Raw genomic sequence first — 57,093 nt, 5'->3', positions numbered from 1 at the left:
TTGAGACGGAGTCGGCAAAGGCGCAAAGACTCATTCATCAACTTTAACTATTAAGCTTGTATTATGTAGGAATGTAAACAAAGGATAAGAATCTTTTGTTTACATTCGCAGATGGTCAAGTGATTTGTTTCTGTGTAGGATTACTTAGCACGTGCATGAAGTTAAAATTATGAATCAGTTACGTATCATTTTCCAGTGAGTAAACATCGTTTCTTAAACTTGTGAACATGGCTCCTAGACGTACATTTACTGTTAAAGGAAAAGTGGATAATGTACGTGATTTTTTATTATTTCGGATATAGAGACCTCCGGATATAGCGACAACATTAAAGTGGTCCCTCCGCCGTCGTTATAACCGAAATCCACTGTATATTCAATTTAAATATTTCATTACACGATAAATTTAACGCATTCCGATAATTGATTTGTAAATGCATTAATCAGATCTTTTAACACGTGATTTTCATTGATGATTAAATGTATATGAATATATTGAATACAATTTAAAATGAGATTCGTTAAAATATACAGATTACGGCAATACATGTGAATAATATCTACTGATATATAAAATTCTCGTGTCACAATGTTAGTCTGCATACTCCTCCGAAACGGGTGGACCGATTCTCATGAAATTTTCTGTGCATATCGGGTAAGTCTGAGAATCGGCTAACATCTATTTTTCATATGTACCACGGGCGAAGCCGGGGCGGACCGCTAGTAATTAATAATATTTGATGACATTTGTCGTGTAGGTACATTTTTTATTAACAATTAAAATATAACAATGTAACGTGATACACGTAGATATTCATATTATTCACAAGTTCTTATGATTAATAAATAGCTACAGATTTTATTACGAGACAAAATATTTTGAAGAATCATACAATTGGAATTATGTAGACTAAAGTTCTACAATGGAAGTCTACGGATCATAAACACACGATGATTGAGCAATCGCTAGTAAAATTTAAAAATACTCGAATTAAATCTAAAGGAATTCGACAATTTCACGGAACAAGATACCTGTAAGTGTTTAATCATCGAAAATTCTCTATAATACGTATACTAACACAAAAACATCCATTTAACTACGCTAAGACAACACACGACCAACTATTCTAGGGAAAAATCCATGAATTGTATAAAAGTAGTTACAGATAAGTATAGATAGATAAACGTCTCTAAAAAATTCTAATACACATTAATTTAAATTCTCTAAAAAGGGTCGGTTTGGTCTCGAGATTCTGTGATACGACTACGACTCTACAACAATAATATTTTCAACAATATTTTACAAAATATACACAAATTACGATCTGATGTCTATTTGGCGCAAAGGCCTATGTTAATGTTTTGACTTTTATTCAAAATTAACTCCCTTTATACTGTGAAATTGAATTATTTATCCCGTTTTGTTATCTATCCCAGCCCATTGTTTGGAGCAACTTTTTAATTTTCCGCTATTTGGCTCATTTGCTAAGGCTAAGGCTCTAGTTCGTTCATAAATCATCGTATATGGGTCGAAGTATTAAAGTTGATTACGATATAAAATTTATTCCTGGATCCCACTAAATGGCTAAAAAGAGCTATTGAGATGCAATGAAAACTCGCGCGGTCAAAACTCTCTAGCGGTTGTCGACTTCGCAAAGTATATTTGAATTTATTTTACCAATGTTTTACACAAACAGAAGAAAACTTTTAATGAAAATTTAAATAATTTCCAATTTGTAAAATACTTAAGTATTGTATTTGAACATAAGTTTTCATCTTTTTCCATCAAGTCTTGGTGCCTACAAAGAAAATCTTGAGCTGTTTTTGTTCGGAATAAGAAGTTAAAAACAATGTAGATTTGGCATATTGCCTAAGCCAAGGGCCCACTGAACATTACTGTAGGAATTTCAGTGATATCCAAAAATGAGAAACGTTTCTTACACGCGCTTAGTTCTAATTCGCGCGTGAAAGTCATTGCATAAGTCCTGTAATATTATGTAGGTACTATGTCAATAAATTTATCGATTACAACCACGAAACCAGATATATGCTCTAGCCGAGTTATATGACGTCACTCATACAACTGAATTAAGTATTTACATTCCACTTAACTGCGAAAAGGCCTTCGGTTTACTTGCGTAACGAAACCTTTGCTCCTAGTGAAATGCCGCTCTTTTTAGCCACAGACTAAAAACATTAACATAGACCACGAAATAGTTCTACTATAGACTAGAAATTACTTCAAATTTAATCTAGACAAAGATTTTTATAACTGGAAAACAAATCGTATAGCTCGATAACATTTTCCACAACTTTTTCCTGGTCATTTTACGATTTTTAAATAACATTTTAGTTGAAAATGTTTTCGCTCTTCAAGTACGTAATTGCAGCCATTGATAGGTACCGGGGGGCAGGCAATTGACATGTCGCCTGACCGCGCAAATTATCCAGTTATCGAGTTATACGAGAATAGCTTAGAGAGCTCTAATTGAGATTGAATAGGGCAGTCTTCATTGAGTTTTGAGTTCGGGGAAGAGATGGCGCAGGATAGCGAGGTAGTGTACGCTCGCAGCGAGGGCCACGAACATATGCCAGATTGCGTGCGCGAACGGAATGCGCCCGTCTGATTTAAAGAAAAACACCCCTATGAGATACAACATACCGCCTAGCTTGAGGTCGTGCATCGCCGGAAACTGGTGCTGAAAACAGAAACATAATTATGCATGTTATTATTGGAAATCAGCGCAATAACCGTTTAAATACACATAAAATTCACATTATACATAATGAACGCAATTTTACCGCGAACAAACGACCTTTTAATAGAGCTAATGCATGCCCAAATTACTAATAACAATATAGGTAGAAGGAGGTCGGAATACTCATTGCAAACAAACCCTAAAAATAAATGTGCCATCAAATCCAATTTAGACTCAGTGCTCAATTTTCTCTATGAATGTAGACCTGTAAGTTTCTCGAGGGAAATTTAACTCACAAAAGGTAACCGAGTGCCTTTTAACTTTTATTTGACGACACGTGATCTTATAATTTAGTTACGTAACTTTACGAGATACGTAATTTTACCAATGTACGTAATCGTAGATATATATAATTTATTTTTTAAAGTAACGCGATCATAATTGCCGTTTTTCTACGGAATAAAAAAAACACTTTAATATTGAATAATAAGTAAAAATAAAATTCCTAGTCTATAAAGACAAGATATGCACGCGATCCGTCTCGCAAATAGCTTCGTGACATGTGAAGGACATTTAGATTGATTCACTTCTTTGTAAATATATTCGTATAAACAGTTTAATTGTAGTTATGAATGAGCTCTGTTGATAGTAAAGGACAGATAATATTGAGATATAGTAGTGTAGATAGTACCTATACCATAATAGCTATACAATAGACGACGTTCCCCACAGAATTCTTAACTATCAGAACCATTTTAATTTATAAATCAGCAATGCAAGTACTGAAACAATATCTACTAACTGGAAATCTTCATTTTCTAGACTGATTATACAATACATAAAAGTTGACGTGAAAGCCATGTAGTCTGTACAAAGTGAATATATATATACTGCCGAATTGCTAATTGGTCAAAACTCGATGATGCCAATCCATGTTAAAATACCTACTATTATCTCTCTTTTGCACGCCTCATAAGCGAAGCGTTGAGGTGGGTACTACTGTCACTTCGCGCAAAACATCTGATTTTTCAAACTTAAAATGTCTTTATGTATCATACATTGCACTTGTAAGATAATACATACACACACATATTAAGAAAAAACACTATTTTTAACGTTCATGATATTTTTGATGTCATTTTTGTTATTTAAACTAGTTAAAAAACAGTTTAAAAAAGTTCTGTCTTGGACGTCCGTGTGTCTGTATGTGCGGATCCTTTTTCTTGTTAACACGATAGCGACCGAAATACTTTACTAATCGAGTCTTTTTTTTTCTCTTACGCTTGAGTATGCTCAGGAATAGAACCCTTTCATTTTTCAGGGTCTGATTCGATGTGGTTTAATTGTTATTAAATAAACAAAAATAATAATTAATAAATATTTATTAAAAAAAAATTATGAGGCGTGCACTTTTGGATTTTCCAAATTATTTTTCATAATATTATGTTCAGTTCATTTTATAAATTCTAATCGTTAGTTTTCTAAAAATAACGTATAATTGAGCGATGCAAGTTTAATTCCCTAACTACCTGTCCGCCATGTCAAGGTGAACTGTTTCAGGTTAACGGCTTAAACGCTACAAGAGAATAATTAACTAACGTTTAGCAAACTTGCTAAGAAGTTAAGAACAAACATGAACGTTTAAACTGAAGTTTTTGATACAATTTAACGATGCGTTAAACACGCTAGGGTCTGTGTAGTTGCGAACTTTGAAATTAAACTCTGAATTATAATTTGGAAAAGCGAAGCACAAAACCTTTTTGGTACGAAATTGCAAGGTCTCTCGGAATGCTGCGTAGGTCAGTACTCAGTATTCAGAGTTCAAGTTTATTCATTAAATTCATCGCTATACTCTATCTTATAAAGAAAGAATTTACATAATCGGATACGAACTTTTCAGGTATTTATTCCATTTAAAACAATATCTTATCATACACAATGTAAGGTACGAGGGGAGATCTACCTATTCTTGTAAGAAACTGGAGCAAAGCTATTGTCTATTGGAGCTATACTAATCATCGTCATTCCAACGATGTCTTGTATTACTCAGGTCAAACATAGGCATTGTTTACGGTCAAGGCTGCCGTTTAGTCTACTTAACGCGGGATAAGTCAAACCTTTGAACTTTACTGCACAATAAGTGACTTTGCTCTATGTAAATGTTTGCGCAACTATTATTCATGTTTTCGTTTGTTATTTTGTTAGGTTCTTAGCTTCTTACAGTTTTGTATGTAAATACGTAACCTATATTGTGTTTAGATGCGATTGCGATAGCATTTGTATTAAAATTCTTCATATGTACTGTAGTCAGTACCTATACAAAGAGCATGAATGAAACAGAATGTAATGACAAATCAGTATGAACTTCGGTCGAGCTATCACTTGTATAAGTATATTGTATTTATGTAGGTTACAAATTATCATGCTCTGTATTATCATGTCTACTCATATTATCTTTGTCATTAATCATTCCTTATTTGTTTTGATACAAAAAATAAACAACTTTTTACCGATTCAAACTCAATTTATTTTTCACCTAGCAAGATTTATTTCGTAATTTAAATAATTAATTAATGTTAAATAATGTTTATTTTTAGGCCTTTCTTTAGCCTTTTAAACACAGGGTGAACGCGTCGGCGAGAGGGCTTAAGAGGGATTAATGTTTCAGAGAGGGTAATTAATATTATTATAGAACTCTGACCCTTATCAATGATAAAGTTCACAAGCGGGATAACTGAGCTTTGCTTGGGACTAATTTAATTAAGTATAAAATTACTGGAATTGAATCATGGGGTGTTAGAATAATTATCTGCATTTTGTTTAACATCGAAATTAATCTAGCACGTTTACTCCTTCATTATTTTAATTTTCTCGGACAATAGTTGTTAAATTATTTTATAATCCTATATTCTTCTTTAAACTGAAAGCAACATAACTTTGTTAAGTACTAAAAGTGAAAAATATTATAATTTATAATGTTCCGATTAATGTCGATTTATAAGTGCTTCTATAATTATTCTTATCCTCTTGGTTAGTGAGTGTTGAGTACCATTGCAGTGGGCGTCAAAATAAGATTACTTTTAAGAGAAACTATATACCGTTGTAGTTACTGTATTATAATATTATTCATTGACAAATAATATTATCCTTAGAGTATATAAATACGGTATGGAAACTCGAGCAGGTATAAGTTTATCATATTATACGCTGAATAGAGGATAAATATAGAATCAATCCCTCGCGGGATTCGATTTTATATTTATTTTCAGATTTCTCTATCTGCCTCGAAGAACCTATTTTTTATAATTACCTAACGTAACGGCACCAGTCTTGTACAGATTAAGGAAAAAATTGAAGTTTTTTGCATATTTCTCGTAGGTTTTTTAACTTTATTGGATATTGTTAAGTTATACCTTTAGTTCAATGTTAGTTTAACGTAACCAATGTTAGAAAAAAGATTACAATGCATAAATAATGAAGTTATTTATAAATTAAAAAACCACTTTTTTGCACCAGTGATGGACAGTAAAAATCTAATGATGGACACCCAGTTTTGGACAACATCCAGTTATGAACACCCATTTATGGACTGTACCTAATGTTTTTTCTCCAGTTATTTACACTTGGAGAAGACTTATAGTTATCAATAGAATCTTGAAAATGATGATTGGAATATAATAAATCGGGGATGTATTTATAAAAAATAGTACTTATTAATTTTTTTGCATAGTTATAATATTTAAAACAGTCTTAATTTCCATTTTCTAGGCAAAATTGGACAAATGCATCGTTAAATACGAGTTATGTCCGTTAAGAAACACCAATATGGGTTTTTTTTCTCAATAAGTCAGGGATGAAAAATATAACTAAAAAAAGTACTGCCATTCCATCCATTTTGGGACTTCTTCTTCTTCGTCATATCACTCTCGTCAGAGCGAACGTGGTCAACATGAGGTTTGGGGGGGTAGATGTTACCCGCTTCACGATATTCCGCCATATCTCTCTGTTTCCTGGCATTCCGCTACACTCGTGAAGTGAATCGCCAATCTGAATCCGCCAACAGCCTTAATCTGATCGGTCCATCGATATGGATTCCAAATTGTAGCACGAGGCAAAAAGCTTTTTTTAAACTGTTGTCAAGATGGTGTGGATGAAATTTAAGCGTGTGTGCTATATGGTTGTGGAATTTAGCAGCAGACAGCGATCCAAACAGTTCATCAGAGAACTCTCTATGATAGATGCGTTACAATACGCATAAGTATGCGACTTCTCTACGCAGTAATAGAGAATGAAGCCGAGAACGAGTCGCACAGCACATAATGACCTATTTTTCTAAAATATATTCTTCATGGGTAGATAGATATTATGTTGTTGGACCCATTAGTGTAATTTTAACAAAAAATATCAATGTCCATTATAGGAACCAAAGCAAATCCAGTCATGGACAATTGTTGTACAATATTGGAACCCTTTGTTTGAAATGGTCGTGATAGGTATATTATTAATCAGAATGAAAAGACAATACAGAAAAGGGCATGTAATTAATACCTTTAAAAAAAGTTTATTTTCGACATATGTCCATAAATGGATATATCCATAGAATTAAATCCAGTTATGGACACTGAAGAATTTTATTTAAACAACATAACCTATCATGATACTAAATCGTGTAATATTTCATACAATTAACTACTATAAATAAAAGTAATATCAAATTTTGCTAATATTTATACAAAAATTCTTATAACCAACATTGTGTCCTCACTTCCTTAAGGATTTCCTTAGTAAAAACGGATTTCTTCGAAACGAGTCGCAGCATCTAAACATAACGTTCTGCCATCTTCAAACGTTTTGGCCGAATAAGATGAAATGTCGTATTTTGATAGCTTATGAACCAAACTTTTATTTTAAGTATTGCCAAATTATATAACGTTAATTTTGGTCTTAATATTTAAATTTAATATTTATTTTGTCCATTACTGGATGCTTGTCCACCACTGGTGCCGTTACCTTATATATTACTAAAAAATTAACGATAAAAGACGAGTGGATCGTGAATTTTTGATTTGGTGACCACAGAGACACTACCTCTCCGAGGTGTGCAATAAAATTAACGTCATCAAAATTTCTGGGCTCAAAAGAGACCAAAGGAGCCCAAGAATTCCCACAAGAATTTCGTTGCAATGCTTTATAGTTAAGTTTCCTTATTCCTTACATAAAAGCCATCGCAGTTTTTATTCATCTACATTCTACAATGTAGAACAACAAGAACAATTTCGGGTTCCGATATTATTCTACGGGCTCGAAACAAACTAATTTACTTTCGATATTACATAAATATTTGCCCAAATAAATACGTCGCGATGTTTTCCAAGCAAAATAAATGGGGCCGACTGAAAATATTTAGCAATCGCTTTAGGGATCTGAAAATGTATTTATACATAGTGTACAGAAGGTCAGAGTTCAGAGGACGTCTGCGATAAATCACAATTAGCCACGTGGGCACGCTCGGAGACTCGTGGCGAACGTGATATCGAGAGTGCGTAATATCGTCATGGTGATGTACTTTTGTTTTGAGGTTTGAAGATATTTCAGCCGCCAAACCTTAGCAGTTATATATAGAACAGTTTATTGAATCAACCTTATGATTAAAAATTTATGGGATATATGATCAACGATCTCATCCATGGTGGGTACGGTGTAGACGAAACTTTATGTATATGAATTCTGAACTTAGTAGTATTCATGAATAATAAGGACAATCGTTTTAATATGAACTCATTGCGGTAAAGATATTATTTACATACGTATGTCCGTACGTTACGTACGTACGTTATCATTAGTAGTTAGCAATTAATTGAAAAGATGACCCATTTATATTTACATGTTTTTCTCGACTTGACATCGGGAGTTTGAAAATAGTAAATGGACAGCGCGTTGCTACCTGTAGCCTGTAGGAACAAGGAACAAAAGGCTCTTCCCACTTACCACCTACGCCTGTAAACTAAATCGATAACTGTAACAGATGTGAACTCTCCTGTCACGTACACGTGAAGAAATAAATCTTCTAGGAATGGATGCTGGATGTTTAAAAATTGCATAATGTAACGTAAGAAAAGGTTAAGGTAACTGGCATTGTTTGAAAATGTTTTGTATTTGGCTATTTATTTTTATAAAGAAAATAAACTAGAAAAGTTAAAGATTGATAGTAAAATGGAAGGCCAATACACGTGCTTTATCATATTGATGTTTTGTCTAGTCATTCCACAACGGCTATGCTGGGAAAATGTATGATATTTGATAAATGTTCAATATTGTACTCATCATCCGGCATGACTATAAAAATAACACGAAATTACCGAACTTCCTACTGTACAGTTTTAATATGGTCCGGGAGCCAGCAGCAGATTTTATGACCAAGTTCCTCTCAAGCGGTAATTAGTAAAATGCATCAAAGTATAGTATTATGAAGCCTCGTGAACGTCAGCTGGAGCTCGGTTGGGGGGAAGAGCGGTTGTAGCCTCCCGTATCAGCTGACGGTTTTTCCACCAAGATACAGCCAGCTGACATATATATTTATCCACAGTTACAATATATAAGCTATCATCAGGTAAATTTTTGTTTGAGAGGAAATAACGGAAAATAAATTTTTCTTTAAGGTGATGAATTAATTTTTCTAACATTTACGGCCCTTTTTAAACCTTCGTAATTTTTATATTATTAAAGTTGTCGTGATGAAAATTCTTGACAAGAAAGTTCAATAGTAACACAATACGTCTACCGTTTTAGAAACATGATGCCATGATATTTTCTCGATAGAAAAAAAATACAAAGTTCTCATTGTTATTTTTTTATAATCTCTGGCATCTTCAAAATAACAAACGTAAAGTTACGACTTTTTGGATATTAACTATAAAATATACAACCTATACGTCTACCGATTTAGAATTTTGAAATATGCGATGGTTTTGAAATAAACAAGAAATACTTGAAATTAGCGCGCGACCAGCCAATATAGCGAGAGCCGCCCTGTACCTTCCTACCCCGATCGCTGCACGAGTCATTCCCGCTACGGCCGTCATACGGGGAACTTGTGTCGCTCGCGCAATCGTAAAAAAGGGTGACAACACGATAAGACAAATGGGGACAATAAAGAAAATAAGAAGAAGAAACATAAAGGTTGGAGAAAAAAGAATGCTTACAATTGGAACAAATTAATGAAGTAAGTTGGTTTTATTTTAAATTTGATGATAATTGTATTATAGACGATGTTTGATATGTACCCCTGTTTTAAGTACATAACGAATGTGTAAGATTTTTTTAATTTATAGCATAGATAATCTTTTCAGAAATCCGGAATCCAGAAGGAAAATAAACCCACTGATTGTTCACAATGTGAACCCACTCCTTCGTAAGTACCTTTATTCAGTCAAAAATGTATGTTATCAACGTTCTACTGGTTTTATCGCATGATTCCATTTTTAGCAAAAAGCAACAAAGTGCAAAGAAATAAAAAATCATGGTGAACTTAGTGGAAGTATGGCGGACGTAATATGGAACAGGAGCTCATTGGAGTAGTATTATATTTAAAAAAAATACGAAAAAATTTCAAGAATTACATTTCTTAGTAGGTGGTAGATAAGTATGTTGTATAAAGAATTTGATGTTGATATTTATTTCATTTATACTTACTACACCTGTGCGGGAAATTGCTTAGTACTAAAACAGGTTTATATTCATATTTACATAGTAATGTGAGTTTTAATTTCGAAAAATTTTGTGTAAGTATATTAAATTGAGTTCCTGGGTGATCTGGAAACACAATTGGGCCCGGAAGATGGCGCTGCAGTCACTCCTCCTAATCACATGAACCGATTTGGATGAATATTTGTGTGCACATTTCATTGTTGTGGGATGATTGGTTGATTCGTTTTCACATTAGCTAATATTATGTATTTTTGTTGTAAACTTAATTTAATGTTTATAATACATTATTATTGGTATAAATAAGCCAGTGTTCGTCTCACATTGCTGTACCTGCCTACCTACCCTACCAGGGCCTAACTTTGTTCTGGCTATTTTATTTTGATTATTTGTAATGAATAATTACAATTATAATAGAGTGCAAAAAATAAATACATGCGTCAATATATTTTGTGTTTTTTTTAAAACAATTTTTCTATTTAAAAAAATATCATTCCGACCGCGGCTTTGCCCGCTTGGAATTAGGTTTTATCGTGAATCCTGTTTTATCCCACAGAAGTGTTCAGTTCGGATAAAAAGTATCCTATGTGTAAATCCAGGCAATTAGCTATATTTTATCAAAATTGGTAATGTAGTCTTGACGTGATTAAGTAACAACTAACAAAAAAATATACAAATTAACATCCAAAGTTTCGCATCAGTTTTACTGTATTAGTGATATCTTCCACTCTTGACTTTGACTGAGAAGAATTAGGGTTTATAACTTCTTTCAGAAATAGTACCTTTCATTTCTGGGCATGATGTAATCTACGTCAGCATCAAATTCTATCTAAATCAATTCAGTAGTCCGCGTTATTGATTACCATTTCATTTTTTCAGAGTAACAATATTTTTTGTTATTTTAAAGATTATTTATAACCTGTATTATTTTGTAATAAAGTAAACATTACGAAATAATAATAATTATTAATAATGTCTAAGTAGTTGTTGGAAAAAGATTATTTGTTTATAAGCAAGAAAATAAAACCAATAAATCAACAATTGAATAAATGTATAACAATATTATAACTGTATGACGACTCCATACATGTTTGTCCCGAGTCGGCCAGCGGCAGCGCGGCGAGTTTGCAAGAATGACTTCGCGCATACCCGCGTTCGCGATAGCGAGCTATTAGACTCCGCCCGCCAAGCAGTGGATTTTTTTTTGTGTATCGTCTTAAATTTAACTTTCATGTTCGAGACACCAGCTGACGTATAATACACCATGTTGTAACCAGCTGACTATTTTTTTTCGTTGAGATATTGGGTTAGCTACAATTTGACAAATTTTTAGCTGAGAGGAAATGAATGAATGAATGTATTTTTTTTCCTATGTGCGTGGGAGGCTACAACCGCTCACCCCCCCAACCGAGCGCCAGCTGACGTTCACGAGGCTTTATAATACTATACTCTCATGCGTCTGACGAATTATCTCTTGAGAGGAAATAGTTAACCAAATTTGCACCTGGCTCCCTAACCAATATGAAAGAGCGTCACCAACAATAGTACACTGACAAAATTTACAATGGAAAACAGACAAAAATAACAGAGGAAAGTAGGCTGAATGCTAATGATTCTGAATCCCAATCCCTAGATGCGGTGATACTTTACTACCGAGTGCTATTTCAATTCCTTTATTTATACCCAGTGTGTCAAGATGTCTAGTCCAGAATAGCCCTAGAAAATGTTACAGATCATATAAATGCCCCTGTACGATGCAGATATGTATTTTTAACTCATGCTATTATAGATCACGGATTTAACACTGCAGTACGTAATACGTATTACATAATTAAGCTCATAATGTGCTTAGACTATATTTAGAATGAAGGTTTTATATCCGACCTAGGGAGTCTTAAGGAGGTTTTATTTAGATAAGAACATTATAACGGTGGATATGGAAAGTAGATGACGCAAATTTCCTTGCACTTCAATTGAATGAAATGAAACAACGATAAATAGTTAAAAGGATATCCTGTTATATCGACAATAATTAGCTAGAAGTACGTAAAAATTGATTACTCATCCATACTAATATTATAAATGCGAAAGTAACTCTGTCTGTCTGTCTGTTACTCAATCACGCCTAAACTACTGAACCAATTTTCATGAAATTTGGTATGGAGATATTTTGATACCCGAGAAAGGACATAGGCTACTTTTTATCTCGGGAAAATGACGCAGTCCCGGAAATCCCACGGGATCGGGAACTATGCGGATTTTTCTGTGACTGCGCGGGCGAAGCCGCGGGCGGAAACCTAGTGTACTATAAAAGATATGTACTTACCTACCTAAATACAGTTTAACATGGAACATTTTCATTTTTAATAGGAATAGTTAACTTGAATGTGTTAAAAAGGAAATTACAGATTAATTTTATTGTAAAGAAAAACCAAGTTTTGAATTTCGTACATTTCTAAAATTATTCATAAAGGTAATTTTCGCATTGAGATAAAAATGTAACATTTCCTCGTGATTCTCTTTTATTAGCCATATTTGTAACTTTTATATTATTTTCCTTTTCCGTTGTTGCTTTATGTTTTTGATAAGTAATTAGTTTAAACCTTAATCGAAATGAATACCGGCATGATAAAATTCATGATTAATTCTTATCAAAGTATATTTTAAATTAAATGAAATTTAAGTACTTAATTGAAAACATATCCAATAACTATTTCTGTTTACAATCAATTAAATAAAATGTAAAGAAAATTTAATTTATGCAATCAATTGATAAAACATTTACTAATAGGATTGCTCGGTAATTCACTAAAATATGAATACGATCAAATTTTAAAGACTAATTAATGAAATAATTTATATTTTTAATATTAAAAACTAACATTTTCTGTGAGCAAAAACGAAAAGAGATCAAATCTCTTTCATTGCTGTAATTAATACCAAATATAATTTATAGTTATAATAAATTCGGATTGTATTCAGTAATATTTCGTATGCACATAGATTCCCCTAGATAATATCAACATTAAAAGCATAATCGTGTTCAGCGAAATAGCTCGATTGTTTTACAATACAAAAAGCGAATTTGCTACAAACAATACACTTCAAAATACATAATAATATTTCCCTTAGATATGTAGGAAGTTTTTATCAGCTAGATTATCTATAAAAAGGCTAGCCTAATCTTATATAGTAAAAACGAATCGCTAAATGTGTTGGTAAGCGCAAAACTCGAGACCGGCTGAAGTCTGAACCGATTTCATTATTTTTTTTTATTCCTTGAAGTACGAGGGTGGTTCTTATGGAGAGAAAACGTAAACATGTACCTCAGGCGAAGACGGGACGGTACGCTAGTTTAAATAAATATATAAATATATATTTTATACTATAAAACTATTATTAAGTAGGTAATGCGCTCCTTAAAATATAGGAAGTTTCAATAATAAGCAAGATAGAAAGAAGCTACCTCAAACAATTACGTTATCAATCACAGTTGGAACTTGGAATGTCCCTAGGACGGATACATACGCGAAATAGGCTTATAGGACGGGCAGACAAGGGTTTTAGTGAGCTCGAACATAATTAAATTTCTAATTAAAGGGCTTGAGCGAGTCGCATGTCCGCGATGAATTTGCGTCCCTTTGCTCATTTTATCAATCTTTAAACAATCTTTTAAGGACAATTCCTCTAATACCGGGCTTTAAAACTGACACTTAGATTATTTAAATACTAGTCCTGGCTCCTCCAAGGCTATACGATTGAAATAAAACATATCCTAAAAAAAAGGCAGCTTTCTGTTGGTGAAAAGTTTTGATATCGGTCCAGTTGTTTTTATATGAAAACATTGAACATGCATATAAAAACATAAACGTTTCCCCTAACATTAGTTCCTATGACATAAGTAAAGCAAAAATGACACAAGCATCTAGAAAAACATAAATAGCAAAAGCATGCAAACATACATTTGACGTGACAATAATCACAGCCGGTCCGAGCCCCATGACCAAGTACAGCAGCAGCTCTAACATCTTGTAGCGCTCGTGGAATATCTGCTGGTATGTGATGCCCAGAACTGCTAGGAGCCAGATCGCCCAGCGGAGTTCCCGGAGCATCCAGCAAGAGAGCGTGCCCACGGTCAGCCAGGGGAAGTAGGAACTTGCGATGAATATGTATATCATCGCACGGTCGCAGCGGTGGAGGAAGTGTTTCATTTTGCTGAAATGGAAGAAGCTATACAGCATAGGCGATAAATGTGTATTGTACCGGATCCGAAGGCAAATTTGCTGTGTTTCAAATATAATAAAAATAGAAAAATATACGCGCATTTCCTTTGTTGTTAACTTATATTGATCAATTTATCATTGGGTACCTCTTATACAGGCGTATTATCGCACAAGAAAAGTTATCAAGACATTTACGAGCGTAATTGTTGTCTTTTGTAATAGTAGAGGTCAAAAATTTCTAGTTTGCTCAAATTACGTTATGAATGCTTTTATTTGGGTCGTTAGAATGAAATTCATAATTTAAGCAATATGGGGTTAGGGGCAAAAGACCCCATAAAATATTGATTATGTTTAATCTGATAACCCCATTTCCCTCCATATTGTATTTTTCCGTATGATTAAGACTGGTTCTCAAATGTTACGTTCATTAAGATATAATATAATCTTATGACTTGTTTATTCATTAACAATTCACGTGTAATCATTTTAATGATACATGTAAGAGGCAAGAGCATATATTGCAACGTGTCGGAAAATAATGCTATACCTACACATTCCCCTTATACAATTTTATGAAACTTCTCTTCTTTAACTTCTCTAATGTTACTATAATAAAATTCTATTAAAAAAGAGTCCCTAACTTGTATAATTTAAAACTTCTTGTGTCATATGAATTCTCCCGCTTTGATCACTGAAATTCTTTGCAACTACTGATCCGATGTCGAACTGTTTTAAACTTGGCACTCGTTAAAAACTTTCCGTGAAAAAGTAGTGTTGTATAGACCGATCATATTTCATCGCACCAACACCGAAGTGAAATTAAAACTTCTAGTCCCTATCGTAATATTACTGGAACTTAAAACGTAAGAGGATTATTGGATTATGTCTCCTCGTTTAATTGGCGAATCCTTTAGCTAATCTTCTTGCAAATGTGAAGGAAAATTCAAGAACATACTTCGTGAGCTAATTTGATATAATGATATACTAAATCTATTTTTTAAGTATCTTTTATTTAAGGATGCCCTGCTCAAACCGCGTTGCTGCATCACACAACTGAACATTAACAGATCATGAACAAAATATGTGAAAAATACATGTTTCATTAAAAAAAATCTGAGATTATTTATAATTTTCGTGAATATTTTTCCCAGGTTTTTGAACCTAACATATTATCTGCTTACCTTGCCATTTGAGCACAGATAATATAATACTAAGTATACTTACTACCAACTTGGGTATTCTTTAAGAAAGTAAATAATTTAAATAGAAGCAGTTTAATGTACCTGAACAAAGCTCCATGTCGGCAATTATTATCTGTGAAGAGGCTAATCGTTTTTACGATATGAAATGTCAACATTTCAAACCATTTCCAAAACTTTTCCAGTGATTAGGAGATAAAGAAGTAATCTATTTGTGGCGATATTATTCTTGTTTGATACAGTTTTATTTCATCACAAAGTGTAGGTACCGAAAGATAGCTTGTTTTGTCGGATTTGAGAACGCGTCCTTAATTTTCGAATGTACACGTGTACGAATAAAAAAAAACTGAAGAATGAATTATTTATACGCTTATCTCTGGAGCTACTCTTAGGTAATGTGAGTGGCTGATGTTTTCGCTGAATTAGATCCTTTTCTGCAAAACCGTGGGAGACATAATGTATTGAAATATTTATGAATAACTCTACCTATTTTTAGAATTCTTTTGTTGTTTATTACTTTTTTATATCCATCTTTATTGTCGCAGTTATTCATGGATATGGATTTGAATAGCAAATAAAAGGTTTTTCTTTTCTATTACAAAATATAAAAGATATTAGAGAAATTCATTCAATTTCCATTTTTTACGAAAATTATCCTTAAATTATCAGATACTTACATTCAATATATTAATATAATTTACCCTTGTATGTTACAACTTTATTGTAAATCGAACAAGTCGATATGTTTTAAAATACTACCGGAGAGCAAACCTTTATGAACAGTAATTAGGTATTATAAAGTCAGAAAGAACACTGGCAAGTATGAGTAGACGAGTAGGTCAAAATCTAAAACCGCAGGCATATGAAATAGGTACGTAGCCTGAAGGTATCAGTTAACGTTCTTACTTCTAATGTATAAGCCAATATCTAATAATGAATCTAATCTAATAACGACCCATAAATTACAATGCTTTTCCCCAAAGAGTTGAGTCTGGTCTAGTATCCATCTACGTAATTGAGAAAGTCATGGCTTTGCATGTCGCTGGAATATTAAATTGATTGGAATAATAAAACGTCGATTACTATGGCACGTGTACAATATGAACCAGTTTCGATTAAAATAATATTGATTTGTTTAAAGGGATAAAAAGGAAAATGCATATAGACAAATAAATATCTTTTTAACAGGATACCCCACGCGTTAACTCGCCGACTTCAACTAGCATTTCAATCGCGGCTTCGGTTACGTTGTTATGTTGTTTAAAAATTAACAATTTATATGTATAGTTTATCCTTCCTCGAGAACCAAACTATAGATTGGTAAAAACAGCTAATGGAAATCGGAGCAGCAGCTTATATATTTTATTGCAAATATAAAACAGACGCGGCGGAGTATTTTTTTAATAAGTAAAATGTTCATGATCTTCTGATCATGAACAATATTGAAACTTGTTTGTTTTTTAACAAAGGACAAAAGTTAAATTTGACAGATTTTTACAGATCAGACAACATCTAATTATTAATGTAAGCGACATTTACCCAAACAAACTCGACAATAAATTACACGTGTTCTGCCTGAAATGGGATCTAGAATCTAGAAATAGACCTGATAGTTTGTACACTTATGATTAATAGCAAATATTGGTCAACTGTTTATTTATGTTCGTAACGCAGTTATAAAGGTACGTTCATACTGCTACCATAGAATATATTGTTATAATGTATCTCTATGCTGCTATTGATCCATAAATACTTTGTTGTCTGATTATATCTTTATTGATGTGAAATATTTATCAAATAAGCTTAGTTACAAATCGTTGTTTATTCAGCTCTAATCCTGATTTCATAATCATAATATCAAAATCAAAACAATAGAATATAAACATGAAACTATTGTATTGTAACTGATCCTTAATAAGTTCGAATTATAAATGCACTTACTTATGAGTCGTATACAACTCCATACAAACATAGTGGGTACTTAAATCCGACCATTGAGTACAGAAATTGACCTATATTTTTTCATTTTGAAATTTCGACAAACTCAAAGATTTCTCGTATACTCATCTATCACTTCCTGTGAAAAACCTCACCTGTCAGATCCACAGCAGCATACAGAATGGAAGGTGGTGGATACCGCGAAGAGCAGACACAGCGCGAGACCATAGACAATCGCGGCGATCGCTTGCGGCGCGTTCATAGAGCGAGTTAGCAATTCCCGCGCTCCGAGAGACGCGGGCGCCACACACAGCGCATGCGTACACACGTTCGCTACATTTTCCACCTGTGCAAAGAAAAAAAAAGTAAATAGAATTCTAAAATATTTTGAAGAAACGGCGTTTTTTGAATTGAATTTTTCTGAATATATTTGAAACAGCCTAGGAAAATAATATATTTGATTGTGGGTTCGAAATTTATAGTGGCACTACGTAAGGCGAAAAGCGAAAAACGCGACATGGTCGGATGCAAACTTAAAGGAGAATGGGCATTTTACTATGGAAGTTGGGCCTGAACCCTTGAGTTGGACCAATACACATGAGATATTGTTTTTATAATAGATCATAACACATAGATAACGGGAAAAATATATATAAAAAAATAATCAACCGGGTTTTTGTACAGTCACATCAAGTTTTATTTCTTTGTGTATAATATTTTTTGCAGTAAATAACTGTTATAAGACAATGATAATATCTTTATGTTACTCCAATTCACTTTCACTTACAAATACGTACTAATCTTAAGCCTTCTAATAACCGAAATACACTAATATTATGTTTTGTAACAGGTACCTATACCGTGTTTATTATAATTCAACGAAGTTAGACGTTTTTTGTGGTTAAACTCAGTCACTCCACTGACATTTAGATATATATTTACTTCACTCGAATTAAAAACACCGTTATTGTGCGCAAAATAATAGCCAAATAAATAAAACTTTTTGCCTTGACTGTACAAGAACCCGGTTGATTTATTTTTTTATTTTATTTTTTTCGTAAGGTATGTGTAATGATCTATCACAAAAACAATATTTCGTGTGCATTGGTCTTAGCCCAAGTTTCAGGCCCAATTTGCCCATTCTCCTTTCAAAGTCCAACTAATTTGTATTAATAATATTATATACTAATAAAAGTATAATACTAATTTGTATAATTTTTTTGGGGGAATTCCGTTAATATTAATCAAGTGTTTTTAGCCCAGAAAAAGTGTATAAGAGCTATAGCGGGTGTCGGTCCTCTTGTAAGCTGTAAGCCAATTTTTCAGCGGCTGAAAATTCTTACACTTCCCGGTATGTACATTTTAGAAACCATAATTTTCGTCAAAAAGCATCATAACTTATTCACAACCTTTGAGGATAGCTCGCTTTTCATTACAAGAGACCCGACGCGTTTGCGCATGCCTTTGTGTAGTACTGCGCTCCTTAACAGGAATAGCTATGCAATGGCTATCAAAATTTTTAACCATCTTCCTAAAGAGTTAAGATCACTGCCACTTAATAAATTAAAATGGCAACTAGTGAAATTCCTCGCAGAGCATTCCTTTTACACAATGGCAGAATACTTCAAATATAAATTTTGACTTTAATTGATTGACTTTGTTAATAATGATTGTAGAATGTAAATGTAATGATAATGAAAATAATAAATGAAATTTTGATTTATAATTAAGTGACATAATTTGCATGCTGTTAATAACGGCTGAACATGCTGGAACTCAATTGTTAACATCTATGTATACCATGTTTTTTGGCAAATAAATTAATTTGAATTTGAATTTGAATTTGTAGGATTCCATAAGTGAAGAGTAATGGAGCCCTATTACTACGACACTGCTTTCTGTCTGTATGTCACTAAACTGTAACTCAGGTACCATGCATAAAGCTAGACAATTGAAAGATTTCTATTGCCAAAATACACAGCATAAATATTTGGTGGGCAATTTAATATGTTCAAATATACTTATAGTAATTATTGTTGGTTTGGTTCCAGAAATTTATTCTCTACACCTTATAAAAAAATATTTTCAATGTACTTATATATATTACAATTTACAATACTATTATATTCTACCAACTCTAGAGAATAATAAAGTAATTTAAGAATAACTTATAAGAAATTTATAAACTACTTATCTGATTTTTATTTTTAATTGTTTGCTTTTTAATTTAATATGTACAATTAAAACTGTATTGATCATAATTTATGACCTGACTTTAATTTTAGTTCACATGATTATGGAAAAAACAAATTACCTGCAAGTGAATAGATAAAACTAATAAAGTGTGCATGTTATTTATTTTAATAAAACAAGAAAATAAGTCATAAGAACATTAAAAAAACAAGATTCCACAGGTACCTCGATTAAAATATATATTTCAAATATATTAATTAAGCTTTGTTTTGTGCCTATAGAAAGTCTGCTTGAGAAGCAAACTAGACTAGTATAGCTAATAAGTTTTACTATACCCTATTATTACGATACGATATTATTTGTAGTAAAGTTCTGTACCCTTTCATTCTAGATCGGGATTATCCCAAAATAAAACTTTTTATGAATTATGTTATGTAAATGTAGTGGTTATAAAAATTATTGTAATATTTTTCGGATTTTATCAAAGTATTAACTTTGTTTTATAGGCGTATAGATTTAAAAAAAATAAAAATATCGTAACAAATCTCACCTTGGTGGGAACGTAAGCTTTATTCGATGTAGCCCTCTCGTTCATCCATTTTACAGATTTCAGTTTCTCCCAAGGAAGCTCGCAGTGGAAATAAATTTTACTTTGGTTGAACTTTGATTTAAATTTCATTATTATGACGGAAAATAAACTAACAACTTCGCCCATCGTACACGTTTAAACCGATCGCGCGTTGAAACCTAACTGGTCATGAGACCGACAGCACAATACTTATTATAATAATTACTTTAACACTCATGATCATAATTCGATTTACATCTTTTGATACATTTAGTGAAAAGCCTTTCGTTTATGATAAATATTCACGGAAGTAGTACACCACCCATAACAAACGCGAAATGTCGAATGTCGATTTCTATGACAACTGACAGTGGCTTATTGTAATAAGGTCTGTCAGATTGACATTATGCACTACATTTTTGACAGCCATTATTTTATGACAGTCACAGATTAATAAGTACTATACAATAACAATAATCCATACTTTTAATTTTTAATATTATAAATGCGAAAGTAACTCTGTCTGTCTGTCTGTTACTCAATCACGTCTAAACTACTGAACCAATTTTCATGAAATTTGGTATGGAGATATTTCGATATCCGAGAAAAGACATAGGCTACTTTTTATCCCGGGAAAATGACGCCATCCCGGAAATCCCACGGGAAAGGGAACTATGCGGGCTTTTCTTTGACTGTAAGTTGTTTTATTTTTCAGATTTCAATTTATAAAATAATAACAATTATTTCACTTGTTTATATTTTTAAAACATTTTTTAATAAAGTCCGGTCGCGGAGCAGGAAGAATTTCGTACATTAACCTGTTATTACCTGTCACTGTCACTCCATTGTAAAAATAATGTGTCTTGCTCGCACAGGTGCAATGACCGCCGTCCTTAGGGATTGTAAACCTTTAACCTGAGAGCGTAAGGTTTGTGTTTGCTTGATTGGTGTCAGGTGTTCAATTATGATTTTGTGAATTCAAAATTTATAAGAATAAACCTCAAACTCTTTATGTCCAATCAAAATCCGCCTAAGTCGAAAACGCGTGTTAGACTAACGTATTTCTGTAATATTGTACTTACATAGTAAATTATTTTTTGAAAAATAAGGTCATAAAGAAGTTTCACTTCTTATGTGTGTACACGCACACTTTTTTTTATATAATATATCGTTGTTATTGAAAAAGTTAAAATGCAACTAACTAATAAGTATTGTAAATGAATAAAGGACATTTATTTAATCAATTAGTAAAAAACATTTTCTCCTCCAAATATTTCATGTAAACTGCACTTCATTCAAAAATGTTTGTGACCACTGTCAGTAGGTAAAGAGGTCATTGTACGAAATTCTTTCTGCTCCGCGACCGGACTTTAGTACCACGTAGATTTACCAATGGGCAAAATCAATTTTATTTCTATACCTAGATACCTTAAATTATACACTGCTACAAATTTATCCTACATCGTCGCTTCGTTTTTGCTTTTTGGAAAAAATAAAATGAGAATTTTATTTTTTCCAAAAAGCAAAAATGAGGCTAAACTATTTATTAATTTAAAGAAGTAAAAAGAATGATATATTTATTAAACTATTACATTAATAGCTTTCACACAGTTTTAATACAAATAAGCTATAATACACTCCCATAAATTTTCTTTACAAAGTATAATAATTTAAACAATTAAAAATAACTTTCAAATATTTGTAATAATCTCTTGATTTCTGCTATTCTAGCTGCTTGCGCTTGAACAGGTATCATAGCTTGAGACACTTCTTCCCCTTTTGCTAGAATAGTGTACATACTTTTAATGTTATTGTCCATAGCATCACAAGTTTTCCCTACAGCATCCTTATATACCTCCATATTTTCAGCCGTCAATGAAGAATTGGAATGTAAAATACTGGATAAATTTTCTATAAGATTATCTACAGATTGCGCAATTTTTTGAGCTTCATGTTCCAAATCGTTCAAAACAGTAATATCTATCTGTCCAATTTGTGGTGCTAGTATCTGCCTGTACAATTTTCCTGAAGGTGTACTTGAGCGTGATGCACTGGAACTACTAAATACTGGTGTTTCACCTTTTTTAGTTACTGGACTTGATAGTTTTATCTTAAATTCTAGATCGTCAGCCACATAATGAGTCATATCGCCCACATAACGAACATGGCCATCTAAGTCTAAGGGCATTTTTTCTTGCTTACGATTTTCTGATGGTAAATCGTATGGTCTTGAAGGACCAGGTGCTTTGATATCGCTATTCTGACCATTATCAGAATTAAATGAGATCTCACTGTATGATGCGGTCATTTTAGCAGAAATATCATCATCCCCATCTCCATTTTTATTTGGTTGATCTTCAACAATATCTTTATGTTCCGTTGGTGAAACCTCAGGAGTATCAGACATTTTTATGAATATCAATATTATATATTCTTTCAATTCTATGAATACCTTCAAGTACTTATAATTTACCGCGACAAATTCATCATCATTAGTTTTAATAAATGCAACTTGATCTCAACAATCGTTATATTATTTGCAAATAATTAGTGCATTTATTAATTTGTATATTTAGTTTATTGATATTACAATGACAATTGACAGCTGACTGACTGCTGACCTCTGCTGACAAATTACAAGTGACAGCATAGATTATTTAAATACCACAGAGCAAGTTATATATTTATATACTAGAGCGAGGGGCGAGAGCACGGCGAGAGGAAAAACTGCTGGTGGTGCGCTGCACGAGAGTAGCAGAATGAGATATTGGTGAACATCATGAAGTTGATTACATCTGCCCCTCAGCAAGTATACTTGCAAGCTGCTGTCAGACAGACTATTCAGACGTTTCTTGCGCTTGGGCCGCGTTTCCATCTGCAAGTAAACTTCTGCAAGAACTGTCTTTAGTATCTTACTAGATAGCAGATTCATCTCGACAACTCTGTGACGACGACGAAGATAAATTGTCTATTTTCAAAACATTAATTTATTTTTATAATATGTATTAGATTACAATATTGCAGAAAATTTTTAAATGCAAATGGAAGTTTTATAATTAATTATTAGAATGACAAAGAAATATATATTTCGCTATTGAGAAAAGTGCAGAAAAAATTTAACTAACCTTAAATTTCTTTCTTTCTTAATTAGAAAAAATAATTGGGTATATGGTGGAAAGATGGTGGGCTGTGATGGTGGGTGTATGAACGTAATAAAAATATTTAAAAATAAATTATCTCAATTTTAATAGAAGTTATCCGATTAAAAAAAAAAAAAGTTATCCGATTCTGTCGAAAAGTGTCAAAATTGCGGGAATTTTTGACAGTTGTCAATAAAAACAATGCTAGCCTGATTCGTTGCGATCTCGTCGTCGATCAATGAGTTAGATAGTTAGTCACTCGTAATTAGAATTTGTAACAGAAATCCTATATAAATTGAGGTAAGCGATGTTGTGATACTTATTCAAACATAGTAATATATTTTTGACTTTTCATTGTGAACACAGATTCTAGTTACTCTTTGAACATGGCGCTGCCTAACGACATGTGCGGAAGATAACGTGCAATCTTTGTCGTGTTAGTCTCTATTCAGTGATTGATTATAACTTGTTGTAATTGTATAGAGCTCTTGTACACATTATTGAGATCTAGGTAAAAGTCAAGTGTCACTGTATAGTGATATTTCGTGCAAAAATCGCGTTTTGCAATGGTGAAAACCAGACGTAGTAACGGAGAGAATGGGGACGTTGACGATGGAAATTACTCACCGAATGAAGCTGGGAGTGTTTCTGATGAAAAGGTGATGAATTCCCAGCGATGCAAGGATCTTAATGCATGGGATTTGCATCTTTGCTTGTTACGAAATGCCTTTTTTATGACTACTTCCTGTCCTCATTTCCTTCTATAGGTACTTTTGTTATGCACGACGTTGCATGAGCTTTGTCGTTTCCAATGCAAGATAAAACAGGTTTTGTCTTATATGAAGTTTTGCTTCATTGTTAGTATTTGATTCTATAGGTGTTTAATACAATTGTATGACTTGCTATTTGCTGTCAGATGTTTTACATAACTTAAATGTTGTTGACTGTTGCAGCATGAAGTAAAAATAGTTTTCCTCAACCTTAGCACCCTTCAGTATATTATATTGCTGCTACTTCCATTTTGATGTAGTGTTATGCATTCATTTTATTTTACAATAGTTATATTTTAAGAATAGTGTATAATAACATTATAACAATTACAGGCCTCCAATTGGTCTCAAAGAGAATTGAGAAGTAGCCAGTTTAAAGTTAAAAGAAAAATACAGCGCTGGCCAACAAGATGTAAGTTAAAATACTCAATGTTTCTTAATTCTTTTATGATAAAAAGCATCAATTTGAGAGAACTTTTGTTATATATTCCATACTGGAACTACATGAACTTAGATTTAAAATACAAAAGTAAGGATTTCCACTAGAAACCATAATAGAATATGGTAATAGAACTTTTGCACTACAATTGTGTTGCACTTGCTATTGCAAGATATAAACTAAAAAAACTTGTATTCATATTGTATATATTTTTATTTATGATAGCTTCCACCCGCGACTCCGTCCGCGCGGATGTCGGTCTTCGCGTGGATGGTATATTTCTCCATTAACTCTGACAATGACATCTTATTAATATCTATTGGACCCAAATACGGCTAGGCCTAATTATAATAATACGCAACGTGTGTTCGCGGTTCTACAGAACAACGACTATGGATAAAACTGAAAAATTAAGATAATTTTTTTTCTACATATTTTTCCAGGATAAATAGTATCCTATTTTACGCCCAGGATAATAAGGTATAATTATACCAAGTTTCATTGAAATTGAACCGTTAGTTTTCACGTGATGTCTTCACATACAGACAGACAGACAGACAGACAAAATTTTTTTTAATCACATATTTGGGTTTGATATCGATCCAGTAACACCCCCTGCTATTTATTTTTTCAATATTTTCAATGTACAGAATTGACCCTTCTACAGATTTATTATATGTATATAGATTTAAAATTTTTACCATCAGAACAATAACATAATAATATTATCAATTAACATTGGTGGTCTTGTAAAGAACTTTTAGACTAGTAAAGAATACAGCATTGATGGGTTGTATACCAGTACTCTATGAACAATACACAATGCAATATTTTCTGCTTCATAAGACTATGTAGAGTTTTTTATGTTGTCACTGTTACACTTTTCAATTTTTATTTATAGACAATCGGAGCAGATTAAGATCTATCAAGATGCCTCGCATCATGTTTCCGGAAAGTGATACAGAACCTGAAAAATATTCAAGAAGGTATGAAGATTTAATTGTTTTAATTTATTATTAATAAAGATTTTTCAATACTTTAAACTGATAAGTTTGGTGTATTTGGATCAATTTACAAATTCATGTATAAAATTTTTGTGAATTGATTGAAATAATTATAGGTGAATATAGTGTATTTCCTCTTCGTGTTTTTACTGGTTTAATTGTTTGCCCAAATTATTATATTTAAGCTATTGCATAGCTTCTATCGCGGGCCTAGGGCGCGGGGACCGAATCCAGAAATTGCGTAACGAAAAACCTCACGCTCCCCACTCCGACGGGCGCGGAGGTGTGGCTTGAAGGCATAGCATGCAATAGCTTTACCGCGGCAGTCCCCGAGTGCCACACATCTTTTTTGTAAAATTTATTGTTTTATTTTATATTGTTGTTTATAGATCCCGTCAAGTGAGAGTATTTTTTGCGGACGACAATGATTCAACAAATAGGAGCATGACAATTCGTAGGAGCCGTGGTCCAAGGAAGAATTATATGGAAGATAGTGAAGATAAACCAATACAACAGAGTAAGTTATCTACATTATCTATTTTTTTATAATTTATGAATTAACAATACCTTTGTGAACAAAATGGTCTTTTTTTTGCAATTTACTTGTTCCTCTTTGAAACAATATTTTCCATTAACAAAACTTTACAATTTATGAGATCCTCTTTAGGGACTATTACATAATATTCATCTGATTATGATTTCATATCTATTAATATTGAAATATTAAAAAAATATATTGTTGAGTAAAGTTGTTATCAACCACAAAATTCCCAGGCTTGTCACCATCAACAATTAATTTAAAGGCACTAACAGAACAATTCAACTGATTAAAACATGTTTTCTGTTACATTTCAATAGCAAATTTATCCAATAAAAGATATTACAGATGTAAGGCGCAGTTGCCGCAAGCGTAAGCTACTGCATCACAACTTCAACGAAAGCTGGATTACTAATGAGTTGAAAGTCAAAGGGTACCCAGATCTGTATGGATTCCAAGGTTCAAGCTCGTCGGATGAATTCACTTCGGGAGATGAAGCTAGGGTTAATAATAAGAAGATTGTAAGTATGGCTTTTTTAATCTACTATATAAAAATAAGTCGGGTTTTCCTTCCTGACGCTATAACTCCAGAACGCACGAACCGATTTCCACGGTTTTGCATTCGTTGGAAAGGTCTCAGGCTCCGTGAGGTTTATAGCAAAGAAAAGGTGTCTCTGGTGGCGAAACGGATTTCGCCGAGTTTGCTAGTTTGAAATAAAAAAATATGTTTTTGGGCCTGATTAAGTGTCAAAAAAAGGATGGAAACTCTAAAGACTTCTCTTATAACTTGCCTTATTTCAATGGAGATTTCTTTTTTAATGATCACATTCTTAAAGGTTTATTTAATAAAATTTACAGCAACAGTCAGCCAGAAACAGCCTACCACAGAATACAGATGAAGATACACAATTATCTAGGCAGAGAAGAACTTCTGCTAGATTTAAAATTATTAAGGTATGCCATTTCTTATTATTAACAATATGTTACGCTCAAGCACTAAAATCACTCATTCAGAAAAAAAAAATTCCTCACTGTCACGAAATATTGGTCACAGTCAACAATCATGAATATTATTTCCTACTAGCTGTGCCCCGCGCTTTAACCCGCAGTTCTCCGCTCCTTGGTTGGTCTTAGCGTGATGATATATAGCCTATAGCCTTCCTCGATAAATGGGCTATCTAACACCGAATTTTTTTTCAAATCGGACCAGTAGTTCCTGACATTAGCGCGTTCAAATAAGCAAACTCTTCAGCTTTATAATATTGTAAAAGATTAGCGTACTTCCGAAAAATCCACCTGATGTCGATTTGCACCTGATTTCTTTCAAGAATTAACATCAAGGTCCTTCTAAAAGCTAAGCACTATATTAACAGGATGCATCAGAGTCAGATTCAGACAACGAAAACAACGAGACAGTAATTGAAAAGAAGCCAGCAGAAGCGCCAAAGACACAAGACGAGAAGATGGATACCAGCGAGTCACAAGTCAAGGATGAGGAAGCTAAAGATGACAAGGAACAGGAAAATGAAAATAATGAAGATAGCGAAAGGTAGATAGTGCTATATTTATTTTTATTTATTTATAACACTTTACTATGCTAGTTAATAATACAAATTACTTACTAAAACTTATAGCTAAACTAGCACAGAGGGCGGCCTTATCACTAAAGAGTGATCTCTATATTATATATTTAATGCTAGGATAAAATTTCAGAAAATAACAATAGATAAGTCAATTTACTATGGGCGAAACAGAAATGTGGTATTTTAATCAAGTTATTATGGGAAAAAAGGGCATGTTTCTGCAAATTGATGTAAAACGCAAACTTTGCGTTAAGTATACTTTTTGAAAGTTATGGACTAATGTGTGATGGGATTGAAATTAGATTATTTTTCTGTTCAAGCAATCAGAGACCGGTTCGAAGTACTCGTGGTAGAGGCAGAAGACGACAGAAAAAAGAAGATAGCCACCAGGAGTCAGGTGAGATCAACGAAATTTTTTTTAAGTTAAAAAAAAAATGGGTGTTATTTAATCGGATAGCAAAGTATTCGTATATTTGTGAGCAGAAATATGTAATTGGTAAGCAAAAATTGATAGTTGGACAGCAACTTGTGTTCAGCAAATATTCAATCATAATTTATATCATTACACCTAGAGATTAGCTTGAAGACTTCAAGTAGTCCTTCAGCACATCTAACGCGGGAGTTTCTTCCATTGAAATTTCCTTTGGCCACGTGTACGACGCCGCTAGTAAGAGCTAGTGAAATTATGCGATAAAATGCGTCAATAACGATTATCAATTATTCATTTTTAAGCCAGATACGTAAAAAATTATTTAATACTTGTTTAATATTTATTAACAATTATCTGAATTAAATATATTTTATCCACAGCATCCGAATCATCATTATCAGAATGCAGCGAGATAACACTACGGCCTCGTCGTTCGAACCGCACGCGCGCCGCAAAACCGGCCTTTGTGCAGATCGCGCCGCGACAGACGCGCGGACGAGGTGCGAGATCTATGGAGATATTTTTGACGTGATAACGTTTTTAAAATCGTTTTAGTCGGGTGACGTGTTCAGAAACTTGTGTCACACCAAAACCTCACGAGCGCGTTCGCAGGTATAACGAGAGAGACGGACCGATCCACCGTCTCATCTCGAGCGCTGCCACCAATAAGACGTTATCACGTAAACATCTCGTATCGACCTACTTTACAAACAAACAATTTTGTTTAAGTGTAGTGGTTAGGTGTTGGTGAAAGTGTATTTTTAGTGTTCACCAGGCGTGCGATAAATTTTGAGGATATTTTTTTAACATTTTATGCTGTTTTTATTTGATGTAGCGTTGATGTGATTGAGTTGGAGGGTTTGAGAGTATATTTTTTTAATTGTGTTGTATCGAGTGTAGTGAGATAATGGTCCGGCAGCGTCGCTCGAACCGTACGCTGCCAAGCCGGCCTTCGTGCAGATCGCACCACGACAGACGCGCGGACGAGGTTTACATCGAGATTTTTGACGTGACAACGTCTTATAATTCGATAGAGCCGGCTGCACGCACGAAAAAACATGACTCATGCGGCGTTACCTCGCTCTGAGGCGTTCCATGTAAGGCTTGAAGTGCAAGCGAGAGCGCGGAACGAGCGACAATGAAGCACAATCGGACGTTGTCACGTTCAACTATCGTCAGTAAACAGACTTTACAGACAACCAATTTTTTTAGTTTTAGTTTAGTCACACAGAGATATCTTAGTTTTTTCTGTAGTGGATAGGTCATAGTGTTGGTGAAAGTGTAATTTTAAAATGTCCGGCAGAAACGTGGGCGATGTTTTGTGGACTTTTCATTGGATTTTTTTGTGACTTAAACATCTATAGCCTTAACGTCTCAGTATATTTTTTTTTTAAAAACTAGGTGCAGGATTTAGGTTTAAAATTATTAAATCAAAATGGGATCCATAGTCATCAAATCAAAATAAGTTTTATATGCGTTTTTTTAGACAGAAGAACATAGATATAATTTTATACTTACGTGATTTATATTGATTTCAGGTAACACATTTACGATTAGGAAGAAACCATATAGTTTAAGAGAACGAAAACCAAAATTATTACGTAGGAAAACGATTCGATGTAAGTAGTACACCTCAGTTCATTTTAGTTATCTAAAATTGGTATGTAACTCATATAGAAGTTTTGGCTGCGATCTTTCTTTTATCTTTTAGTATTATTTGGTTAAAACATAAAAAAACCTATTCATTGGTTCATTTTTCTGTATTTATTTTACGATATTTCCATCACTTTTCATCACATCTCAGAATAAATTGTACGTCAGACATCTTTTCTTACATATTTTCAATTTCAAATTCATATTTAATAGTTGCAATTACACCTAACATTAGTAGAATTGCAAAGTAGTGAGGACGTATGTGTTGTGCGTATCATAATCAATTGTTTTCAATAGTAATATGCAATGAAATTTAAATTATGTTCGTATAGAAATTCATGGATTTTAGTTTTACCCACTGCTTGGGAGCGAAATATTATATTACGATTTAATATTTCGTATAGTCATTGATATAAAGAATGACAAAGTAATTTTGGAGGTTTTTTTCGAATAAAAGTTATATGAGTATACAAATTTCAGCTCAATCTCCATCAAGTGGAAGCAGTAGCAGTAGTACGAGTTCGGATACCGAAGAAGATCTCAATGTTTCCATGAAGAATAAGACTAAGGGCAGGTAAGAATTATTTATTATATATTACGATGCTAATTTTTTTACAAAAAACTAGAAAAAAATTGACAAAATATTTTTGATGTGTATAACGTAAAATAAAAGTGTAATAACATGATTATAAACAGAATGAATTTTACATGCGATTTTATTTTATTTTTACAATTATTGAGTGTGTTTCAATCTTTAATTGTTTGCTGTTGTGTTTCAGGAGAATAAAAGATATTTATTTTTTGAATTGAAAATCGCATGTAAAATTCAATCGGTTCTTTAAAATGTATTATTATTTTAGACAAAAGTCGAGATCAACTGACGATAAGAAGACTGACAGAGCACTGCGCGATATACAACCAATAGAAGTAGATGGCAGTGTGCGATTTTCATCGGTAATATTTGCAAATATTTCTGATATTTTTAACAACATCAAAGTATCAAATTATGATATTAGTCGAGACAAAGACATTAATGTTTACAAGAAAAAGCATTGCGTCTTCAAAATTGCAAAGTGTAAACTACAAAAAAGCCACATTATAAAACTACTTAGAGCTATATAGATTCGTGATATTATGTTTTACACAATAATGTTGTTATTACACAAATAGAAAAGAATGTTTTTTGCAACTATAGGTTAAGCTTGATCATTTATGTCTTCTTAAACTACAATATAATCGTGAACTTTCAGGTGGGAGGTCTAGAAGAGCACATAAAATGTCTCCGAGAAATGGTCTTATTTCCCCTCATGTATCCAGAACTCTTTCAAAAGTTCAAAACTCGACCAGCGAAGGGAGTTTTGTTCCACGGACCTCCGGGAACTGGGAAGACGTTATTGGCCAGAGCTTTGGCTAACGAATGCAGTTTGGTTGGGGGGAGAAAAGTGGCCTTCTTTATGAGAAAGGGGGCGGACTGCTTGAAGAAATGGGTCGGGGAAAGTGAAAGGCACTTGAAGCTGCTTTTTCAACAGGTATTTTTTTGATATATCAGAAGAATAAATCAATTTGATATGAATTACATGTCAAGAATTTGCAATCTTGAATAAAATTTTGAATTTGAATACATATTAAGTTTTTATCAACTACGTAAAAGTTAATTATCTATATTATGCTGTTGTTAAAATGTTATAAATTCAAACGGTATACAGTTTAAGAAAACAGGACTGAAATTTCTGAAAAATGATTATATTCGTTTAATTTGTGCTTTTTTATAAGTTCATAATAACAATTTTAGTTTAAATCATACCCCAAACATTATTACAAATTTTCCCCCAATCCACAGGCGAATAAAATGAAGCCGTCCATAATATTCTTCGACGAGATAGATGCGCTCGCGCCGGTGCGGAGCGTGCGACAGGAACAAGTGCATACTAGTGTGGTCGGCACGCTCTTGGCCGAAATGGATGGCGTTTGTGAGAGGTGAGACATGTTTATAATCGTTTGATTGTTAAATCGATACAATTTAATGAATAATATGGAATTAGAGTGCAAAAAAATGATTGAAATTCGTTACAACTTAAAATCGCAGGATTTGTTAAAAGTGTTAAATATACAAATGTGGGGATAAAAATTTATGACATGCTTGTAATTGTAGCTTTAATATTGTAATAACACTACATATACATTTAATATATTATGTTTAAAGTGTCTATCAGTCTAAATGGAAGGTTGCATACTGCATAGCAGTCTTAGGGGTGGCTTTTCTATGCTATCACAAGTATTCTTATTCCATGTAAGATATTTTTCGTTTGTTTAAGTGCTCAAAAAAATTTCAACAAAATAAAATAATTAAAATTAAATCCTAACACAATCAATGTATTACAGGGGCGAAGTGGTAGTAATAGGAGCCACGAACCGTCTAGACGCAGTGGACCCCGCGCTTCGTAGAGCCGGCAGGTTCGATAGAGAACTGCACTTCCCTCCACCGAACGCTGCGGCTAGACGAGATATACTGGACATATACACTAAGGACTGGACTCCACGACCGAGCGAAGATACGCTGAACTATATAGCTGATGTTAGCAGTGGTTATGGAGGTAAGTGGCAAATTTTTAGGTATGTTACTTTAGATTAAAGGAGAATGGGCATTTTACTATGGAAGTTGGGCCTGAACCCTTGAGTTGGACCAATACACATGAGATATTGTTTTTATAATAGATCATAACACATAGATAACGGGAAAAATATATATAAAAAAATAATCAACCGGGTTTTTGTACAGTCACATCAAGTTTTATTTCTTTGTGTAAAATATTTTTTGCAGTAAATAACTGTTATAAGACAATGATAATATCTTTATGTTACTCCAATTCACTTTCACTTACAAATACGTACTAATCTTAAGCCTTCTAATAACCGAAATACCTACACTAATATTATGTTTTGTAACAGGTACCTATACCGTGTTTATTATAATTCAACGTAGTTAGACGTTTTTTTGTGGTTAAACTCAGTCACTCCAGTGACATTTAGATTTATATTTACTTCACTCGAATTAAAAACACCGTTGTGCGCAAAATAAGAGCGAAATAAATAAAACTTTTTGCCTTGACTGTACAAGAACCCGGTTGATTTATTTTTTTATTTTATTTTTTTCGTAAAGTGTGTGTAATGATCTAGCACAAAAACAATATTTCGTGTGTATTGGTCTTAGCCCAAGTTTCAGGCCCAATTTGCCCATTCTCCTTTGACTCGAATGCTGCGGCTAGACGAGATATACTGCATATATACATTAAGGACTGGACTCCACGGCCAAGCGAAGATACGCTGAACTATATATAGCTGATGTTAGCAGTGGTTATGGCGGTGAGTCGTAAAGTTATAGGTATGTTAGTTAAGTCTAGTTATCAAAAATTGCTGCGGCTAGACGAGATATATTGGACATATACACTAAGGACTGGACTCCACGACCTAGCGAAGAAGATACGAACTATAAAGCTGATGTTAGCAGTGGTATGGCGGTGAGTCGTAATGTTTTAAGTAAAATTTACTGAATGCTGCTGCTAGACGAGATATATTGAACATAATATATACTAAGGACTGGACTCATCAACCTAGCAAAGATACGCTGAACTATATAGCTGATGTTAGCAGTGGTTATGGCGGTGAGTGTAAAAAGTTGAAAAAAATACCTAATATTTAGTTTTCTTTAGTCTGTGCTTATTTCTGCGGTGTATCGTTGCTATTTTCTAGTTTTATATACCGTCGAAACTCGGTAGAAAGAAACGGATTTAGTGATTTAAATTATTTCATTATGATAGGTTATGTCTCGGGTCATCAAATAAAAAAAACGAGTAATGCCCCATTTCTCAACATTTTTTTTGAACAACTAGTTTTATAAATTGACCATTTTCGTTTCAGGATCGGACTTGAAGGCGTTATGTTCAGAGGCCGTACTTAAAGCGTTGAGAAGAGTTTATCCGCAAGTCTATGAGAGTGAACACGCCCTTATGATAGACCCGAGAAATGTAAGTAAATTTTAAATTGTAAAATAGTATTACTTCGTTTATTGTGTTTATTAAAAAGGCCTTATTTATATTTAACCCATTGACCACCGTAAGGCCCGATCGGGGCGCGACACAATAGATTTTCTATTGTGTCTGTGATTCCGAGGACTGATGGATTAATGTTATTATTTGTGAATCTATTCAATCATGTCTTGTGTATCTCTTTAAAAATATAAATATTACGTTAATCACAGTTAGTTGTATCATTATGCAGTATAATTGAATAGTAGTGAAAAGGGACACAAATAATTGAAGTGAGAATGTTTATTTAATTAATTATTTAACTTTCACAATACTATTTCGCAGGTGGAAGTTACCCAGACGGACTTGGAAACAGCTATGGAGGGTCTAGTAGCGGCGGGGGCCCGCGCTGCGCCGGCGGCCGCGCAACGGTTGCCGCACTTCTGCCGGCCGCTGCTCGCCGCGCAGGTGCGCGCGGTTGCCGCGTCGCTGCCGGCCACGCTGCTCAGCGCCACCAGGTACGGTTTCTTTGAAGTGAAAACTTCTTTAGCGGCGTTGAGCACTTTTTCTGTAATGGGTATAAAATCTTAAACTCGCGTCGTGACCTGATCGAAAAAGCGTAAGACGGATACCATTCCAAAATATCAAACATGCTCAACGTTAATAATCAAGATTTATTGTCGACTAGCGGTCCACGGGCGAAGCTGGGGGGCTTCGCCCGTGGTACATATTTACGTTTTCTCTACATAAGAACCATCCTCGTACTTCAAGGAATATAATAAAAAAAGAATTATCGAAATCGGTCTTTAATATAAATCCGTACTAATATTATAAATGCGAAAGTAACTCTGTCTGTCTGTCTGTCTGTTACTCAATCACGCCTTAACTACTGAACCAATTTGCATGAAATTTGGTATAGAGATATTTTGATACCCGAGAAAGGACATAGGATAGGTTTTATCCCGGAAATCCCACGGGAACGGGAACTATGCTTTGACTGCGCGGGCGATGCCGCGGGTGGAAAGCTAGTATATATATATATATATATATATATATATATATGTATATACTAGCTTTCCACCCGCAGCTTCGCCCGCGCAGTCAAAGAAAAACCCGCATAGTTCCCGCTTCCGTGGGATTTCCGGGATAAAACGTATCATATTTCCCGGGGTAAAAAGTAGCCTATGTCCTTTCTCGGGTATAAAAATATCTCTATACCAAATTTTATGCAAATTGGTTCAGTAGTTAAGGCGTGATTGAGTAACACAGACAGACAGAGTTACTTTCGCATTTATAATATTAGTATGGATATACATATATATAGTATAGATAGGGAAGCGTTTGACCACAATCTCGCCTGATGTTAAGCTGAGATGTGGTCTAAGATGGTACGCGCTTCCCTAGAAGATACCTGTTCACTCTACGCTTGAAGAACCCCATATTGTACTCGTCGGGGAACGTGTGCGCGACGTTGCCGGCCGGCTAGATGGTATATGGGTGCGGTGTTGCCGGCTTGCTGCGTTACCGTCTGCGTTATTAGCGATTCGGCTAGCTATCCACTCCGCTTACAGCTGTCCAGTAACTGCATGGCCTCTTGTTGCCGAGTCACTGTTTACTCACTCTTTACGTCTTGCACGAAATTGATATATCAAAAAAAAAATGTATGCGTGTACTAGAGTACACACGTAAGAAGTGAAACTTCTTTATGACCTTAAAAATGTCACGAGTATGGCGTAACACAAAAATGTCACGCGTACGGCGTAACGCAAAAATGTCACGCGTACGGCGTAACGCAAAAATGTTACACTAAATTTTTGTCCAACCCCGATAAAGAAGTTTCACTTCAATAAATAGTCAGTAGAATTTTAAGCAGATTTCAGTTTTGATAATAAATTTTTCAATGCGAAATTTAGCCAAGTAAATAGTATCCTCATTAAATGTGTTTTTTTTTCAGACTCATGAAAAACTTCTGTCTGATTAACTAAGGCCTAATTAAACTATTTATTTTGATATTTTTCCAGCATAAAAGAAACAGCGTCGCCCCCAGTGCTATTGATCACGGGTGAGTGCGCAGACACACACTTGGCCCCGGCGTTACTCGCGGAGCTCGAGAACTTTACGGTGAAGGAACTTAGCATGGCCACGTTGCATTCAGCCCTCGCTTTCACGCAGGAGCAGGCGCTTATATCGGTAAGCAACTTAAACTTTTCTTATTTTCTAGTATTTGAATGTTATAAAACTAAAAATTAACTTAACAAATTATTGGGCACTTGGAAAAAATATTTTTTTTAATTACTCTTATTTTTAAGAAATACATTCTCAAAAAGGAAATTGAGAGGTCATTCATTTTTATAATCAAAATCAATTAAAAAATGTTTTAAATATTTATCGGCGTTTTAATGTAGCCTGCAATGAAATTAATATTAAAATTAACATGTAATTTATTCTACAGTTGTTCTCCGAGTGCCGTCGGGCAGACCGTGGGTGCGTTCTATACTTACGTGGTGTGACCGCTGTATGGGAGGCTCTACGTGGTCCCGGGGCTTCTCTATTAATGCAGTTGTGGAAAGCTAGAGCAGCCGGCCCACGCACTTTGCTACTAGCCACTGCCCCGTGTGAAGTGCCCGATGAGGTTAGTGTCATAGAAATCTAAATAACAAGACACATAGAAGTGCTATAATGTCATAATTCGTATGAAAACCGCTGTCTAAACTAAACAGTACACACAAGTAAACTATGCCTTTTATAGGACAGCTTGATTTTAGTGAAAACTAACTTAAATATTAAATTAAGCTTTTTAATATGTATCCTAACGCACGAATTTACGGTTTATTTTAGAATAACATCCCTAAGTATATGAGACGTTTTGTTTTTTTTTGCTCCAATACGCAAAAATTCGGCTTTTCTACAACAGAGGTTGTCAATTTTCAATAGATATAACTTTGAACATAAACTCATAGAAATAAGGTTCAAATTTGTGTTAAACGTGATAATAAGAATGGACGACTGTGTCATTCATTGTTATTTCGATTACTATGGTGACTCTCGTAATACTTGTAAATATTCTATAATTTTAAGGAAAAACGGCAATATTTATAAACAAAAGTACTTACCGGTGAAATTTTATTCCTTTATTAGTATAATTACAATATATGGAAGAATTTCCGCACTGGGAAATGCTGTAACACACCATGTTTACTCACGCACGTGTCAGGAACAACTGAACAAGCGACCACCAAGCGACGAACAGACTTGTGGCATGGTAACCACCTGAGCGGCGACAATGTCACGCGCGCTTACCACTTCTATTGCCTTGTTATTTAGATTTCTATGGGTTAGTGTACTCTATATAGAGCACGTATGTAGAGTGTTATATGGGAGGCTCTACGTGGTCTCGAGGCTTCTCTACTGATGCAGTTGTGGAAAGCTAGAGCAGCCGGCCCACGCACTATATTACTAGCAAACGCCCCGTGTGAAGTGCCCGATGAGGTTACTATATAGAGTGGATATGGACACTGGAGGAAAAGTATTTTAAATAGTAGAAATTTTACTGAAAGAAAACATTTATTTTTAAGAAGAAACATAACTGCATATAAAAAAAAAAAAACAAAAATTCACCTACCATATCCGAGAAGCAAACTAGCTTAAAATTAAATAAACATGTGTGCGTGTACTAGTGTACACACGTAAGAAGTGAAACTTATTTATGACCTTATTTTTCAAAAAATAATTTACTATATGCAACTTTTCAGAAATACGTCGAATCACGCGTGGTAGGGATAAGAAAAAGATGGCGCGTAATGAAAAAATGTCACGCGTAACGAAAAAATGTAACATTTTTTTACAACCCCGAGAAAGAAGTTTCACTCCAAAAATAAACACTCGCTATTTCATTCTTCCAATCATTATATTGTTATCTGTTTACCATTATTATGTATGTTCTTCCAAATTGTAACGTTTATTACAGCTCCGCGAAATATTCCCCGACTACAAAGACTGTATATACCGAGTAAGAGAGCCAAATGCAACGGAGGTGATCAACTTTCTGAAGCCAATTTTAACAGAAGCTCCCCTCGAACCTCCCATCATTGAGAATAATGAACCACCGCCTCCGTTACCTAGAGGTGAGTTTCATATTTTGTTTTTTTTTACAAGATTTTAAAAGAATAACTACGAAGTTTATTTCCGGCTCTTTTCTGTAGAAACTGTTTACTGAACCTGTGGTAAATATCTAATTATGTATTTTAACACAAGGGAAACACAAAAGAAGTATTTTGTTGATACATTTTTTATTTTGATTTAATTCTAATTTTATCAGTGGCTACCTTAGATCATTAAGTAATGGATGGAGCACGCTGGCAAATGTTCTAACTAAACTTTCTGCCGGTTTTGGTGCGGGGAGGGTAACTCACACTTTGAAACACAATCACACATTCACAAAAATAATTTGTGTCTTTACAAACTCAAACTATTACAAAATGGACAGATAGCATGTTTTTGCACACATACATCGATTACACAGAAAAATCTCTATACATATACGTAATAATACAATCGCTCTAAAGGGATGTAACCATATCGATATTACAAAAATAATAATTTTGTTGAAATTAGAAATAACATTAATTTTATATTCATAAAAAATACTACACAGGTCATTTGTAACGTTTTCATCATTATTATATGCATACGAAAAAACAATAAAACGCCATTTTATTTGTATTTGAATATGTATTTATTCAACACATCACATATTATATTCAATAAAATAAATATCGGTCCAGAAATTTTTATTATTTCTGTACCGAGGTGTCCATTCTGATTTTCTCCCACAGCATTCAATCCACCTTAGCCTTAAAGCAGGATTTTTTGTAAATCTGAAATATACGCAATATTCGTACATACATATAAATAAAGTAGCTGCTCCGCGCGGTTTCACCCCCGTGGCTCCACTCCTGTTGGTCGTAGCGTGATAATATATACCTTCCTCGATAAATGGGCTATCTAACACCGAAAGAATTTTTCAAATCGGACCAGTAATTCCCGAGAATAGCGCGTTCAAACAAACAAACTCTTCAGCTTTATAATATTAGTATAGATTACATAATAGAAAGGTTACAAGATTAACATTACAAAAAAAACGGCTAAATGCGAGTCGGACTCGCGCACGAAGGGTTCCGTATCATTAAAATGTTCTGCCAGTTAAAAGTAACCGAGCGTAAATTTTAATAAATATATACAAGACTTACAAAATAAACATTATACTCCTTTTTATGCAGTTGTGTAAAATTTTAATATAATAAAGATTAATTCTCATCTCATTTCAAATTATACTTAGAAAAATATTTTTTTATCGACGTTCAAGTTAAAAGCAGTCCGTCACTAAGAAAGTCGTAAAAATTATCGACCTTTTAAGCGACGAGTTTTTAAATTCAACTCTATCACTAAGTTCATAAAGATTAAATTTGAATTTCTCTTCAAGATAGTCTCGCTACATCACTTTATAGTCTCGTGGGGAGTGCGGTTCAATATCGCGTTCTAAATTCAACTTTATCGCTTAGTTCGTAAAGATTAAATTTGTATATTTTCTCTTCAAGATAGTCTCGCTACATCGCTTTATAGTCTCGTGGGGAATGCGGTTCAATATCGCGTTTTAAATTCAACTTTATCTCTTAGTTCATAAAGATTAAATTTGTATATTTTCTTTCCATGATAGTCTCGTGAGGCCGCATCAATGATCGAGTACACACATGACTCGATTATTTGTCTTGATCATATCGCTAAACGATACATCGACGATTATTAGAAATTGCATTTAATTAGAAATGTACGTTAAAAAAATAAAAAAATATACACAAATGAAAGGTTATTCCATTTTTTTTAATATTCGACATGTTTGAATTGCTTCTGCAAGACTTGACAGTGCAAAACGGCATTTTTAGCGGAGCACTCGCAGACGTCCTTTCGATGTTTTACGAATACGCAGAGTGTTCGTAATCGATTACGCAAGTAGTTTTTATGAAAGCATAAGATTTTTCGATTCGAATAATCTTATACCTCGGCAAAAGGGGAAACGCCTGCGTGTGTTATCCATTACTTAATGATCTAAGGTGGCTACCATTAGTTTGTGACCTAGTGTGAAGTGACCTATCATAAGTTTAAGTTGAACCAATACAAAAACTTTCAAAACTAAGTAATAATGTAGCCTATACTATTAAAATAAATTGCAGCATTGGTAACTTTGTTTCTGTGTTAATATATTGGGTACACACAATAGTCTTTCTCCTTTATAAAATTTGTGTGGGTAGTTTTAAAAAAAATCTCTTTTTCAACAGCACCGCTCCCTCCCCCGCCAAGAGAGAGCGAAGAAGAGATAGCGCGACGGAAGCGGAAGGAAGACTACAAGTTGCGTGAATTGAGGATATTCCTGCGGGACATTTGTAGGAAACTAGCTTCTAATAGACGGTTCTATAAGTTCACTAAGCCTGTGGATTTGGAAGAGGTGTGTTCATTGATTTTTGATGTTACTAGATGGTTGTGATATTTAGATCTATAGTAGAGCCATTTTAATAGGCAACATTTGACAGTTCAACAAAATTCAACAACGTAACCTAGTAACGACGACATAGAATAATATGATATTTCGTTTTGTTAGAACTGCACATTTGCTTAACTTTTTTCAATTACGATAACATATTTATAATAATAATGACCGATACAAGTAATTTTAGGATTTGATTTTACTGATAAACCATTCTAAACATAATAAACAATTTCTGATTTAAAGAACTGACGTTGCTACAATTTTGTGTCAATAAGCCTTTTTTCTTTTTAAATACCAGAGACGTTACTCTAAAAATCGAAATCTGACATCTAGAATCGAATGCATTGATTACTTGGGAATAAAAATCATCATAAATTATTGACATGTGTTTCAAGTTCGATTAACAAATGTTTCAAGTCCGTATCGATTAATTCACTTTAATCGATGTTTTTAAGCAGGTTACCACCCTATGAAGATAAAATTGATAGACGTCAAATGTTGCCTATTAAATTGGCTCGACAATAATAGTCATTGTGAAAACGATAATTATAATAGACAATACACTAAAGAAACCGGTCATTAATTATATTTCAACATGAAAATTATATTTAGTGATTGATTCATATTTTGCGATGGTAACATTCGTTAAAATGTGTTGAATTGATTCGTTTTATTAATTAGTACATATAAATAACAATGATGTTATTTTGTACAAAACGTTATAATTAATTTTATTAGTAATTTAAATGCTTGATGATGATCTTGATACCTTTAATTAAAATAGGCCAGTAGAAATCGACACTAAAAAACCCTAAATTCGCAAAGCACGATGTAGTTCTGAATTTTTGGTACGTTGTTTGGATCAGTTAGGGTGATGTAAATCCCAATTTGCAACTTCGAAAAAGTTGTGCTCGCTGCGCACCACGTGATAAACTGCGAAAATTTTGGGCTTTTTTCCCCTTTTTGCTCTAAAAGTCATAAACTATGCGTTTCCGACAAGTATCATTCAGTACATAAATTAAGGTTATTAAATTTGCAACAATTTAAGCCTAATTAAAGCTCTCTAAACCTTATAACGACTAAACTGTGGCCATTCGAAGATGGTTCATTTTTCCCGAAATATTGAAATTTTTAGTTTTGCTCACGTTTGAAGCAAAATATTGGCAAAAACCGCTCGTTCTATGAGAAAGTCGTATAATAAAGTTGTAGTGCATTTAATTTAATTTTGTTAATTACCTATCCTGAAAATGAAAAAGTATTATCCTTTTTATGATTTTATATGCCCTCAGTTTCAATTCTTTAAAAATCTATTTCTACCTTCTTTTTGTTTTTCAGATATTGTGAGTGAACTATTTGTCTCACAGACTTTGTTCTATGCTCTAATGAAAGAAAATTAAATGCACTACAACTTTATTATACGACTTTCTCATAAAACGAGCGGTTTTTGCCAATATTTTGGTTCAAACGGGAGCAAAACTAAAAATTTGAAATTTTCGGGAAAAACTGACTATCTTTGAAAGGCCACAGCCTAGTTGTTATAAGGTTTAGAGAGCTGCGGTTAGGCTTAAATTGTTGCAAATTTAATAACCTTAATTTATGTACTGAATTATACTTGTCGGAAACGCATAGTTTATGACTTTTAGAGCAAAAAGTGAAAAAAGTCCAAAATTTTCGCAGTTTATTATTTGCATATAATCTTTTTTCCTACTTTCCCAAATTTTGTAATTTTGTTAATTACCTATCCTGCAAATGAAAAAGTATTATCCTTTTTATGATAATAATAACCCTGCAATAGTCCTACATCGGCCGTGGACTGCCCAGGGCTGTATCTCTAATAGTGCAGTCATGGGCAGGCTGCGGCTGGTGTCCCATAACACAGTAAAATTCTCGAAAGGGCCTCTGCGTGTTGGATCCGTGTCCCCACGTAAGCCTTCCAAAGATCCGGGTACCGTCCTTCTGGTGGTACCCGAGTATTATGGAACAGAGAAACATAATAATAATAAATACACTTTATTCAGCACCATGTAAATACACGTAAAAAAAGAAACAGACAATATGATTATAAAGCTAAAAAGGCGGCCTTATCGCTACTAAGCGATTTCTACCAGGCAACCTATGGGTAGGATTTTTAATTATAAGAAAGAGGTGAAAACAATAGGTGGTGCAGCAATGAAAATGAATTACGATATATTTAAACCATACAACTACTTATATTATAAATACATACATAATAATATGTAATAAATATAATTTAAGAATACCTACTTATACATTATATACATATACATATATACGTACACATAATATACAATACATACAATACATAATATATATACCTATACAATACAATTATTAAATAAAATATAAGGATACTAACAATTTATTTGGGAGAAGAAATGGTTGAAAACTAAATTTTTAAATATGTTCAGCGATTTCGCACGTCTGATTTCAATTGGCAGAGCGTTCCAAAGAAGTATCGACTGTATATGGAAGGATTTGTGGTAAAATTTTGATTTATGGGGAGGAATTTTCAATAGCAAATTGCCAGTGCAGCGCAGATTTAAATCAACATTCGAACGAAATTCAAATTTTTCTTTAAGGTAGACAGGGGCTTGAGGATAGAAAAGGATTTTGTACAAAGATGTAAGTACATGCATGTTGCGACGTAGACGTATGGGTAACCATTTGAGCCTCATACGGTATTCTGTGACGTGATCATACTTGCGGAGGCCAAATACGAATCTTATACAAACATTTTGCAGCCGTTCAAGTTTGTCCAATTGCAATTCAGTAAGGTCAGTATAGCAAATGTCGGAATAATCGAGGATGGGAAGGAGGAGGGACTGTGCAAGAGAAATTTTTGTTGGAATGGGTAAGAAATTCCGAATACGTCTTAACGAATGTGATGCAGCAAATACCTTCTTACTCAGTTAATTTGTTTGTGCCAAGATAAAGTGCGATCAAACATAACACCAAGATTTTTAACCGAATCACTTACCGGTATAATTGTGTTATCTACAGTAATAGGAGGAAGAATTGACCAGTCAATCCTCGAAATGAAACTGGGACTCCCGATGATATGTAATAGATTGAGTCTTTGATGGATTGACTCCCAAACCGTATGATCTACTCCAAGCTACTATCGAGGCAAGATCCTTATTCATCAATCGAATAGCAGATGGTAAATCTTCGAGAGTTGAACGAGTATAGATTTGGAGATCATCTGCATACATATGTGAGAGCGAAGTAAGGGAAACAGTGATATTATTAATAAATATGGAAAAGAGGAGAGGAGAAAGGACGCCACCTTGTGGAACGCCAGCAGTGATGCTTGACCAAGTTGAGAAAGTACTATCAACTTTGATTCGTTGCTGACGCCCCAGCAAGTAACTTTGAAACCACGCAATTACCGTTGGAGATATGTTAATGGAGCGAAGCAAGCTCACTAGGATATCAAAGTCTACAGTGTTGAACGCGTTACTGAAATCCAGTAAGGTAAGAATAGTGAGCTGCTTGTCATCGATTCCCGCTCGAATATCGTCAGTGATCTTAGTGAGTGCAGTAGCCGTACTATGCCCAGGACGGAAGCCAGATTGACAAGGATTTAAGATGGAGTTTTTGTTGAGGAAACGGGTTAACTGTTCGTGGACTAAACGTTCCAGTGCTTTGGATAAGAAAGGGAGGATGGAGATTGGACGATAATCGGAAAAGGATGCAGGATGGATTTTTTTAGGTAAGGGTAGAACGTCTGCATTTTTCCAGGCATCCGGAAATATGCCAGAGGAGATGGAAGAGTTAAATATGAAAGTTATTACAGGTGTAAGGATATCAATAATAGGAAGGATCATACTGCGGCTAATACAATCACCACCAACGGCTTTAGAAGAAATCGATGAAATGCTCTTCTTAACATCACAATCGGAGAATTGCCTGAAATGGAACGGTTGATAATTAGGAGTTTGATAAGAAGAAAGATTATTTAAAGTTTGTGATTTATGATTTGAATCGAAGTTAACAAGATTTTTTGTGAAATGTTGGTTCATCTGATCGATATTGATGTTATTTGGAAGAGAAGGCTGCTGTTGTTTACCAACTCCTAAGGATTTTAGAAATTTCCAAACCTTGGCCGTGTCGCCGTCCTCGACTGAATTATAGATATGGCGCCGCTGAGCATCTCTACATAGTGTATTGCAGTGATTCCTAATCTTATTGTATTTGTCCCGGTTAGCAGGAGAGTTGTTTGATCTTAATTTTGCTTTAGCCCTATTTTTAGAATTTATTATCGATTTAATGTCGTCAGTTAGCCATGGAGCTGGTAAGTGTTTAACTTTTACCCGTTTGACAGGAGCATGATGGTCATATAAATTCACCAGTAAAGAATTAAACACATTTACCATTTCATTTACGTCACTTGCATCGTACACAAGACTCCAGTCAATCTTGCACGCATCCTGATTCAGTCTATCAAGAATGATTTTATATGCTCTCAGTTTCAATTCTTTAAAAATCTATTTCTACCTTCTTTTTGTTTTTCAGATATTGTGTGTGAACTTTTTGTCTCACAGACTTTGTTCTATGCTCTAATGAAAGAAAATTAAATTCACTACAACTTTATTATACGAACTTCTCATAGAACGAGCGGTTTTTGCCAATATTTTGCTTCAAACGGGAGCAAAACTAAAAATTTCAATATTTCGGGAAAAATGAACCATCTTCGAATGGCCACAGTTTAGTCGTTATAAGGTTTAGAGAGCTGTAATTAGGCTTAAATTGTTGCAAATTTAATAACCTTAATTTATGTACTGAATGATACTTGTCGGAAACGCATAGTTTATGACTTTTAGAGCAAAAAGTGAAAAAAGTCCAATATTTTCGCAGTTTATCACGTGGTGCGCAGCGAGCACAACTTTTTCGAAGTTGCAAATTGGGATTTATATCACCCTAACTGATCCAAACAACATACCAAAAATTCAGAACTACATCGTGCTTTGCGAATTTAATGTTAATTTCCACTGGCCTAAAACAACTACTACTAATTTCAGGTAACAGACTATCTAGAAATTATCAAACAACCAATGGATCTCGAAACAATGATGACAAAAGTGGATATGCATAAATATAACTGCGCCAAAGAGTTCCTAGACGACATAGATCTGATATGCGCAAACGCATTGGAGTATAACCCTGATAGGTGAGACAAACATACAAACAATTTCTTTGTGTATATGTGTTCTCTATTGCTGGATTGTTAAATAAGGCTTCACTATTCTTAATGCTATGTTTTCGTTCTTCTCAATCTTTTAATATTTTACTAAAATGTAACTCTGCAGCAATGGATGTTTCTTTTTTCCATAACCATGTGAATAAAATGTCTTGTAATAAAAAAAAAACAGAAGACCCAATTAATTATTGATTGGGACCCTCATTGTTGATTGGGATGTCTTCATAATAAATTATAACAAGAATAACAAACAGTTAAACCCTTGACATAATAATTGGTCCTTCGAGGCAAAAAAAGACGTGTGGCACTCGGGGACTGCCGCGGTAAAGCTATTGCATGCTATGCCTTCAAGCCACACCTCCGCGCCCGTCGGAGTGGGGAGCGTGAGGTTTATTCGTTACGGAATTTGTCGATTCGGTCCCCGCGCTCAAGGCCCGCGATAGAAGCTATATGCAATAGCTTAAAAAATTCTTAAAAACCAGTTGAAAAATTGGTCCTTCGAGTCGGAAAAGAGACATATTTTTATAAAAAATTTATTCACATGGATTGTACATTTTGTGTTAACTTCACAGCACAATCACCGCATCTATTAACATTGTGTTCTTTCATTTTTTCCGGTGCCGTTCAAAGGGCTAGAGGGGTGTGTAGGTATGGACAAGCTTATATCGTATGATATGTAAATATTGTAATATATACATTATTATTATGTAACTTCCTCTAACCTTTTGTACCGTAGAGTTTGCATGTCTCAGAAGAATTGAGGGTATATACATTTTTCGATATCGTTATAGATGTATTTTTTTTCATTTGTAGTGTAAAATAATTCACCGCTTTTAACACACTTACTGTATAACTAAATAAAATAATTATTTGGATTTCGAGTCATATTAATTAAGTGTAATTTAAGACCGTAGTATGCATGATAACAATGAAAATGATTCATTATTTAGTAAATATCATTTTGAATTTTGCTAAAAAATGGTATAATGTTAGTTGGAGGACTCAGGACTAGATTAATTATCTGCATTAGTACGGTACTAAAAATAGGCCATTGATGTAAAGGATTATTAAATCGTGCATAGTACATATTATAATAGTACGTAGTAGGATATAGAATATGGTAAACTTGTACATAAGGCATCTTATTTTTGTTCTCCAATGAGTTCTGCCAATGTTTTTATGGTCATCATAGATGTAAAAGTTGCTCAGTGCTCTTTCAGGCAGCTTGATGAAAACGATTGATTTTCGGACTAGTATCATTAACTTATATTAGAATTTCATAATGTTCCTTCAATTCTATCTTTTAGTAGTAATATTTTAAATGTACATATAAGCTATACTTTTCAGTACTTACCTAGCTAAACTGCCGAAGCTAGCATATTCAGATAGTAGACAATAATTACAAGGCTAAATAAATACATATTTCTTCAATATAATTAATTCCTTCACGTGAAGTTACTATTTCCCACGCCAGGACGTCATCAGACAAGCAGATACGTCACGAGGCGTGTTCCCTCCGGGACCATGCGTATGCGCTGATCGACGTTGAAATGGACAGCGATTTCGAGTTGGAATGTCAACAAATAGCAAGAAAACGGGAGGAAGAAGGCAATGCTGATAATGATCTGCCTGATTTTATATACACCGCTTCGAATTTACGTAAGTTAAAAATTGGAAGAAAATTTGTAGAAAATGTAGGAATTAGTGGGGGCATGTATGAAAAACTTGCTTTAGATATTGAGTTTGAAGGCGTGGTTGTTAGTTGTTCTTGACTATAATAGCGAGGAGGAGGGAGGAAGAGGGCGCTGCTGATAATGATGTGCCTGATTTTATATATACGGCTTCGAATTTACGTAAGTTATAGTTGGAGGAAAATATGTAGAAATTATTGGAAGGGTGGGGGGAAGGAAAATGTGCGAAAAAATTGCTTTAGATATTGGGTTTGGGAGCGTGGTTGTTAGTTGTTCTTGACTATGGTCGTGAAGTGACTTCTAGTTGGAATGTCGGCAAATAGCGAGGAGGAGGGAGGAAGAGGGCGCTGCTGATAATGATCTGCCTGATTTTATATATACGGCTTCGAATTTACGTGAGTAGTTGTAGTAGTGAAGGTGTGAGTGTGGAAGGGCGTCCGTGTGTGCGTGCGTGCGTGTTTACGTATGTGTTGATGCGTGCGTGTGTGTATGCATGTGTGTGAGCTTGCGTATATGCGTGCCTGCGTATTTGTGTGCGTACGTGTTGATGCGTGCGTGCGTGCATCTTAGCGTTATTGTTCTTATTATACTTTCTGTTAGGTTAATAGTGCTTTTGTTATTTTCTAGCGGAAGGTTTCGACTCATCACAAAATGACAGCAAGTCGATGCGAACCCCGCAAAACGGAGAAAAGAGCGATCACAGCGCTAAGCGGAAGCGGCGGCGGATGAACGCGTGGTCTAAAGGACTGGTGGTCAAACGGCAGAGGACATCACAGAGGGTGAGTTTAAAATAAAGTTTTGGATCATTAATATAGTTTTGATTTTAGTATGATTTCTTTTAAGTGATCTATCTCTAATACAATAATTTGAATAATGTGTTTGTTATTGTATTGTTTTGAAGTGAAAACTTCTTTAGCGGCGTTGAGCACTTTTTCTGTAATGGGTATAAAATCTTAAACTCGCGTCAGGACACGTGACCTGATCGAAAAAGCGTAAGACGGATGGAGAGTAGACAGCTATCCTCTCTCTACTACGCGCGTTTTCACTTCTGCTGCACTCCCGGAGTGCAACCCGTCTTTTTTTTGTTCTTCTGACTTAAATTGTTTTTTTTTCTGATGTCTGCTCTACTGAGGAATAGGGCTTTTTTAAACGTAACTATTTTATGGCTGTACTTGACCCTTTTGCGCCTTTTAATTGCAGAGTGTAAAGGACAGCAGTGCAGCGATAACGGACGAAATTTGAATAATACGTTTGTTATTATATTGTTTTTTTTCCTTCATGACTGCTGTACTGAGGAATAGGGCTTTTTAAACATAACTATTATATTTGACCCTTTTGCACCATTTTAATTGCAGAGTGTAAAGGACAGCAGTGCGATAACGGACGAGGAGTGCAAGGAGAACAAGCCGATCACGTCGACCCCGCTGCCCAACGGCGACGCGTCGTCCGACGACGACGTGCCGCTGCGGCGACCGACCGACGAACTGCAACACTGCAACCGTCTGCACAGGTACCGGTGACAATCTATACTAATATAATAAAGAGGAAAGGTTTGTATGTATGTGTGGTTTTCACGCATAAACTACTGGACCGTATTTTGATGAAATTTGGCACAGATAATCTTTCGACCCTGAGAAAGAACATAGGCTACCTTTTATTGCGAAATATGTACCACGAGCGAAGCCGGGGCGGACCGCTAGTCTTAATATATACACGCAATCTTAATATAACCATACATACATAATTACATAATTACAAACCTTTCCTCGTTATAGGCGGTTAAATTAACTCCACCAACTTTATGTTTATTTTTGCAGTCCTGCCAAATCAACGGAAAAGATAACAAAAACGTCGCCAAAGAAAAGGAATTCTGGCCACGAAACGTCAGTAGGTATGTATCGAATCATGCTCCTATCTAGAGAGATGAATTTTTGAACCATTCACCTAAAAAACTTGCCACCAAGACAATTTTCTGCTCATTTTTCACTCGTATTCGAAACGTTATGACAATAATAAAAATGTTGCTTTCAACTTTTGAATCAATCACAAAAATAACTTGCTATCAGGACTATTTTTTGTTCATTTTTTAACCTTATTAAAAATCCATTTTTGAAATTTTTCAAAATGTGTCCTTTCCTTCCAGAATCCGAGAAAGTGCAAATAAACAAGACTGAATTAGATAACATTCTGTACAAAAACGCGAAGGCCCTCCGCGCGATAGGCCTCGAGGCGCTCATAGATCTGTACTCGCAACTCAACGACGCCATACAAGCGTATAGCAATAAGTGGGATAGAACCAAACTGCCGCAGGATTTGCATCAGATAGTGAATAGATATGTACAGCTGGCGAAGAAGTGAAAAAATGCGATTTTTTTTTAGATTTTTGGTATGGTATCTCATTGAGTTTTTCGTTTTATGTATGGGAAATGACCATAGAAATCTAAATAACAAGACACATAGAAGTGCTATAATGTCATAATTCGTATGAAAACCGCTGTCGCCAAAATCAACACATTTAAACCGATAGCTAAACAATACACACAAGTAAACTATGTCTTTTATTGGACAACTTGATTTTAGTGAAAACTAACTTAAATATTAAATTAAGCTTTTTAATATGTATCCTAACGCACGAATTTACGGTTTATTTTAGAATAATATCCCTAAGTATATGAAACGTTTTGTTTCTTTTTGCTCCAATAAGGTTGAAACTGTGTCATTCATTGTTATTTCGATTACTATGGTGACACTCGTAATACTTGTAAATATTCTATAATTTTAAGGAAAAACGGCATTATTTCTAAAAAAAAATATTTACCGATGAAATATTATTCCTTTATTAGTATAATTACAACTTGTGGAAGAATTTCCGCAATGGGAAATGCTGAAACACACCATGTTTACACACATACGTCTCCATAGCAACTGAACTGTGACGAACACACTGATGATGTGAAAGTCACCTGAGTGGCGACAAGGTCACGCGCGCTTACGACTTCTAGTGTCTTGTTATTTAGATTTCTATGGAAATGACTATAACGAATTAAAACTGTCTAAATATGTATTAATTTACAGCATCAAAAAAAATGACAGAAAATGTTATGTTAGTTACCTAGTAAGGATGAAATTTAACTAATAGTTCTGTCACTTTCTCACTTTTATTCCATCATGCTAGTGTGTAAGAGACAGACAGGCTGATTGGTTAAATAACCTTTTTCAAACATAAAGCACTCAATGTATGAAATTTTATTGGTGAAAATATATGTTTTATTATATGAGAAATGTTGATAAAGTATTATGATGGTGATTGAGGTCGGAAAGTTGTGAAAAATCACTGAAAAATCACTGTGATGGATGTAACAGTGATTTTTCACAGTTATAGTCTGATATTTGAATGTCTTTTTAAATTATTCGAATATAGAATATATGGATAGTACAAAGTATGGATAACTCAGAAAATAGAAGAATGGTGAAAATTGAAATGTATAAGTTTTAAGGTTATTTTTAATTTTGTAATGTTTTTGTTCAAAAATGTTAAGTAGAAGCGTGAAACTTGAATAAAGTACTGTATATGCATGCTAGTGATATTCTACATCAGTTCAGAAATTAGCAAAAAGTTTACTTTTACGGCCTTACTAATAATAAGTTAAACAATGGATAAATTTCTACCATTTTCTACCATAGCTTTGTCCTGCTCTTGCTCACATTAAACGTCAATCATAAAAACAAGACAGGTTATTGCAATAACTAATCCATTGCAAAGCGAATGGGTAACATTTTATTAGTAAGACCGTAAATAAAATTAGAATATAAATTTTCAGTAAAATGAAAATTATTGTTACTTTTTTATAAAAAAAAGAAAGATCGATACGCTAATTCACTTTCACATTACCCACATTTGTTTAGATTCCTTTAAAACTTATTTTTTTTTCCCGCCTTCTGTCAAAATGTCATTCAATACAATAGTTTAGAAATATATATTCCTGTTGGTTGTTATGTAGATGAGCACGATTCCAAAGCCGTCCAAAGCATTCAAAATGTGTAATTTGATAATAATAAAAATATATTAAAAACTTCGACGCTCTGACAGAAGGCCATTTCATATATTTTTTATTTTTGTCCCATTAGTATGATAATAATTACATAATTTAAAAAAATCGTTCTTAGTAAAAACGTAATACTATCTCTATATTTATTTTTATCTAATTATTAAGCCATGTACACATCACTTAATTTAAACTAAAATATTAGGCTAATGTTAAAAAATAATTATAATTTCGCACTGGTAACTTAGTACTTGAGTTTAGGACCTCATTAATTAAAGTAAGTTTTAGTATTTTCATCCCTATAATTCCGTAACATTTTTATAAAGGACATTAATAATGTATAGAATGCATATACTCTGGTTTAATATGTTTTTATATCTTTATAATAACTCCGTACTTTTTTCGTCTTTCAATGGATTGATAAGGTTTACTTTTGGGTGGTAATTAGGTTCTATAATTTATGTCGAAATTCACGAGTCTCTAACAACAAACATACGTTGCGTAATATGATTAATGATAAAATTGTAAGCTTTCTTTTTATGATAAAATATTATAGACTTAAATTTTAAATTAAAACATCGATTGAATTTAAATTAATGATGAATTTGGTCTATTTACTTGGCTTAAGTGCCGGTTTGTTTCAATACAAATTTAAAATAATATGAAACCGCACAATATACTTACTAGTTACTACAAATATACAAATGTAACTACAAATTATTCTGAGAGTAGTCCATGGTAAAATAGGTTAAAAATCGAATGTTTTTAGTCTTAATTCTAACAATTATTATAAATTAATATAAAGAATAAATTACCCTTTCGGTACGGAACCCTAAAAATTGAAATGCACCTCATTGAAATAATGTAACTTCAAAAAATGAAGTTCTATGCGTGATTTCCCACACTTTTACAACTTTTTTTCTTTTATAGTAAACGCCATACAGTTATCGTTTTATATAGATTAAGACTAATATAAAATTCGTCACTGCCTCGGAGACCTCAGGCTTTGGCCAATACTTTTATATTAAAAGCGAAAGCGTGTTTGTTGGCATGTTGATTACGTAAAAACGTAGCACTAATTCGTCATAATTTTCGTTTAGGGATAGTTGATGTATCTTTAAATGGTTGGTGGATCTAAATCTCTTAAAAGAAAAGACTCTTTAGGTGTCCTAACGGACAGAAATTTTCCTAATGGGAAAATTCTATACAAGCAATTACATGGATTTGGTTTACCAATAAAATTATTATTTTTTTCCTCACATAATTTTTGTTTGAATGTTAAAATAAATAAATAAAATGTGTAAAAAGATAAAACCTATGTTAGAGTCCATTTATTGTTAGTTCAACGGATTTAATGTGTTGTGAGTTGATGTTTCATATAACACTACTTATTATAAGTGTGTTCAATGCCGAGAAATCTTGTGTACTTTTATTAGGACTATGGGAGTTATTTAAAAGTAACACTAGTTTAATGTATTTTAATGCAAACACGTAAGAGTAAGGGCAAGATTATTACGAAAAATAGAAAAAAATGTAAAAATTACTTGAACCTTGCACGACTTCTAAAAGCTCTCACGCTACTCAAAATTACGAGAGACATAAATTAATGTCCACTGCCTAAAGCGCATCACACACGGTGAAGATACTATAATATTTTATGTTAAGATTCTCTAATATAAAATATTACAGTATCATAAGGTATCCTGTAATATTTTATATTAGATAATCTTAAACTAAAATATTATAGTATCTTCACCGTGTGTGACGCGCTTTAAAGATTTTTAAATGCTACGGTTTCACTCAAATCAATTCAAACATGGTGGTAAACAGAAACATATATTATACGATCTCTACGTTAATTTTTTTACAAATTAAATATCCGATATTCGTGCCATTTCTTGTCCTTAATATTACGGACTATTGTTTTGATTGACTATTGTTTGAAAAGCTTAAGAGCAATGTCGACACTAAAAATTTTTTTAAATACGTGAAAATTTTAGTAAACTTCAACTAGTTTCTTTTATTTAATAATATTATTCCTATTTCTACTTATTTAGTCGGTAAAAAAAAAACTATGATGCTTCGAAATAAAAGCATGCTATGATACTGATTAATTATAATTTGATGTCTCATATCTTGCATATCGTATATTTAGTAGCAAGATTTTAATTCGGAATGATTTTCTTATAAACTCGATTGTTCAAATAAACCCACTTCTCTTTATGGGATCCGGAACGCATATAATGCGTTACTGTAATTTATGCAATTGCAAATATAATTTCTACAAGTGGTCCTAATAAAGTCTCAGTTATTAGCGTTATAATCATCATTAATATCTATTAAATAACTTTTCTAACTGTAACAGAAAAGTTAATTAAAGCAATCGATGTTTCTGTCCATGAAACTTAAAGAATTATTAGAATTATGCACATTTTGTTAGGAGCTATAACCTTGTATTCGCGTATGGTTATTCGCAAAATGAGTGCTTAAATATACTAACGTATTCTTAACATTATTTATTTAAAAATACTATCAATTAATCTATTCAAAGAGTCATAACAACTCTTCTCTATCGATCGAAATGTCGAGGTTGCGTTTGTAATGTTAAATTAATTATTATACTTATACGCTAGTACATTTTTATTAATAGTAAGGGTATTTTATAAATTGTTACTCATTGTGATATACATGGAATAAACTGGAAGTTACCTCGTTCTAAACAAGCAATGTATCAGGGAGATGAACAATAAGTTAATCCCGTTTAGTTGAACAAATTGATGTTTGGAATATACAATATGGTTCGTGTGTGCTTGTATACGTGGAGCCGTCTAGAATATACGCGGTTATACGCGGATGTATTCTGTAACGCACCTTATACGCGAATGTATTCTAGGAGTATGCATGTCGTTGGTCTCGGTCACTTATAATTATATTCTTTCGTTAATCCCTAGAGTGTTGTTACACCTAGTTTTATTGAGATGAGAGAGTTTTGTATTGTTATAAGAAATATCAAAATTGTATTACTTAGAATTTAGATTCATTTTACTTAAGTTGTCAGCTTAACCTAGTTCTATTTCCTTAATTGTTTATTTATTATGTTAGAACAATTTGGGTTGACTTAGTAAAAACAATGTTTCGCGATGCCCGCTTTGAACGCGAGAATTTAGTCCGATACAATATTATTGTAGTAAACATTGATCTTAATATTAAATTGTCAATAAATACAATGGATTGAGACGTAGGTATATTTTCGTGTGTCAGCATGGTCTGCGAGTATTTCTTATCCTGTTGGAAACTAATTAAAAAGGTCTCGTAACTCGTTAGCAAAGTATAGAAGGCCAATCACATGTTTGCCCGTAAAAAATTGGTTAAACAGATGCATCTGCAATATATTATACAGTCATTTAAGTAAAAAGTCAATTATTTGACTTTTGATTTGTATACGCAGAATATTCTATGGATATCAGACTACAAAGGTACACATAATAGGTCCGCAAGAAGTCTAGATGCGGCTTTACGTATACACAAACTTTGATAATAACACAACTGCCACATAGTTTGTACGTCGTACGAAATTCGATGACTGAACATAACCGTGACGATAAATTATATAAATAGAAAGTTCAATCATCGAATTAAAACGGTTTAAACGAATTTGTACATAATAATAGTGTAAAAAAAAAAACACTTGCAGTGATTGCTCTATTAAAATTAGCTTATTGTGTTCGTAACACAATTTCCATAACATAAAACTAATGGAAAATCACAAATTAATTCTGTACTCGTAATTATTTTCCATTCGTAGTTAAATATAGAAATTTCATTTTTCTATTGAATTTGTAATGAACTTTGTAGGGCCGTGTAATATGATTATTATTGTATTTTATTAGTCATTAACTGTATTAGTAACGGTGTAAAAAGTATTATTTTGTGTTTCTTTTAGTTTAATCAACGGCTTTACAAAGGAATATGATTTTGTTATTTTCTGCTGGTTGGATAGAGATTAAATAATAATTAGATATAGTGCTGTAGCACTGCCAAGGAGTTTTTGCCCAATATTGTGATGTTAGGGAAATTAGATTTAAACATATTATAGACCAATAAAGTGAGCATGTAGGGTCAGCAAAAGATTGAAACATTTGGACTATAGATTTTTGTTGGAACAATTTTATAGTCGTGTATAGTAATGTCCGTAGTGTGCAGTTTATTATTTTTGAAGTGAAAACTTCTTTAGCGGCGTTGAGCACTTTTTCTGTTATGGGTATAAAATCTTAAACTCGCGTCAGGACACGTGACCTGATCGAAAAAGCGTAAGACGGATACCATTCCAAAATATCAAACATGCTCAACGTTAATAATCAAGTTTTCACTTCTGCCGGCACTCCCGGACTGCAACCCGTCTTTTTTTTCTTTATTAATTTGTTCTACTTTATAAATTCAAGAACATCAAAGTTACCGCTTTTCGTAAATTAGTACAGTTTTGTAGGTAAATAGATAATTGTTTTAAAATACCTGTATAATAAATAGATATATCACTGCAAATGTTATAGATACTAAAACAAAACTGCTTGCAATTGCTCAATAAATATTAATAATTGGTCGGAATTTTGTAAGCTGTATCCACCGTTAGTGTATCGTGTATTTATAAATTGTATTTAATTTAATAATAAAAGGGTACGAGTTCATGTGATAAACGATGTGGTTTTATTTTTCCTCTTTTATCATTTTTCAGAAAATATTTATTTTATTTTATTACACTTTATTGTCCTACAAACATTAAATAAACGGAAACAATAAAAATAACAAAATGGTACCAGGAAGATGTATCACAATTGGCGGCCTTATCACTAAACAGTGAACTCTGCCAGGCAACCAAGGGGAGAAAGTTATATAATATTTACAAACATCCTCATCAATTTCATGTTGAGTTTGGAAAATGCAGGAAAACTTACAATTCGTAAATTATTATAAAGTAGATACATACCTAAATACATATTTTTAATTTTATCCGTGCTAGTTTTTTCAGGAATGTCTTTATAGATTGAAAAATTTAACAATATTATATAAGTAGCAGGGATCACGTACAATGTTCATATTAGAAGTTTGTCCAGTAAATCCTGAGATTAGCGCGTTCAAACAAACGAACAACTTCTACAGCTTGATGTTATGATTTTTAAATTATCAGTAGATATAGAAAGTGAGAAATAATATTCTCGTGTTAGTCGCCATATTTCTCGGAATAAGGGTAAGGCAATAGCACGATTGCCGGGTCACTTAGTTAATAATTATATTTAGATACCAATATTGTAAAGAAGAAATATTGAAGTATTTCTATCTTTTTTTCTAATGTATGTGTAAAGGACCCTAATACTGAAAAAAAAAATTGAAAATTAAATAGTAGGTATGGGTCACTATTCCTGACAACATACCTAGTGGTTTTTTTAGTCTTACTCAAAGGCTGTTATGTGTTATTAAGTTCAGTTAGCTA

At 33.5% G+C, this 57,093-nt stretch overlaps 3 protein-coding genes and 1 long non-coding RNA gene across 4 annotated transcripts; 2 read left to right on the top strand and 2 right to left on the bottom strand.

Annotated features, from left to right (window-relative positions):
- Positions 1 to 2,323: 2,323 nt before the first annotated feature.
- LOC149901066 (monocyte to macrophage differentiation factor 2) lies at positions 2,324 to 20,867 on the bottom strand. The gene is made up of 4 exons (XM_090111599.1): positions 20,504 to 20,867; positions 17,916 to 18,106; positions 14,363 to 14,615; positions 2,324 to 2,696 (listed from the first exon to the last, which is right to left on the bottom strand). The coding sequence occupies exons 1-4, from the start codon at positions 20,666 to 20,668 to the stop codon at positions 2,508 to 2,510; spliced, it is 798 nt and encodes a 265-aa protein (XP_089967725.1). The 5' UTR covers positions 20,669 to 20,867; the 3' UTR covers positions 2,324 to 2,507.
- LOC149901067 (uncharacterized) lies at positions 9,780 to 10,919 on the top strand. The gene is made up of 3 exons (XR_016457671.1): positions 9,780 to 9,918; positions 10,046 to 10,107; positions 10,182 to 10,919. It is a non-coding gene; the product is annotated as an uncharacterized LOC149901067 (long non-coding RNA).
- A 1,196-nt stretch (positions 20,868 to 22,063) lies between the features above and the next one.
- Positions 22,064 to 23,137, bottom strand: BORCS6 (BLOC-1 related complex subunit 6). The gene has a single exon (XM_090111719.1). It carries the CDS (start codon positions 22,926 to 22,928, stop codon positions 22,200 to 22,202), a length of 729 nt encoding a protein of 242 aa, XP_089967845.1. The 5' UTR covers positions 22,929 to 23,137; the 3' UTR covers positions 22,064 to 22,199.
- An 858-nt stretch (positions 23,138 to 23,995) lies between these two features.
- On the top strand, positions 23,996 to 49,927 carry LOC149901064 (ATPase family AAA domain-containing protein 2-like). Its single transcript, XM_090111955.1, has 28 exons — positions 23,996 to 24,320; positions 24,765 to 24,843; positions 25,772 to 25,856; positions 26,264 to 26,391; positions 26,761 to 26,933; positions 27,271 to 27,366; positions 27,786 to 27,961; positions 28,316 to 28,392; positions 28,806 to 28,925; positions 29,964 to 30,044; positions 30,559 to 30,652; positions 30,939 to 31,032; positions 31,329 to 31,607; positions 31,919 to 32,055; positions 32,461 to 32,672; positions 33,997 to 34,103; positions 34,449 to 34,621; positions 36,125 to 36,293; positions 36,556 to 36,735; positions 38,071 to 38,227; positions 40,439 to 40,605; positions 45,690 to 45,838; positions 46,499 to 46,516; positions 47,343 to 47,527; positions 48,187 to 48,338; positions 48,915 to 49,069; positions 49,377 to 49,450; positions 49,703 to 49,927. The coding sequence occupies exons 1-28, from the start codon at positions 24,228 to 24,230 to the stop codon at positions 49,915 to 49,917; spliced, it is 3,825 nt and encodes a 1,274-aa protein (XP_089968081.1). The 5' UTR covers positions 23,996 to 24,227; the 3' UTR covers positions 49,918 to 49,927.
- Positions 49,928 to 57,093: the final 7,166 nt, after the last annotated feature.

Source organism: Colias eurytheme, chromosome 17 (genome assembly GCF_061535395.1).
Source record: "Colias eurytheme isolate Ceu_HAF_F1 chromosome 17, ilColEury1 Martin Lab GWU primary, whole genome shotgun sequence".
NCBI lineage: Eukaryota > Metazoa > Arthropoda > Insecta > Lepidoptera > Pieridae > Colias > Colias eurytheme.
Note: the sequence above shows the minus strand (reverse complement) of the source record. Positions and strands in the feature narration are given on the sequence as shown.

What these genes read in the sequence shown, in the direction of transcription:
- BORCS6 (XM_090111719.1), bottom strand. Translation starts at nt 22,928, where the DNA reads ATGTCTGATACTCCTGAGGTTTCACCAACGGAACATAAAGATATTGTT.
- LOC149901066 (XM_090111599.1), bottom strand. Translation starts at nt 20,668, where the DNA reads ATGGGCGAAGTTGTTAGTTTATTTTCCGTCATAATAATGAAATTTAAA. An exon ending in AAGCTTACGTTCCCACCAAG is followed by an intron (nt 18,107 to 20,503) that starts GTGAGATTTGTT and finishes TTCTTTGCACAG; the next exon opens with GTGGAAAATGTAGCGAACGT. An exon ending in TGCTGCTGTGGATCTGACAG is followed by an intron (nt 14,616 to 17,915) that starts GTGAGGTTTTTC and finishes CTTCCATTTCAG; the next exon opens with CAAAATGAAACACTTCCTCC.
- LOC149901064 (XM_090111955.1), top strand. Translation starts at nt 24,228, where the DNA reads ATGGTGAAAACCAGACGTAGTAACGGAGAGAATGGGGACGTTGACGAT. An exon ending in ACCGCCTCCGTTACCTAGAG is followed by an intron (nt 38,228 to 40,438) that starts GTGAGTTTCATA and finishes CTTTTTCAACAG; the next exon opens with CACCGCTCCCTCCCCCGCCA. An exon ending in GGCAGAGGACATCACAGAGG is followed by an intron (nt 48,339 to 48,914) that starts GTGAGTTTAAAA and finishes TTTTAATTGCAG; the next exon opens with AGTGTAAAGGACAGCAGTGC.